At 45.9% G+C, this 71,397-nt stretch overlaps 2 protein-coding genes across 7 annotated transcripts in view; both read left to right on the top strand.

Moving 5' to 3' along the window:
* The first annotated feature begins 26,438 nt into the window (after positions 1-26,438).
* On the top strand, positions 26,439-48,291 carry ZNF16 (zinc finger protein 16). Of its 2 annotated transcripts, none has more exons than XM_040625918.1 (3): positions 26,439-26,530; positions 29,787-29,991; positions 41,923-48,291. In XM_040625918.1, exons 2-3 carry the CDS (start codon positions 29,796-29,798, stop codon positions 43,767-43,769), a joined length of 2,043 nt encoding a protein of 680 aa, XP_040481852.1. In that variant the 5' UTR covers positions 26,439-26,530; positions 29,787-29,795; the 3' UTR covers positions 43,770-48,291. The 2 variants fall into 2 exon arrangements, with proteins under 2 accessions (XP_040481852.1, XP_040481851.1); XM_040625917.1 differs by having other exon boundaries at positions 26,439-26,587.
* A 7,729-nt stretch (positions 48,292-56,020) lies between these two features.
* Positions 56,021-71,397, top strand: part of ZNF250 (zinc finger protein 250) — an 18,488-nt gene continuing 3,111 nt past the window's right edge. The window contains exons 1-5 of one of the 5 annotated variants that reach the window (XM_040625938.1): positions 56,021-56,104; positions 62,242-62,337; positions 62,604-62,730; positions 62,953-63,066; positions 63,299-63,361. In XM_040625938.1, the coding sequence (XP_040481872.1) occupies positions 62,296-62,337; positions 62,604-62,730; positions 62,953-63,066; positions 63,299-63,361 (346 nt within the window). In that variant the 5' untranslated portion in view covers positions 56,021-56,104; positions 62,242-62,295. Of the gene's footprint in view, positions 56,205-56,622; positions 56,780-62,241; positions 62,338-62,588; positions 62,731-62,952; positions 63,067-63,298; positions 63,362-71,397 lie in introns of those variants that run through there. The other 4 variants (XM_040625935.1, XM_040625937.1, XM_040625934.1 and 1 more) reach the window with 4 other exon arrangements.

Below are 71,397 nucleotides of genomic sequence, written 5' to 3'. Positions count from 1 at the left end.
GCTGTCACGCCACTCCCAGTGCAATGGCTACGCTTTCCGGCACCCAAGTGTGTGGAATTTTACTCCCCTTCCGTTTATCTTCTGATATCATGTACGCGGATTCATGGCTCCCGCTTGGTACCTCAATGCTCAGATGCTAGAGATGTTCATTTGTAGAATCCAGATATGCTTCCTGCACTCCAGGCTGATTCCCACCATATAACCATTATTGTATCACAGTAAAATTTCACTCCAGTTTTTATTTTTATTTTTATTATTTTAAGTCAAAGCCTATGTTGTGGTAAGTGTGCTAGGAAGATTATCACAAGGAGCAGATTTCCAATCATGCTTTTTCAACACATTCTAAGATAAGACCAAGACCACTACCACTACTATATAGACAACAGGCCTGGAAATAAGACCTGGAAGTATAAGAGTCAAGTCACCGTAAAGGAGAAGATCAGTATTAATTTCTAAGCTTCCTCTGATAAAGGGAAAACTGGAATAATTTTACATTAGTGAAAAGGACACTATAAAGGAATAAAACGGCCAATTATTAAGTAATTCATTTTCTTATTTCTTCTTTCTTGATCCTGATTCTTACATGCTGATGATCGCTCCATTATAGCTTATCCCAAATATTAACTTGAGTAATCCCTTCTGAATGTTTGTACATATGGCATCAGCTTGATCATCAAAGACTTAAGCTACTTTTCAGTTGCCAGATTTCAGCTTGTAAGAACTGTCTATCACAGACTGTTGTTGCTTTGAATTTCTCATATCTACAACCTACTTCAGCTCATTTTGATCCTAATCTTTCCTCACAAAAAAAAAAAAAAAAAAAAAAAAAAGTGGGAGAAAATTGCTAAAGAAGCTTCTGGAGACAAGGGGTTCTAAGGACACTTGAAGTGAGCCACTCACTTGATTGAATCCAGGGGCAGAAGAAGACCACAGGCAAGGGTGGCAACTCTAGAAACTTGTGTTTAGAGGAACAGAGCTCCCAGGATATATTTCATCTCAAGACATCAGAATCGAGGACACGGGAGACACTGCTGACTAACATCACTCAGGGGACAAAAGGCACCTTTAAGCGACGCTGAACAGAGGCGCCTGGTTGGCAACAACCTGAGCTTACCTACTAAAAGCTGCTCAATGCAGGCCTGCCTCACCTAGAGTCCTGTCCTCTGGCAGCAGCGGGACCTGCCACTCCTCACCAGGATCTGTTCCTAGTGCAGGCTGCCAGTGAAAGGAAGTGTGACGACTTCCCCTTCTCTCTCCTGAAACTGATAGGGAATACACCAACTTTGGTTTTGAGAACAAAATCTGTAAATCATATCCCATGCCACTATGTGTCTACTTCATGCTTTTTTTTCCTCCCAATTCACAGGGTTTGACTTTCCAAATTACCTTGTAGAAAAACTCATGTCACGTGTGTCATTTGACTTCTAGGACCTCTCAATGTCTGAATCTACATCACACCTCACCCTCATTCCTTAACAAATTTTGCTCTTGGTTGGATTACCTGATGCTGAAAAGGGAGAACATTTTCAAGTTAAGGGACCACAACCCTCACAATAAAAACAAAAAACCTTTTGAAGAGGCGGCAACTCAAACCAACAGGAAATCCCAACCTGGATCTTTCCTGATTTAAAAGTGCAAGATTCCAGTTACTTTCCCTGAACTGGAAATAGATGATGATGAGGAAAAGAGAAAGCAATTAGCGCCACACAGACTGCCCACCTCAGTGCACCTTCAGGTCTGGAGCTAGAAAACCAGAACCCTAAATAAGTGTAATTAAACTGTGCTCGTCTCCAAGTACTCAAGCACGGGGTAACCCTCTGAATCAGGAAAGGCATGTGACAACGGAATTTTTACCACATAATGGTGGCGGCCACTGCCTTCAGTTTAACAGTGTACTGGGAGATTAAATCATTCAAGAATGAATCTTGAAATGAAAGCTGTAAAAGTGGCGGCTTCCCCATCGATGCTGTCACTACTCCTGATGTAAAACAGTGAGACTTTGTGAAGAATGCAGGTCCTCCACTGTGAACTTCACGGTGCTGCACAAGCATAGAGAGGTCCGCACATTTAATATACTTATAGGCTTGCTCTCCAGTGTGAATTTTTCTCATGACTGGTAAGAGTTATTCTTTTTGACTAAAAGTTTTCCCACATTCATTACACACGGCAAGGTCGCTCTCCACTGTGAACTCACTCACGATATGAATGAGGTGAGAGCTTTGTCGGAAGGACTTTCCACATTCAGTGCATTTGTAAGGTTTCTCTCCTGTGTGAATTCTCTTGTGTTGGATAAGGGATAGCGTGCTTTCAGAAGGCTTTCTCACATTCATTGCACACGTGGGGCTTCTCTCGAGTGTGAGAATCTCTGATGCTGAATAAACTGCGAATGCTGACTGAAGGCCTTGCCACACTTCGCGTCGTGAGGCTTCTCCCGTATGAAGATTCTGTGATGCTGGGCTGAGAGAGGAGGCGGGACGGTGAAGGCCTTCCACAGTCACTGCACTCATAGGGATTCTCTCCAGTGTGAAGATCCTTTGATGGCGGACGAGATGTGCACTTTATTTTGAAAGGCTTTCCACAGTCACCACACACATAGGGTTTTCTCTCCATTGTGTGTTCTCTCATCTTAATTAGGGTGGATATCTGCCCAAGGTTTTCCCACACTTGGTACACTCGTAGGGTTCTCTCAGTGTGGCTCCTCTGATGCTGAATGAGGTGTGGGCCCTGGCTAAAGGCCTTCCCACATTTGGCCGAGCATTCATGTTCTCACCATTATGAGACTCTCTGATGTTGAACAAGGGAGAGAGAGCACACTGAAGGCTTTGTACACTCATTGCATTCATGGGAGGCTTCTCACCATTGTGTGTCCTTTGATGATAGATAAGATTAAAACTCTGGCTGAAGGCTTTTTCACACTCATTACACTCATAGGGTTTCTCTCAGTGTGAAATTCGCTGATGCTGAATCAGATGTCCCCTTTTGACTGAATGTTTTCCACACTCACTGCATCCATAAGGTTTTTCTCCAGTGGCGGTCTCTGATGCTGGATGAGGGACAGGCTGACACTGAATGATTTTCCACACTCATTGCAGACATAAGGCTTCTCTCCAGTATGAATTCTCTTGTGCTGAATGACCCAGGAGCGCCCAGGCTGAAGGATTTTCCATTCATTACACCTGTGCGGTTTTTCTCCAGTGTGAATTCTCTGATGAACAGTAAGGGGGTTCGGTTCAGGCTAAAGGATTTCCCACATTCATTGCATTCATAGGGTTTTTCTCCTGTGTGAGTTCTCTGATGTTGAATGAGAATGTCGTGCACTGAAGGCTTTGCCGCACTCAGTACAGTTATAAGGTTTTCTCTCTCCAGAATGAAGGTTTCTCTCTACGCGTACTTTGAAGGAGGGTGTGGTGTCCTCAAAGCCTTCCGCATTCCTTACACTTTATGCAGCTTCTCAGTATGAATTCTCTGATGATGAATCAGGTTAGAGGTATGACTAAAAGGCTTTCCCACACCTGATTACACTCATGAGGTTTCTGGCCAGTATGAATTTTAACATGTTTACTGTAAGATGAACGTGCACTGAAAGCTTACACATTCCTTGCACTCATAAGGTCAGTGTGATGTTATGGTGCTGAATGAAATAGGAATGAGCCTGAAAGCTTTGCCACTTTCCAGCACAGGTGTGGGACTTCTCTCCACAGTGAACTCTCTGATGTTGGCTGAGGACAGAGCAGTGGGGAGTTTTTCCACATCCACCACACTCACACTCATTACATTCTGGGGTTTCTCTCAGGGTGAAGCTCCTCTGACGCCGAGAAGAGCCCTACTCGGGCACAGAGAAAGGGTTTCCACACTCCATTCAAAGGATTTCTCTGGATTGTTAACCCCGTCTGATTCTCAGTAAGAACTGAATTCTGCCTGGGCACTTTCAACAACATCTGTCTGACAGGCTCTTTCTTCTAGATGGAAACACTGGAGATTAATGGGGTCCTCACTTTGTTGAAAGTGCACATACATGGCATTCTGAGAACAGGGACGCTCCCACTGGAGTGCTCTATGAAATCCCAGAGAAGTTTGGGTCTGCAGTGAAGTTTACCTCCACAGAAATTGATTTCTGGCCTTCCCTCAGTAGGGTTTTCACACATGTCAATGCTGGCCTGGAATTGTTTCTTCTGGGGAGAAGGATTTCTTAAGTCCTTTCTCTGCAGATTTTCTCCAACAATTTTTTTAACTTTCCCTCAGTTTTACTCATCTCCTTCAAAATCAGGTTCCTTGAAAATATTCCTTACATGTTCTTCTGATTTTTGGTCTCTGGAATTTTCCTGCTTTGGAAATTTCTGTTTTGGAGACAATCCCTTCTTTCCCATCCACTCCAAGCCTAGAAAGAATGAAGAAAAATGAATTACTTGTATTTCACTGTCGGAAAAAAGAATTAGAATAAATAGGAACATTTATATGAAACAATTATCTCCTAGGAGGACACTGGATTTTCAGAATGTAAAACCAAGAAGCACACCCTCATTGGGAGGAGAAGAGGGAAAGGGGAAGGCGGGTTTGGGAAGGAAGTAAGTAAGGAAAGCCCAAGGTCAAAGGCTTATATCTACAGATGGGCTAACTAGGCACAGACAGAGCAGGAACAGTGAGGAGGCATGACCTGAGGAAAAAAGCTCTTAGAAAGGTGGCAGGCTGATGAGAAAAGACTGCTGACCGTCACTGCTCCTACTTTGTAAACAAGGTATCGTCTAGCTTACTTATAATAGGTATTCAAATATTTATTTAAAAACAAATGAATGAGGCGCCTAGGTGGCTCAGTCGGTTAAGTGTCTGACTCTTGATTTCGACTCGGGTGTGATCTCGGGGTCATGAGATCAAGCCCTGCATTGGGCTCTATGCTCAGCTTGAGGAGTCCTGCGTCTCTCCCTCTGCCCCTCTCCCCCTGAAATAAATGAATAAATCTTTAAAAAAATGATAAATGACTTATAATGAATAAAGGGTATACAGATATGAAAGGATAATGGAAAAAATGATTTGATCTGGACAACTTGGCGTCACAGAAGCAAATCAGGGTAAATAGAGAAAAAAGATACAAAGCGAACTACTCATCCCAATAGCAGGTGCAGCACAAGGGAGAAAAGCTAAATGTGCGATAATGCACACCACACGTTCCCAATGAATAAAAAGTACCAGAATATTTGTAAAAACTGGGATACAAAATGAATTCTGAAATCCAATGAATATTTACCAAAAACAAAACAAAGCAAAAAACTAAAAGCAAAGCCCTCTGAATCATGTGGACACAAGCACTGTTAGAAGGACAACCAGGTCAGAACAGTGAGAGGAGCCCATTGTGAAATTCCATGGAAGCACAATGGAACCTCTCTTTGTAAACTGCTTATTATTACAGCTGTAACTGTTACACCTTCTGTCACTTTCAGACTGTTTGCATGAGCGAGGAGACTGGTGAAAATGTTGACTAGTGGTACATCTAAAGTCGGCTAAGTCATTTTAACAGACTTCAGTGACACAGTACTTCAAAGGGATTTACTTTGCTATTTTTACTGTGTACAACAAAGGCAATACAAGTGGAGAAAGGGTGTTTTTCAACAAAATGGTGCTGGAGCAACTGGACATCCCACCTGTGAAAAATTTAACTTGGTTCCATAACTCATACCAGACACAAAATGCGAAGACCCAAATACTAAAATTTCTAAGTTATAAAATTTTTCTTCTATAAGAAAACAATCTTTTGGAGTAAGCAGTTTTCTTAGATGTGAAGCCAAAAGCACAATCATAAAATAACAAACGATAGATTGGATTTCTTCAAAAATTTAATAAAACTTCTACTCTTCAAAAGACAGTGGTAAGAGAATAAAAAGACAAGGCAAGAATGAGAGAAAATCTATGCAAAGCATATATCTGACAAAGGGCCATCTAGAACATTCCTGTACTCAGAAAGCAACTCTTTAAAACTTAAGAATAAGAAGACAAAAACCGAGTTAAGAAATAAACAAAGATATGAACAGACACTCACCATGAAAATACACAGAAGGAAAACAAAGACACTCAAAATCTTTAACTATTAGAGAAATTAAGTAAAATGACAAAGGAGACACCACCACATTTTATCAAAGAGTAGCTAAAATGAAAACGACTGAGCACACCAAGTGCTGATGGGAATAACGACAAAACAGAACTCACACCCATTGTTGGTGGGAGACGTCCAAATGGTGCAACCAATTTGGAAAACATTCTGGCAGTTTCTAAAGTTAAATACACACCTACCATGTAATCAGCCATTCTCTTACTAGGTATTTTCAAGAAAAGGAATGTATGGTCTGTACACAAATGTTCACAGAGCTTTATTTGTATCAACCACAAACTGGAAAGAGTAACCCAATGTCTGTTAACACACTTGATGAACAAACTTCAAGGCATATCCATACAGAATACTAACCAAAGTAAGCGAATGAGTTACTGGTGCGTAACATAGACGGATATCAAAAGACTTATGTGGAGTCGAAAGACGGCAGACCAAAGAGAGAATGCGTGCTCTCTGACTCCAGTTTATATAAACTCTAGAAAATGTAATTCATATTGACAGCAAGGAGGTCAGTAACCTTCGTGACAGAGATGGGAAGGGGTGAGAGGGAGGAATTACAAAGAGACAGCAGAAAACTTTTGAGGGTAATGGATATGTTTTGCTATCTTGACTGTAGTGAATAGCTTCACACATACATACATAATGCAGAAATGTTACCAAACTGCATATCTTAGGTACACAGAGCATATTACACACTTAATATACCTCAATAAAGTTATTTCTAAGAGGGGAAAAAGAACACAAAGGGTGTGGAGCCGGTATGCCAAGAGTCCAATCCAGCTCTGTTCCTGACCAAGTTTGTGTGATCTCAGGCCAGCAACCGAATCTCTGTGTCTCAGAGTTTCTTGCGAGGATGGAGGATTGCGTAAAGTTCACCGTGTCAGCAAAGTGCTAGGCATGCACTGAGCACAAAGGTCAGGCATCGTCAGCTGCCGTGCTAGCACTGGAGACTCTGCTCACTTACTGTTTACTATTTACATGTTCATATCCTTTGCTACACAGGGAAGAAACCTAGTTCATGTTTTTCACCAAGGCCTTGAATCAGCTTGGGGAACTCTGGTGAGCAATAGCAGGAGGTGAGGTCTGGGCAGAGGGCATGTCTCTGGATGGTCTTTCTAAGCAGCCAAGGCAGGCGGCCCGGCAAGGCCCAGAAAGACTGGGAGATACAGAAGCAACCGGGAGGCAGCCAGGGCACAGAGCCAGCTGCCCCAGGAGAGATACCTGAGCTCTTTTCTGGTATTCAAAAGGCATTTTGTAGGGTAAAGGGAAACATGAACTCATTTATGGGTATAGAATAGGGGTATTAACAGAAAGAAAAGAAGTGAAATGGAGAACAAGGACAGCAAAGTTCTGGCGGTGACAAAAGATGTGGTCCAGAGCTCACAAGAGAGAAGGGGCCTGGCTGAAGTGGCAGCACCTGCCAGCCAGGGGGCAGGGAGAGCATGGCGGCATTCCTGGAGACTCACTTTCACTCCCCATGACTCTGGATCAGCCCTCTTCAATTCTCGGTAATTATGGGGCCCATGGTTCTTCCCCCTCCTCCAGCTTGGAGATGACATCAGGTTTGGAATCTTGAAATCCTGCTCCAGAGAAGGAAGCAAGGCTGACAATTCAGCCAAGTCAGGGCAGCATGGCCCTATGGGCAGCACCTGTGTGCCGGTCATGAGCCTCCTGCCACCTATCTGTAAACTAGGAGACAGATGCATGCCTCTTCCCCAGCTGAAGAAAAGTTAAACCCAGCTCTTCTGGGGGCCAAGGATAAGGGACAGAGTTGGGGCCTGAACATCACGCTAGAAGACTCATAATGAGTCTTAGTGTTGACATCCACAAGGACTAAAGAGAGCTTCAGCATATTCTGGTGTAATGCAGGGCTTGAAACCAAATGGATTCAAATCCTAGATCTGCCTGACTGCCTGTGTGAACTTAAGAAAGTGATGATATCTGTCAGCTTCGAATTCCACTATAAACCATTTAACCCAACACCAACCTTAAGTTACATTACGATTAACTCTAGGGATATGACTATACTTAGGGTTCAACGAATGATATTCTTCTTCTATATTTCCTACAAGGAAATTGAAGAGGAGATCCGTGGCACTGCCTGTCCTCTCTTCTGGCAGATCGAGGCTGCCTGGGACCAGGGTCAGAAATGCCTTGTGTTTGGGCCCGGAGGGTGAGGATGCCTCTGAACCTCGAGCCCAACCTAGTCCTGTTCTGAGCAAGGAACCCGAGAGCTGAACTTCAGAAAGAGCCTTACCCAGTGAGATCAGGTTCTGTAAGGTCTCCAGCATCACGTCCTAGCAGGGGCCCCTCTGGCGGGGCCCAGACAGCTAGCCACTCCTCCCGGGAGAGGGAACACAGCCACATCCTCAAAGGAAACTAAGACCTGGAACAACATGAGTGTCTTATTTGCAACCCCAGGGTCGAGCCCAGGGAGTGGCTCATGATGGAGCAAACGCCCCTTTGAGCATGTACCAGACTGTTGTCTTCAGTGGGCTCTTTGAGATCAGTACCATTTTGACTTTGTCTTTGTCTGCCCAACCCCTGCCCTCTACTATGCCTAGCGGGGTTTGGGAAGATGTTGTGCAGCATTTCAGGGGGCTTGAACTCGGGAACTGAGAGGACATTGGTGAGAAGACAAGGGCCATCTACCCTCTGGGACCAGCCCTCATAGAGAACCCCGCAAGGGGAACTGCTCCTGGCCAAGAAGGGCTAAAGAAAGGTCCTCCATGAGGACCACTCACCTGGGAGCCCAGGAAGAGGAGCTGCTTGAAGGCCATCATTGGATCTCTTAGCTTGTCCGGGAGGCGAGCGAAACTGCAGGGAGGGGAAGACTGTAGTAAGGTGTGACCGGCCTGCTTTTCCACAACAACACTGAGACTTCCGTGCCTGGATCTCAAAAGGGCTATGGCAGCAGAGACCAAGTTTGGGGCTGCCGAAAGCTGGAAGACAGAGGGACTAAACATCAGTGGTCTCTGAGACTATATCCCTTGTCCACCGTGAGGCCTCCCAGCAGCCCCCAACACAAACAGCATCCCTAAGGCCACCACATGATGGCCCCAGCGAAGTGCACCTGGCTGGGGTGAACCTAATAGGCACCATCTCAGGTCCACCTCAGAGGTCCTGGAAATTGGGCAAACAGCTGAGGACAAGCAGGCCAGGCTCTCCCTACTCTTAAGACGGGATTAAGAAGATGTGGTCCATATATACAATGGAATATTACTCAGCTATCAGAAAGAACAAGTTCTCAACATTTGCAGCAACATGGACGGGACTGAAGGAGATAATGCTAAGCGAAATAAGTCAAGCAAAGAAAGACAATTATCATATGGTTTCACTCATTTATGGAACATAAGAAGTAAGAAGATCGGTAGAAGAAAGGGAAGAAGAAAGGGAGGGTAAACAGAAAAGGGAAAGAACCATGAGAGACTATGGACTCTGAGAAACAAACTGAGGGCTTCAGAGGGCAGGGGGTGGGGGAATGGGATAGGCTGGGGATGGGTAGGAAGGAGGGCACGTATTGCATGGTGTTTCTGTTTACTGGGTGTTATACGCAAGTAATGAATCATGGAACTTTACATCAAAAACTAGGGATGTACTGTATGGTGACTAACTTAATATAATAAAAAATTATTATAAAAATAAATAAAATACATCATCAAAAAAAATGGTTATATGCTGAACAAAAATTCTGTTTAAGTCAATAAACCTTGACTTTTTTAACTTAGCATATACCAGGCATTGTGATTAAGGCTTTGCATGGGTTTTCTCATTTAACCTTCACGTCATTTCAGTGAAGTGGGTACTTTTATTTACCCTGTTTCACAGTGGGACTGAGACACAGAGAAACTGCTCAGTGGCAGTACTGGCTCTACCACCCAGGCTCTGGATACCTCCTGAGCCCTGCTGCACCCCAGCACCCCAAGAATGAAGACAGTGCTTGCAGGGAGCTTGCAACCCCAAGGTTGGCCCACCTGGCTGATTCCAAATGGGAAATGGTACATTTTACTTAAATGTGGTTTGGTACGTGGGTCTTTTAGGTGTTTTATCAATGAAGGAAAATGAGAAAATAGTCCAAAGGTAGGAGCCTCTGGCTTATGACTTCACTAATCATTGCCCAACAGCATGCTCCTCGTAAAAGAGAGGGAATGTTGGTCTTTTCCTGAGGTGACTGGAAACTTTAGTCTCCTGAAGTTGTGTCAGAAGCTCCTCACCTGGCTCTCCTGGCTTCTCAGGGCCTTGGAGCTTTTTATCCAGTTACAGCTTCTTCTAGAGAAGGGACCTTTAAGAAGGAATAAAAAGAAATTAACTGTTTTTGCTCCAAGGATCTCTGGCGTCCTTTTAGGAGACAGAAGGACTAGGAAGCCATGGCAGTGTCTTCCTCAGGACCACAAGTGATCTTAGAATGCCTGATCAGGAAAAAATATTGGGTTTTTTTTTCTTTTTCATTCCATCTTTACATATAGTGGAGGTATTTACTTAACTAAGAATCCAAACCTGTATCCTGACCATCTGTTTCAGTTTATACGGCTAAAACATCCTTCTGACTAATTCCTATGATGAGTTTCTCATTGTTTTAGTTTTCAGTTAAGTACTTTATCCAAATTGTATTCAATCTTATTTACGTAGTTGTTAATGTTCTCGGTTCCAGTCATAGGTTTTTCTGTTGCCCAGTTTCTTCCATAGCTTGGTGATGACATTAACACTGTTGGCAGCCAGACCCTGATGGTGCAGACCCTCTCTGCCGTCTCTGGGCTGTACTTGTTGATTACAACAGAGCCCACATCCACTGGGCACCCCAGCTTCTAAACCAGGTTAATTAGCTACAGTTGAGAAGAGAAGGACATTTCAGTTTCTTCAGTAGAGGGAAGGAAGCTTCATTCTGTAGTGACTGGCAGTGCTGACCGATGCCCTGTTCACCTGCCCCAGCCTACTTCCCCCACCCCAGGAGGGTCACCCAGGCTTGAGAAATGCATTGGCAAGGGTGCACCAATCTCCGTGGGAAATGCTCCAGTGGCTACTTTCTATGGGCTAGGAATGGCATCGGGAGGGTTGTCATGAAAATGGGTTCCATACCTTAGTGGAGTTGGTTGAATACCAGACAGTAGCTCATAACCCTTTCAAAGACTTGGAACTGTGTCACTTTAACAGGCCCAGGGCCAGAGCAGTAATCAGCACAGTTACCCTGGATAACAGTGGCAGTGTCTCTGAGACTGAAATAGTGAAAAACAGTAAATTTGGTGAAAAGACCCAAGCCTCATGAAAGGAAAAAAGACCAGATTCCCCTGAGGAAAGATCCTGATTCTCTCCCCCAATTTATACTATATCTTATTTCCTTCCCCAAAGGGAATGTGGCCAATTAGGGGTAACCACATTGAAAGACAGGAAATACCCACACTTAACAGAGATGAGAAAGTAAAAATTAGCTTGGGCTGGGAAAGAATAAGATCTATTAAACTATTCACTGGGCTGGAATCACAGGAAAAAAACAGCTTCAAGTTAATAGGAGACAGCACTTTCCCAACAGAGACGCGTGGCTGTAAAACGTCATGACATTTTACCTCTGCTTTCTTGCCGAGAAGCCTGCTCTCCGGTGTGACAGACTAGCAGAAATGCGTCATGAATTACCAAGAATGGAATACCACTCTTTCCTGACAGACAGTCACTTTGATACGGAGAAGCAGCCTTGATTTACAACTAGACCCAGATAAGTACTTTTGGACACCGCATTCCACATCTAAATTTTGTGGTTCCCAAGGAAATAGGAACCTGGGTCCACTTCACAGTCCAGACTTGATGTTGACCACTACCCACAGCCCAGCTTTGCTGCCTACCCAACCAAGCACGGCTCCATACAGAGTTCACCTAAAATCTACCCTTCCCGGAAGTCCTGTAACAGCTCCGTTTTTCTTTGTTTAGTGGGACACCCCACAGATCTCACATTTGTCACTCTCGTGGTCATGGGTCCATGACCCTGACTTGGTTGGCATAAGCCTTGCTCCTCGTAGTCTGAGGCTGATCAGCCTAGGGCGGGGGTTACTGGGCTCTGACTGTGAACTGACATTGGTTCAAGATACTGCTGTTGTTAAGAGAAACAAAAGATAAAATGAATTTATGGGACTTCATCAAGATTAAAAGTTTCTGCACATCCAAGGAAACAGTCAGAAAAACTAAGAGGCAGCCCACGGAATGGGAGAATATATTTGCAAATGACACCACAGATAAAAGACTGGTATCCAAGATCTACAAAGAACTTCTCAAACTCAATACACGAGAAACAAATAAACAAATCAAAAAATGGGCAGAAGATATGAACAGACACTTTTCCAATGAAGACATACAAATGGCTAACAGACACATGAAAAAATGTTCAAAATCATTAGCCATCAAGGAAATTCAAATCAAAACCACACTGAGATACCACCTTACGCCAGTTAGAATGGCAAAAATAGACAAGGCAAGAAACAACAATTGTTGGAGAGGATGTGGAGAAAGGGGATCCCTCCTACATTGTTGGTGGGAATGCAAGTTGGTACAGCCACTCTGGAAAACAGTGTGGAGGTCCCTTAAAAAGTTAAAAATTGAGCTACCCTATGATCCAGCCATTGCACTACTGGGTATTTACCCCAAAGATACAGACGTAGTGAAGAGAAGGGCCATATGCACCCCAATGTTCATAGCAGCAATGTCCACAATAGCTAAATCGTGGAAGGAGCCGAGATGCCCTTCAACAGATGACTGGATTAAGAAGTTGTGGTCCATATATACAATGGAATATTACTCAGCTATCAGAAAGAACGAGTTCTCAACATTTGCTACAACATGGACAGCACTGGAGGAGATAATGCTAAGTGAAATAAGTCAAGCAGAGAAAGACAACTATCATATGATTTCTCTCATCTATGGAACATAAGAACTAGGTTGATCGGTAGGGGAAGAAAGGGATAAAGAAAGGGGGGGTAATCAGAAGGGGGAATGAAACATGAGAGACTATGGACTATGAGAAACAAACTGAGGACTTCAGAGGGGAGGGGGGTGGGGGAATGGGATAGACCGGTGATGGGTAGTAAGGAGGGCACGTATTGCATGGTGCACTGGGTGTTATACACAACTAATGAATCATCGAGCCTTACATCGGAAACCGGGGATGTACTGTATGGTGACTAACATAATATAATAAAAAATCATTAAAAAAAAAAAAAAAAAAAAGATACTGCTGTTGTTTACCAGTCAGAGTAGGAGCCTATGGAGTCAAGTGGCAAATAGATTTTTAACTCAGAATCATCTCACAGTAAGATCACTGGGACCCAGAACCCACCCCACGTATTTATGCAAATCGAGAATGTATACCTCGACTAGACATACTGCACTTGGCAGAATCCCCATGTGAGTTCTCAGGGTGTTATGATAGGAATCTTTGGACTACAGAGGCCTGGAGGTGAGCCCAGATCCCCACCTGTAGGCTAGATTACTCTGGGCAAACTAACCTCTCTGAGTGAGTTTGCTTATATGCAAAATGGGAAAAGAAATACCAACCCATGTGGGGCTATCTGGGGATGAGATAGAGCCAAGTATGCAGAGTGACCCGTGTGCTGCTCAGAGCAGTGGGTGCACAGCAGAGCCACTCTGGTCAGGGTAGCAAGAGCAGAGGGAGCACATTGCCTTTGCAGAGGGGTAGCTTGAGTTATAATCTTCGTTTCATCTCACTGGCCTGTTTTTCAACGTAAAAGAGGGTATAATAGAAGTACTGCAGAGAGATTTATGTGTAATAACCCACATAATGTTGTGACGTAATGTTTTCCCAAATAGCACCATCTTCCTTTCTTAAAAGAGATCTAGTATAGTTGATTCATGGATTCATTAATCAACAAATGTATTTGGTAGGTACCTATTCTAGGTACGGTTCTAGATGCTAGGGATAGAGAAGTGAATAAAACGAAAACCTGCCCTCACGGAGCATACATTCTAGCAGGGAGAGAAAGACGATAAGCAGAGAAATTAGCTGGCGGTGATAAGAAAAACAGAATTGTGGAACAGAAGTAAGGTAACCTTTCCATCCTGTGGCCAAAGAAAAGTATCTAGAAGCTCTTATCTCAGAAGAATTTGGCAAGTAGCTTCAGGGCATAGGCCCCCAAGCCCTGTAGGCTGGGGTGCCTGAAGGGGAACAATTGTTTTCCCCTCAAAGCTATGGGGCCTGCATGAGGGTGGGGACTGGTCTTTATCTGCTTCTATACCCTAAGCATTCCAGGTAGAACAGTGGTCATTGCAGGTTTCAAACACTGGCTAACCATAGAAACACCTCAAGTCACTCATTTCTCACCCTTCACCCACTCCATGCCCTTGGGAAGAGGTTAGGGATCAGGTTTCAGGCCACAGCACTAGGCTCCAAGGACTGAAAACTCACCTAGGTCCCAGCAGCTGAAAGAGGAGAGAGCAGCAGGAGGGAGTGCAAGCTGCTCAGAGCCCACCTGCCCCGAATTCCTCACCAACACGGCGGGCTGCCTGGTCCTCATTATGGGCATCCATTACGAGCCAAACTAGAGAGAACCTGGCTACAGTAGCCCCAAGACCCAGGAAAGAGCAGAGAGCCTCATGGAGTTCCCGTTCTCACACTTCCAGATGCTCGGGCTGTTTTATTTGCTCCTCCTGAGTCCACTTCCTCTTCTCACCTGCCTGGGCTTCAAGGTTCTCATTCTAACTGCAGAATGAGAGGAATGAGATCAGGAGAGCTCTCTGTATTATTCACAATCCCATTTTTCCAGAAACCTAGAACTAAAGGGGCCTTAAGAGACCCCCAGCTGTGCTGAGAATCCCTTTTTCTGGGGAGGGTGATTCCCTGCCACAATGAAACTGTGACGCTGTCCAATTCCCCAGTGGTAAGTTCTGCGCTGCACCCCAAAACCCTCCCTGCATCTTTAGGGAGTTTCTCTGATCTTTTTGTCTTTCATGTTTATCGGGGTAAATTAACAAAAATGGTATATATTTAAGGTATACAATGTGATGATTTAATATACCTATACATTGTTAAATGATTACCACAATCATGCTAATTAATACATCCATCATCTTACACAGTTTCCACACCTTTGTGTGATAAGAACATTTAACATCTATTCTCAGCAAATTTCAAGTACAACATGCAGTATTAATAAGTATAATCACCACTTCAGATCCCCAGAACTTACTCATCTTGTAACTATAAGGTTATGCCCTTTGACCAAGATCTCTCCATTTCCCCAACACAGTTTCTCTGGTCCTGGTCATCTGTTCCAAATTCTTCACCAGAACACAATGCAGGGGCTCCTGGGTGCCTCAGTTGGTCAAGTGTCTGCCTTCACCTCAGGTCATGATCTCGGGGTCCTTGCTCAGCAGGGAACCTGCGTCTCCCTCTGCCTGCCGCTTCCCCTGCTTGTGCTCTCCCTCTCTCTCTCTTTCTCTATAAATAAATAAATAAATAAATAAATAAATAAATAAATAAATATCTTTTTTAAAAATTTTAAAGAACACACACAAAAACTTCCTACAAACCACCAAAATGAAGGAAACACCATTCAAATGGACAAACTCATAGCTAAAAACCTCCCTTCCAGTCCTCAACAAAAAATTCTGAGAACCCAGCACCCCCTCAGCACCTACATGGGAACGTACAGCTCCAATTCCCTTATTTTTCAAAGTGAATACCATCTGTAGCTGTTGGAGCAGTAATGTCACCTCCCTTCTCCTCCATCCCCAAGTAAAGAGTAAGAGAGGGAGGGAGGACCAATCTCAGTGGGCCTGGGGCACTGGCCAGGCAGCGAGGAGGAAGAGAGAGAAAGGGGCCAGGACAGTCAGGACCACAGGCGAGTGTAGGCACAGGGCCAGTTCTCGCGCTGGGCGCAGAGTCCCAGGCAAACAGAGGCTCAGGCTGAGGCTAAAAGCAAAAAGTGGCCCAACCAGGCAGGACCCTGTGGACCAGGATTGAGCACTGGCTCTAAAACGGGGGGTCAGTGGGAGCTTGGAGGGTATTTAAGCTGTGTCGTGTCAGGGTGCTGGACAGATAACTGACGTCATGGTGTTGTTTTAATCAGCCAAGATAAGAGGCAGGGAAGTGGCTGATACAGGCCTAGTGGTAGGCAACAGAATGAGGAGGTTGCGGGGGTGATCTAGGTAAAGGTATATGGGATTTAACTGGTGGAAAGGAAATGGACAAAAAGAATGTGTCAATTTGGGTGAAGGTGATACGGAACTGAACCTATGGGAGAGAAATGGATGAGCAAGGTGAAGGGGTAATGCCAGATAAAGTTGCTTAGGACTGAAAGGGATAGGAATCATCCAGAATAAAGGTGATATGGGACTGAATTCGTGATACACATGCAAGAGAAAGGACAAGTGCCAGAAATGTTTAAAGGGTAAAATTGGAAGGGCTAGGTGACTGGACAGATTTAGACCATGAGGAAGAAATAAGATCAAGGATGACCCCTCATTTCTTATTTAAGTGTCTGAGTACATCAACCAAGGTAAAGTTGGTGTTTTCTTTATGGGGATAGATGTGAAAGAAGGTGAGGAAGTGGTGGTGCCCTGGGCCATGTTGGGGTCTCTAGATTGGCAGAAGTTTGGGGTGAAAAGGTAGGGGCTGGGGCCTGGGCAAAGCATCATTAAGGGCAGAGAGAGGAAATGGAGTCCATCAATAAGAGATGGAAGTCATTAGTGGAATCAGACTGAAATTAGGATCCTGGTAACACTGAAGCAAAAGAGAAATTTAAAGGCTGGGGTAATAACTGCATCAAATACAACAGAAGTCCTTTATAATAAGGACTAAAAGTGTCCCAGGATTTGATACCTAGGCTATCCATTGGAACTGCATGCAAAGCCCTGCGGGGAGGTTAGGTGGCGCAGGAGCCAGGCTGCACTGGGCATGATCGCATGTGGGTGGCAAGCACAGAAACGCTTCTGCGAACACCCCACAAGCTGAAAGGGCTAGGGCCAACTTATGAGCAAGGTTATATAAGGGTCAAGAGGAAGTGTGCAGGGGCGCCTGGGTGGCTCGGTCGGTTAAGCGTCTGCCTTCCACTCAGATCATGAGCCCAGGGTCCTGGGATCGAGTCCTGCATCGGGCTCTCTACTCAGCGGGGAGCTTGCTTCTCTCTCTCCCTCTGCCTGCCGCTCCCCCTGCTTGTGCTCTCTCTATATCTCTCTCTAATAAATAAATAAAATCTTAAAAAAAAAAAAAGAGGGAGGGCGCAGAGGCAAGTGAGCTGAGAAAAGTGCACAGGAAGGCATGAGATCACAAAGCTCAGGCTGACAGGTAAATCGCATGCACCTGCAGTGAGGTCTTAGAGGCAGAGTGGGGACATTGGGGCGACGGAGTCTAATGCTCAAAAGGGGGAACTGCTCGAGGAGAGCATGATGTTGCAACTAAGAACACTGAAGGCCCCACACCAAGAATGGGGTGCCCTTGACAGGGGCTGTGGCTTTATAAGGGAGCCAAACTCCTGGTGCTAAACGGCAAGAGCTCCCCAGAATGGAGCCATGAGGAGTGTGCAGTGACCCACCCAATAGACCTTCCCACCTTCTGACCCTCAAAGTAGCACATGCCCAGGTGCCTATAAGAGGCAAGAGGTGAGAAGAGCATCCTGGAGAGCAAGGGGCAGACAGGCCAGACAGGGCTGGCAAGTATCCCATTTCCCCACATCCCTGATTTCTGATAGTCCTTCTATCCCTCACCTCATGGCTCCTATCACCTCCCTTTCCCTGTGCTTCTCCCTCCCAGGTCAACCACACACTGCGCAGGCCCTTGAAATCTGAGGGGGAAGCTAGAGAGAGGAGCCCTGGAATAACAGAGGGTACAAATGACTCTTCTGAGGTGGAGGCCTGTCCGCTGCCACTTTAGGGTCACTCAGGTGAGGCTTACAGCTGGGAAATAAGAGAACCGGTTGTAGTGTTGAAGGGAGGAGCAAAGGGACCCTGCAGGAGCCTGAGCAGAATGTCTTCTTGGGCATAGGCTACTTCAAAATTCAACCCTGAGTGCCCCCGGAAATTAGTGTTCAAGGTCAAAGGGTCAATGGCCACAGCAGTAAGGCTTAGTCTATGACTGCTGGGTCATGGGACAGGTGCTTCCACACACATATCCCAAGTGGTCACAGGGGGCTAAGTGCTCTCTCAAAGGAGGAGTCTGAAAAAGTAGGGGCCTTAACAACTTGTCCAAAGCCAGGACCCCCAAATTTTGCCTCTGAAACATCCAAGAATTCTTCCACTGTGTGTCACTATCCCTAGAGGGTAAGACCCCTTCCCAGCTCCGTCACTGTGTTATTCCCATGGAGAGCAGGACAGAGCAAGCAGAGTGCCAGGTCTCTCTTCCCCTGATGAGCTCCTCAGGGAGCTCTGCTTTCTGAGAAGGACTGGCTCTAGGAACTGGCATCTTCCAATTGAAGGACCTGGGCCTGGTGGAGAGGGAGACGAAGGTCAACCCAGGGTTGGCCAGCAGAGTCTCACCTTTAAAAGCCCCCACTCGTTTCTTCCTGCCTCTGTGTTCCTGCTGAAAGACCAATAAATAAATTAATAATAAAAATAAAGCTTGGAGCCTGTTTCTTGCTGTCCTCATTTAACCAAGCAGCAAGCAAACAAGCATGAGGTTCTCTACATTAACTTAGTTGAGATCTCTATTGTTTCCATGTTATTCATTTTAAAGGTGATAAAAACTTTCTACTGATCCTTTTCCGTCCAACCCAGAGAAGGGAGCATTTTGTGCATTGGTCCTCACTTGACATTTCTGTGTCCCCTCCTGAAAAGGGGCCCAGATGTCAGATCTGGGGCAACATCTGAGCTGCATTCTATGGATTCTGCTTCCTGGGGACAAATGGAGTCATTTGTGGCCAGTCTTTGAGGCTCAGTGCTGGCCTCCAGGTAGCCCTGACCCAGAGAGAAGCTTGGCGCACAGACACATGAGATGGCAAGGTGAACAAGTGTGAAGCCTGTCCACTAGGGGTCCTGAACTCTCTTAAGGAGTCCATCCACCGTTCAGATTTTACCCTGGACCTCTCCACCACACTAAGAATATGGGCTGTGAGTTTTGGATAGAAGGCCTGGGCTACACCTGACCCTGTACCCTGACCAACCCATTTTCATAGGTTGATAATGTTCCCATTTGATCAGAGAATCCCTGATGGGAATGGTCCTCTGCACCAGCAATTGCTTTAGAAAAGTGGGAATGGAGGGTGCATGGGTGGCTAAGCCAGTCAAGCATCTGACTCTTGATCTCAGCTCAGGTCTTGATCTCAGGGTTGTGAGATCAACCCCTATGATGGGCTCCATGCTGGTCATGGACCCTACATAAAAAAGAAGAGAGAAAGAAAGAAAGAAAGGAAGGAAGGAAGGAAGGAAGGAAGGAAGGAAGGGAGGGAGGGAGGGAGGGAGGAAGAAAGAAAGAAAGAAAGAAAGAGAAAGAAAAGAAAAGAAAAGAAAAGAAAAGAAAAGAAAAGAAAAAAAAGAAAAGAAAAGGGACAAAGACAAGAGTCTATCTCTTTTGTGGATTGGGCCTTAGGTTCCCTTCCCTGAGTGATGTTTGTGGTTTTTTAAGCGCAGTTTTAGGTTGACAGAAAAGTTGAGGTGAAGGTACAGAGAGTTCCCATGTACCCTCAAACTCGCACACATCACAGCCTCCCCCAGTGCCAACATCCCCATCAGACTGCGACATTTGTTAAAATTGCCAGACCTACAGGAACACATCATACTCACTCAAAGGCCATAGTTCACATTTCAGTTCACTCCTGCTGTTGTACATTCCTTGGATGTGGACAACTGTATAGTGACATGTATCCATCATTATGGCGTCATAAAGAGTATTTAACTGCCCTAAAAATCTGTGCTCCACCTATTTACCCCTCCCCCTCTATCCCTGGAAACCACTGATCTTTTTACTGTTTACACAGTTTTGCCTTTTTCAGAATGTCCTATGGTTGGGATCATGCTATATGTAGTCTTTCCAGATTGGCTATGCTGGCCTCATGGAGTGGACATGGTTCTCTCCTCTTCAATGTCTTGGAAGGTTTAAGAAGAATTGGTGTCAATGCTTCTTTGAATGTTTGGCAGAATTCGTCAGTAAAGCCGTCAAGTCCAGGGCTTTTTAAATTTATTTATTTATTTATTTTGGTTAGTGTTTCCATCTCCTATTTTACATCATTCACATTTTCTATTTCTTCATGATTCAGTCTTAGTAGGTTGTGTGTTTCTAGGTATTTTTTCTATTTCATCTAGGTTATCCAGTTTGGTTACATACACTTATTCATGGCACTCTCTTATAATCCTTTTTATTTCTTTTTTTTTTATACATCTTTTTTTTTTAAAGATCTGTGTGTGTGTGTGTGTGTGTGTGTGTGTGTGTGTTTTAAGATTTTATTTATTTGACAGAGAGAGAGACAGCCAGTGAGAGAAGCAACACAAGCAGGGGAGTGGGAGAGGAAGAAGCAGGTTCCCAGCAGAGGAGCCTGATGTGGAACTCAATCCCAGAATGCTGGGATCACGCCCTGAGCCAAAGGCAGACGCTTAACTACTGAGACACCCAGGCGCCCCAATCCTTCTTATTTCTGTCAAATCGGAAGTAATATCCCCATATCTGTTTCTAATTTTAACAGTTTGAGTCTTTTCTTTTTTTTTCTTAGTCAACATAGCTAAAGGTTTATCAATTTTGATGTTCATTTCCATACATATTCATCATTTTATGGGCTCTCCCAACTCAGGAAGGCTGACTTACCATTTATATGGAAAATTCAGGGCTGGTGAACTTAGATGTGGTGACTCCCATGACATATGAAATTCTCTAGTCTGTGAAAGATAGTTAAATGTGGCAAACCTATAAGACCCACATTTGAAGCAAAACCGACTAGTGTCTTAGTCAGTTTGGCTGCTGTAACAAAATACCATAGATTGGGTGACTTACAATTGACACTTACTTCTCACAGTTCTAGAGACTGGGAAGTCCAAGATCAGGGTGCCATCGTGATCAGGCTCTTCATGAGGGCCCTTTTCCTGACTTGAAGATGGCTGCCTTCTCACCATGCCCTCACATGACAGAGAGAGAGAGACAGAGTGAGAGAGAGAGCAGAGCATACTCTTCTTAATATTTTAAGAATACTAGTCCTAACATGGGAGTCCCATTCTCATGACCTCATGTAACCAAATCATCTTCCGAAGTTCCCACTTCCAAATACTATCACATATGGGGTCAGAGCTTCAACATATGAACTTGGGGGACACAAACATTCCATCCATAGCATTCCCTCCATGGCCTGCCAAAATTCTTATCCTTCCTCCATGCAAAACACATTCATCCCATCCCTACAGTCCCAAAAATCTTAACTCATTCAAGTATCAACTCTGAAGACTAATTCCAAAGTCTCATCTAAATATCTGTATCAGATATGAAACCTGAGGTATGACTACAATTCTGAGGCAAAATTCCTCTCTAGGTGAGAACATATGTAACCAGATAAGCTCTGTGCTTCCTACAGACAATGGTGGGGCAGGCATAGAATAGGCATTTCCATTCCAAAAGGGAGAATTGGAAAGAAGAAAGGGGTGATGAGTTCCAAGCAAATTGAAAACCTAGCAGGAAAAATATCATTAGAGCCAAGGCTCAAGAATAATCCTTAGGTGTTCAGGGCTCTGCCTTCCAGATCCACCAGGGCAGCAGTCTACCCTCTGTGGCTCTGCCAAGCGGAATGGCATCCTGAAGTCTCCAGAAAGCTCTGCAGAGGGCTCCCCAAGGCTCCAGGCAGCCACTGTTAGGCCTGCTGAAACCGAGGCAATGGGTACCCCCTTTGAAAATTGCGAAGGCAGCTGTGATGATCTCTGTATCACCTTTGGGTCATTCTTCCCTTGTCTTGCAGAATGGTGCACATTTGTAGCCTGGTAGCTCTATGGTTCAGTCCTATAGGATCTTAGACGTCTGACAGCCTTCCTTCATTTTGTCCAATCTCTGTCCCACTCAATGCAAATTGGCAATGTTTTTGCTCATGTCCCATAATCTCTTTATCAAGTAATAATCTGGCCACATTCCTGGTGTTCTTTTCTGAACACACTTTCTCATTTTTTGCAGTATGGACAGGCTGGGAATTTTCCAATTTTTTAATGTTCTGGTTCCTTTTTTCTTAACAATGCCTTTCTCTCTCTGTCAAATAAATGAATAAATTCTTTTTTTAAAAATAAAAAAGGGAAAACAGTTCAGAATGTTGGCAAGTGTCGGTTACTTCTTTCCACTTTCAGCAAAGCCCACCGAGGGAGAATTACGCTAGAGGAAGGCAAAAGAAGGAGACGACAGATGGACAACGGGCTTCCCTCTGCCTGTGGCCTGTGATCTGTGAGTCTGGTAAGAAGGCCCCACAAGGCTGAAAACACCAACTTCTTCTGAATCCGACATGAAGCTTTAAGAAAGTAAGGCTCTGACGAGGCAGCCAAGTCTGTGCCCCACGTTCCTCTCAAATACTGAGAGTTCTTAGCAATATAACAGGGGTCAGTCCAGCACTAAACCAAGTGCTAGACTTTCTAAGCACAGAGCCCTTGTGACTGCACAGATCCAACAGACGTGAAGACAGCCCAGCCCATAGAGAGTGGGCCTGTGTCTCACGTGTGGAAGGTCATTCTAGAAATACTTGAGGGATATATGGCAGTGCAAGTGGCCGCAAGGTAGTCACCTTGAGCTGGAGAGAGAGACAGAGAGAAGGATGGAGAGTACATAGAGGCCAACAAATAAAAAAGAGTCCTCAGACTTAAACCCATGACTAGGTGGGGCCTTTGCATGTGGAGCTGAATGGAAGTATGTGTGTAAGAAGCGGACCCAGGGACCCAGCTATCAATCAAGAAGTCCCTGCAAAGCCAGGCAGCTGCAGCTAGGGCAGCCTCTCACATTTCTTTGCAGGTCACATGCAGATTATGGACAAGGACAACCTCCAGAGAGCCAAGTCAGACCTGATGAGGCCCAGGGAGCTCCTCCCAGAGCTGAGTCTGGGTACCAGAGTGCTGTCCCAGAGCTCCCTTCCCTGCCAGGGAGAGGGTCTCCAGCATTTATGCAGAGGTGCCCATGGGAGGACGCTGCAGACCCTGCACAGAGATGACTGCAAAGCTTGCTTACAAGTGTGTGAAAACTTTGCATTCAAATACCACACAGTTTTATTTAAATAATCGCATGTCAGGCTAACCCTTGGGCGCTGCCAAGCAGAGTGCTGTGTGTTTCCCATTCTCCTCATTCTCCACCCTCTGGGTTGGGTATGTGTGGGCACACGACCTGCCCTCCAGTCATAGGACCTGATGGAGAGGCTGCATCTTGCCCAGAGGGCTGGACTGAGCTGCATTCAGGACTGGACAGGACTTTGGATTGTTCCTCTTGACCAGGGGCTGCATCCTGGTGCAGCAGGTGACCATATGGAGACTGTGGCAGAGGCAGCTCCTTATCCCTATTATCCATTCTCCTCTTCTCCTTCAAGTCAGCAGGCAGAAAATCCTCAGTGGGGGGGACTTGGGTCCCCGATCACTGCCTAGGGAACCTGCCATACAAATTTGTGATTTTATATGAGAGAAAAATATTTGAACCTCAAGTGCTAACACTAGCGACATCCAGGCTTCTAGCTTCTCCAGCCCAGCCAGGTGAAGCATTATCTCACTGACATTTAATTTGCCTTTCTCTGATGATTAATCAGCAGAGCAACTCTTTCACCCCAGGGTCTCAACAATATTTCCCGTGTATTCTTCCTGCTAACCTCATTTCTGTTCCTATCAGGTCTTTGGTTAATTTAGACAGTACCATCCTGTGCATTGTTAAGCAGAGATCTGGTTCTGTTTTTCTCTTTGAGTGAGCTTGCTTTCTCAATACTTCTACTAAAGAGTCTACTCTTTCCCCCATTGACTGTTGTGCCACATTTATCATCTGTTGAATTTCTGCCTCCACAAAAGTCTGACACCGATCTCTCTGCTGTCCCACTTCTGCTGTCAGTTAATTCTTCTGTCAATAGAAATAGCACATCCTCCCCTTCCCTTTTTAAGTTGATTTGGCTATTCAATGACTTTTCTTTTTCCACACATATTTTGAATTTCCTCCTAACCAAGTAGAACTTTGACTAGATTGCAGCAAATTTATAGGTTACATTGGGGGGAAATTTACATCTTTGAAATACTAAGTTGCCCAATACAAAAGCAAGAAATATCTCTCCATTTACTAAGATAACCTTCAGTGTCCTTTACTAGAGTTTCAAGTGTTCTCCAGAGAGGTCTTGAGTGCTCTTTATTAATTACCCAATATTTTATGGTTTTTGTTGCTATCATGGAGTACATGTCATTTTTTTGTTACATTATCTTGTTGGTTATTGCTGGTGCAGAGAAATGTATTTTTCCTCTTTCTAACTTCTGAAGATACACCCTTTCGTCTTCTTTAGTAATGGAAAGTATTTAAGGCAATATATTTATACTGTTGATGGAATATTAACAAAACTTTTATTAGAGTCTCTTAAAGAGAGTTTTCTTTGAGCCCAAGTTAGGACAGCTGCCCCAATACAGAATATTCATGAAGAAGAGGATATTCACATCAAAAACTAATGATGTACTATACAGGGGCTAACTGAACATAATAAAAAAAAAAAAAGGAGGAGGAGGGGAAGGAGAAGGAGAAGGAGAATGCTCTGTCCCACTTTGGGCGTGGAGCCTACTTAAACAACCACAAAAACAACAAAGAAGAGAGTGCTGGGTGGGAGAGGACAGTTGGCGCAGGGTTATATACTTTTTGTTACATAAGAAGTTACAAATCATTAGAAGACATTTCAGAGAGTTAAAGCGGTTCTCTTAAATTTTTAGTATATGCACAACTGTAGGACCTTAATCTCATGGGAACCAGGGAGATTTTTGTTTTTGTTTTACTCTTCTCTTTATGTTTGGAATGCTCCCTTTTTGGTTCTTTACAAATGAAGCAGGTGTTACGGGTTACAGGGTTCTAAGCTCAAGGAGTCGGAGAATGAATCTTGCACAAAAGGGTGAAGTCATAGTTTATTAAGTGAAGGTGAGAACAGAAAGAAAGCTCTCTAGAGTGAGAGGGGTACTGATTGGGTTGCCACTGAGGGCTTTTATGGTCTTTTATAGAACACTGACCAGGGAACTGAAATCTTGATGTCACCACTGATAGCGCCATGATTACTTGTCCTTTGAATATCTCCTCTCTGGCGTGGTTATGTTCCCTTACCTCTGGTTTCTTTTTGCCTCAGCATTTCTGGGATTTTTGGTGAGCTGAATCACGTAGCCCCCTACCTAGCTCTCCCTACCTAGCCCTGCCTGTCCCTCACTCACAGATATATAATGTGCTCCAAGTAGAAATTGAGCCCATGCTTTGACATTTTGATGACTCTGATAAATGTTAAAGTATAGCTTCCCTGTGAGCCCACACTGGGCCCACAAACATTAAAAGGTGAAAATTTCCTTCATTTTATGAATACATTTAATTTTTTTCTCTGAAAAATATTCAGTGAATTTTATATATTTTACACTTTATACTGGGTTCCATAGATGTGAGAATCAAGTTTTGCTTTCCATAGCTTTATAAGTAGTCTGTAATTTTCCAGCTACTATCATTTTTGATTGAAAGGTTATGTAGAGGGGCGCCTGGTTGGCTCCATCAGTTAAGCGGCTGCCTTCGGCTCAGGGCGTGATCCCGGTGTCCTGGGATCGAGCCCCTCATCGGGCTCCCTGCTCAGCGGGAAGCCTGTTTCTCTCTCTCCCACTCCCCCTGCTTGCGTTCCCTCTCTCGCTGCCTCTCTCTCTGTCAAATAAATAAAATCTTTAAAATAACATCTTAAAAAAAAAAGATTAGACAGTGTTTCGTAAATGCCAATACTTAAGGGTTTTTCGTCAACTTTTTCTTATATATTTCTTTCTAATTTTGATAATCTTCCTGTCAAATGCATCTTAAAACATCCGTATTCTTTACATCTAAGTGTGTAATCAGTTTCGGTAAACGTTCCACGAGCAATCCCACGAAATGTGTATTACCTACTGAAGGAATCGGAGTGTTTGCATCTGTCCGCCGAGTCATCTACTGATGAGGGACTCCGTTCTCCGACGTGAGCCCTCATGTGCTCATCAAGCTGCGGTCTGTTCCGATCCCAGGGCCTGTGGACCCAAGTCCCACTGCAGCGGCATATCCCGTCTTCCTGCATTTCTAACCTCGCCTTTCCACATGCAGTCGCCAGAGCACGGGGGCCTCGGCGAGCTCCGACCTCGGGTAGAGCCAAGGAGCCCCCGCTTTGGCGCCCCGCGGGAGGAGGGAGCACCAAGTCGCGTGGCCTCCGCCGCCTAGAGCGGCGACGCCGGCCCGGAAATCGGGGGAGGGATTTCCGGGGCCCGTTTCTGGGCCCAGCCGCGGTGGTCCTGCGACGTTGCGCGGTGCCGGCAGCGACCCCCGCGAGGGGAGGAGCTCGCGTAGGTGAAGCCTCCACGTTGCGAACCGCGCTCCCGCGTGACTCCGATGCCACCGGGGTGGGTGCCGGCCGCCGGTGGTCTAGACCGGGCTTCGTGGGCAGAGGGGCGGGAGCTGCTCGGCCTGGGCGGGGTTGGGGGCCTCGGAGGGCGCCTCCGGGAGCGGGCGTGAGGGGCGCCCTCCGGAGAGTGCCCGGGACAGCGGAGCCTGACGCCCTGGAGCCGGGCCGCAGGACCGCGTGGCGACGGGGCAGGTGTGCGGTGAGTGGTGTTGGGGTGGAGGAGGGGCCTCAAGACTTGGGTGCGAACGTCAGATCTGTACTGAGCTGTGTGAGAAATGAGGTGGTCGTGAGGCGCCAGGTGTCCTGCCTGGAGGCCCCGGGTGGTGCACTCACCCTGCAGGGGGCGAAGAGGCTCTGGTGACGGGGAGGAATTTATTCTCCCCCAAGCGAGTGGAGTTGAGAGATGAGCCATGCCCATCCCGTGGATTCCTGCAGTGTGGGCTGGTGGCTGCCGGTCTTTCCAGTTGTCTCTGCTTAGCAAGAGAATCTGCTTCTGGGCTCGTTGGCAGAATCGTATTCCTTGAGGTTACTGTACTGAAGTGTATGTTTCCTTGCTGACTGTCCTTAGTTCCTGAGGCCCCAGTCCTTGCACAGGGACCTTGCATCCCAGAGTCAGCAAGGGTTCGTGTAATTGGATTGGGTCCACCAAGATAATCCCTTCTGCAAGGTCTCTTTTGCTGTGTAGTGTACTATATCCACAGGTTCCAGGGGTTGGAATGTGCACATGGGTGTGGAGGGGCATTGTGTTTACCAGAGATTCGGTCTGTGTCCTCCTGGGCAAGATCCTGAAGTGAGAAAAACAAGATGTAAAATGAGCATAGAATATTCTGGAAGGGTACATTAGCAACTGGGAAGGGGAGCAGAGTAGCTGGAGTGGTTCACCATAAGTCCTTTTTTGCCTTTGAATTTTGAAAATTTGTGATTGTGCCCCCATTCAGTGACGGTGATAATAATTTCAAGAATTTTAAAATAAAGTGAACGAGGGGCGCATGGGTGGCTCAGTTGTTAAGCGTCTGCCTTCCGCTCAGGACATGATCCCTGGGTCCTGGGATCAAGCCCCACATCGGGCTCCCTCCTCTGCTGGGAAGCCTGCTTCTTCCTCTCCCGCTCCCCCTGCTTGTGTTCCATCTCTTGCTGCCTCTCTCTCTGTCAAATAAATAAATAAAATCTCTAAATAAATAAATAAATAAATAAAATAAAGTGAACAAATATTGCAAATGACTGAATCTCCCTTTGGGAGAGGGAGAGGAACGCCCCCCCCCCCCAATGGAAGCAACATCTTCTCCATTCTTCTGCTCCACGGACAGGCACCTTAAGTCAGTGCTCTCCCTGCTTTGAATCTTGTCTGCACCGTTCCTCTGAGCACCCATGTCAGGTTAGTTCTGTCTGTCCTAGTATAGAAACATGGTCAGTGCCTCACCGTCAGGCAGCCATGGCCTCTGATAGTCTGTACCCCAATGACCCTGCCTCTGAGCTCTGTCCACACCTTTGCCCCATGTTCTACCTTTCTAACCATTGCCTAAGTCCCCTTCCCTAGGCCTGGTTTAAATGCCTGCCTGCCCCAGGGCGCCACTCCTTCCTTGCTGCCTCTTGTTTTGTGCTCCTCTCAGCCTGTCAAAAACCGATTTGGTTGGATCGACCCGTGTGGTTCTTAACTATGATTGCACAGTCCCTTTTAGCAACAACCATTAGGAAATTTTCAAAAAATAAAGGATTATTACTTACAGGGCCTGCAAATTAGCACACCTGGGGCCACATAGTGAGGTTTCTGGTAATGAGAGAGAGGTGCACTGGCCTGGATTTCTGCTTTTATTGAGGTTGAGGGTGGAGACCTAGGGTTTCGTGGGCTCACTCTTTATTGGTGAGTTTAAAACGTAAGAGTGGAGGGGTGCCTGGCAGTTGGTTAAGTATCCGACTTCAGCTCCAGGTCATGATCTCAGGGTCTTGGGATAGAGCCCTAAGTCAGGCTCCCCACTCATCAGGGAATCTGCTTCTCCCTCCCCCTCTGCCTCTCCCCATCACAGGTGCGCTCTCTCTCTCTCTTGTAAATAAAATCTTTTAAAAAAATAAAATAAAACATAAGAGTGGGAATTTAAAGCACAGGAAGAGAAAAATAGCAAGTGGCCACATGGCCAGTAATCAGAATCAACCAAGATTTCTAAAACAAAGGCTCCGTGAGGGGAGGCGGCCTGGCTCTTTATCTAGTCCAGTGGCTGGTATTTGTTCCATCTTTGAAATGGATGCCTGTTTGCAGTGGGTGCTTCAGCATCAAGGCTTAATTCAGGCACTTGCATTACAAAACAAAACAAAGCAACTGTCAGGGCTTATACTACATACTCCCCAGTAGGCAGGCAGTGTCTACCGTATGCTTCTGCCAGCATTTCTTGACTTGTCTTCTCTACCCTTGAAAGACAGAGGGGTGATTATAACCTATCAGTGGTGTAGTGTGAATAAGGGGCCAAGGGGTATTGCCACAATACAGGTGGGCCTCTGAGCACGGCCTGGTGCATTTGCAGAGACAGGGCAATGGGAGAGGTGGGGGAAATCACTAATTTGGTCCATATGGGGGACCCATCATGTATCAGTGGGAGTATTGTATCTCAGAAGGAGCATTTAGAACTGGAAATGAGCCCAAGCTTGGGAATCTTCACAGGATAAGGGTGTTGATGCCTTCCTTAACCGAGGAAGTTGATGTAGATTCAGAAGTGAACCCTGATGTACCAACATGAAGCGGGAAATAAGAAGGAGCCTGGGAGGGAGCCACTGGTGCAGTGGGAAGACAGCTCAGGATGGTGGAGACCTCGATGCTGCCAGGGGGGGCGCAACTCAGACACCATGGTGACCATATGCACATCTGAAGTATAGGCTACCCCTAGCTGCCCAAATGCTTGAGTTCCTTCTCTACTATGAATGGATCTGATGGTCCACCTTCAGGACATTGTGTCAGGAATGAGGGGTGGGCCCACCGTGGGTGCAGTCTCTGTGGGGCTGTTCTCCTATCACGTCAGCCCTGGGCCCTCCCCTGGGTGCCCATGGGACATTGTGTGCTCACCTTGCCCTGAGGTCAGCATCTTACCCCTTGCCTGAGACCTAGCACCAGGTCTATGTCAGGTCTCAGGCTGTAGGGGTAGAAGAGACCCCTGCCTGGTGGGAGCTAGCTCCTCTGTACACTCACCTGCATCCTTGCTGGTCTCCAGGTCCCAGCCATGCCCAGCCTCAGGGCTCGCTCTGAAGAGACAGAAATGGAGCCCTCAGGTCCTGGACCATCCCCTTGGATCCCTGCAGCCCAGGCCTGTGTGAGTGATGCTCCTGCTGTGACCCACGCTGGATCTGCACTCCGTGATCCCCACTGCTGTGGCTACACTGAGCCAGGAACCACCCCCTCTCACCATCAGCAGCCAGGTACTGGGAACAAGTTCCCCGCTGGTTGCCCTCATTCTGGAGGGACTTTGTCCATGTCACCCTGTCCTTACCCCCAGGAGGCATCCATGTCATCATTAGGGATGGGGTGCCCCATGGACTTGAGGGCCAAGTCTAGAGATCAGAGGGGAATTTGGCCAGGCCCCATGCTGTCTTGGTGCCTGAGCAGGACACTGTGTTTCCCCACCTGACATAGAAGCATGTGATATTATGCTCACCAGCTGACCCCTGCCCAGCCCAACTACTAGGCTGGTGGTAGTCCCCTGCATTTAGGATACAGTCCTGATTCAGGCTGTAATCCTACTCCTTCTGACTGCATTCACACTGCCTAGCCACTTCCATCCACCTTCGAACTCTACCAGAGAGTCCTTTCCTGAGGAGCCCTCAACTAGCTTGCCTTTTCTATGGACCCCTCAGCAGTGATGAGGATGGTTACTCAGTGTTAGCTCTCCTTACTGGAACTCGATGGTGGCTGGTATATAAGAGGACACTCTTCAGGACATCTAGGCTGAGTACCCTAGTCAGACTCTGTGGCCAGGGAAGGTTGGGCTAATGGCAGTGTTGGTTCGCAAACCTCGCAGGCCTCCCAGGTATAACTTAACCTGGCCTCTGTACGTGGAGGGGAAGGAGAGTCTGAAGAACGAGGCAGGACACCCAGGTTGGTCATAAGCAAGGGAACTTATTTAAGAGGCTTGTCTTGGGTGGCTGCAATGCGAATAGACCCCAGCACCCACCTGCCAAATCTAAAGTTGATATAGTGGCTTTAACTGGGTTTAGTTACATATACTGTCTAGATGGTCACAGCACCACATCACTATCTCAAGGCTGTGTCCTTGCACCAGCTTCTGGGAGCAGGGAAGGCAAGCAGAATGTACGTTCAAGGACAGGGAAAAGCACGAGGAGCCTCCAGTCACCTGGATTCAGCTCACAAGTCAACCAGTAGTCACATCCTCTTGACCTCCCCCAACAGGCAGAGGTGGTACAAGACAGTCCTGGGTGTGTTGGAGCAGGAGAGTTAGGGGATGAGAGACATGATGAGGTCCCAAGAAGTGGCCCCGAGAGACAGGCCTCCTGACTGCCCCCAGGCAGAGGCAGAATGTGAACCAAATGGTTAATGGTATGCTGGGCAGAGAATGATGAGGGAGGCCAGGCCCTATTTCCATTAAAAAGAAAGAAAAACAACAGCAGGTTGATAGTGACTCATGTTTAAAAAAGCCACTGTGGAACAAAATGGTGGAGTACATAGCTCCAAATACCCAGTCTTCCACATTAACATTTAAAAAAAAACCAACAACAGGCAGAAACTGCCAGGACCAACTTTGTCAAAAATCTAAATCTAGAAAATAGGTTTACAACAACCAGGTAATGCTAAATCAAGAAAAAGGGCACTTGAAAATGGTAGGAAAGCTTTGTGGTGTTTTTCCTTGCTCTTGCTCCCAAACACTCCCTGGCTCAGTAGCAGCTTTTGTTCCCAGCGTGGGATGGTGGTCCCTGATCCAAAGGGAGCAGAGAAGATCTTATTCAAAAATTATTGTTTGTCCTAACCTGTGTGGGATTGGACAAAGGATTAATGCAAAGTGCTTGTCTCTGGTTTGCCTAACTCAGAACTTAGGGCACAAAAGCCCTGGGTTCAGAAACATGTAAGGGAACTAAAACCCCACAGCCACCTGGGACGTCAGTTAACAGTACAGTCAACCACCTAGAGCCTAGGAGGGAAAGCTGGGGAAACGAGGACATTCGAAAGCACCCTTGTATATCAGGGAATTTAGAAAACGGTATCCATGCCCAGGACAGGCTACATGCTCAGGAGAGACCTCAGAAAATCATAGCTTCACCTCTGACTCATCTCTCAGCTCAGTAAAAGCAGGAAGCTAAGATAGTTATATATAGTGTTAAAGTAGTACCCAGCGCACAGACTGGGAGAGGTGTATTACTTTTCGTTTACTGTTAGTGTTCAAGGGAGTATCTGTCAAAACACTAGCTGAACACAAGCTGAAGAAAGAGACCTCAGCGGCCATACATGACAGACTAGTTTTAGTTTGCAAAACTTAGAAAATCACTAAATGAACAAATGACTATACCCTTCAACAATGAATAACAGCAAAGCCTGGAGGAGGGAGAGACTGATTTACAGAGTAACCACATAAATATTCAGATGTCCAGTTTTTAACAAAAAAGTAACCAAGAATACAAAGAAAAAGGAAAATAAGGCTGGCCCATTCAGAGGAAAAAATCAATTGGCAGAAAGTGAACCACTGTCTTAAATGTGCTCAAAGAGCTAAAAGAAACCAAGAAAACAATGTACAAACAAAATGAGAATGTCAAGAGATTTTAAATTTATACAATTATAAATATACAATTTATATATACAACTTTTATGATATAATTATAGAAAGGAACTAGAACAGGGGCGCCTGGGTGGCTCAGTTGCTTAAGTGTCTGCCTTCAGCTCAGGTCATGATCTTGGGGTCCTGGTCCCCCCATTGGGCTCCAGCCTCGCATTGGGCTCCCTGCTCAGTGGGGAGTCTGCCTCTCCCTCTCCCCCTCCTCACCTCCCACTTGGGAGCGCTCTCTTTCTCTCTCAAATAAACAAATAAATTTTTTTTTTTTAAGGAACTAGAGCAAAAATTCTAGAGTTGAAAGGTACAATAACTGAAATGCACTCACTGGAGGGATTCAACAGCAGATTTGAGAAGGCATCACTCGAAGATAGGATAATTGAAATTATTCAGTCTGAGAAGCAGGAAGAATAAAGGTCAAAGAAAAATGAACAGGATTTAATGGACCTGTAGGATAACATCACTCAAACCAACATACACATTATAAAAGAGAGAGAGTAAGGTGTATAAAGAATATTTGAAGAAATAATGTCCCAAACATCTCAAATTTGATGAATGACATGAATCTATACATTCGAAAAGCTCAACAAATTCCAACTAGGATAAATTCAGAGAGATTCACATCAAGACTCATTATAATCAAATTGTCAAAGGCAGAATCTTGAAAACAAAAGAAGCAACCCGTCTCATATAAGGGACCCTGAATTTGATTAGCAGCCAGTTTTTCAGCAGAACCCATGGAGGTTGGAAGACAGTGGGATGACATATTTAAAGTGCTGAGAGAGAAAAAACTGTCAACCAAGAATTCTGTTATCTGGCAGAATTACCCTTCAAAATGATATTCCCAGATATTTCCAGATAAATAAAAGCTGAGGATTTTTTTAAAGATTTTATTTATTTATTGGAGAAAGAGAGCATGCAGGAGCAGAGGATGGGGGCAGAGGGAAAGGGAGAAGCAGATTCCCCATTGATCAGGGAGCCCGATGTGGGGCTCAATCCCAGGATGCTGAGATCATGACCTGAGGTGAAAGCAGACACTTAACTGACTGGGCCACCCAGGCGCCCCTGAGGATGTTTTTTACCAACAGACCTGCCCTATTAGAAATGCTAAAGGGAGTCCTGCAGATAAAGATGAAAAGACACTAGGTAGGGACTGAAAGCCATATAAGTGATTAAAAATCTCAGGTAAAGGTAACTACAGTGGTAACTGTAAAAGCTAGTGTTATTGTGTTTTTGGTTTAAAACTTCGCTTTTTAGTTCCTAAATGATTTAAAAGACAAATTCTTAAAAATAATTATAAATCTATGTTATTAAACATACAACATGTAAAGATACATTTGTGACAACACAAAGGTGGGGAACAGAAGTGTCTAAGAGCAGAGTTTTTGTATGCTGCTGTGGCTACGTTGCGACCAGTTCAAACTTGATGGTTTTCTTATGTACCATAATATACAGCATGGTGACTACAATTAACAATACTGTATTATATATTTGAAAATTTCTAAGAAAGTAGACCTCAAAAGTTCTTACCACTAAAAAAGAGGTACCTGGCTGATTGAGTCGGTAGAGCATACCACTCTTGATCTTGGGGTCATGAGTTTGAGCTCCATGTTGGGTGTAGAGATTACTTTAAAAAAAAAAAAAAGAAAAGAAAACTATATAAGGTGATGGATGTGTTAACTAACCTTATGATGGTAGTCATTTCACAGTGTACATGTATCAGTGTACAAATCACTACATTGTGCACCTCAAACTTACACAGTGACGTATGTCAATTATATTTCAGTAAAGCTGAGGGAACAAAAACTAAAATGGCTGGGATGGGGGGGATCAAACTACATTGTTTGATATTAGGATATTAATTGTAATCCCCATTATGCCATTAGGAAAATATCTTTAAAATGTCCATAAAAGGAAGAGAGAAGAAAATTAAGATGGTACACTACAAAACATAACATAGAAGAAGACCGTAATAGAGGAAAGAAATGAGGGACAAGAAAGGTAGAAGATACCAAAAACTAATAGCAAAATCAAGTAAATCATTAATTAGTAATAATTAATAATTCCTTATCAATAATTAATTATAAATGGTTTAAACTCTCCAAAGGCAGATATTAACACAGTGGGTGAAAAAGCATGATCCAGCCATATATACTGTTACAAGAGGCTTGCTTTAGATCCAAAGACACAAATAAGTTTACAGTGAAAGGTGAAAAAAAAGATATTACATGCAAATAAATAGTAACCAAAAGAGGTGGGTGACTATACTATAACACCAGAAAAAAATAAAGTAGGTAAAAAACTGTAGCAAGAGAAAAGAAGGACATTATGTGTGGATAAAAGAATCAATTCAGCAAGAAGCTATAAGTACAAACGTCTACATGCCAAAGAGAACCCCAGAATATATGGAACACATATACATCTGAGGGGAGGGATAGCTAGTTGTACAATAATAGTTGGAGACTTCAGTACCTCACTTTCAAAAATGGCTAGAACATCTAGACAGAAGATCAGTAATAGGGAACTTGAACAACACTATAAATCAATTAGACCTGATGGACATGCCCACCCAAAGGAGCACAAATTCTTCTCAAGTGTACCTGGACATTCTCCAAACATAGACCTTATGTTAGGCCACAAAACAAATCTCAATAATAAAAACAGTTGAAATCATGTAACATTATTATCTCTAGTCAATAACAGCAGGAAAAGGAAAACTGAAAAATTTACAAACAACATACTCTTAACCCATGGGTCAAGAAAAAATCACAAGGGAAATTAGAAAACACCTGCAGACAAATGAAAACAAACAAAAACTTACAGTATGCAAGGAGGGCAGTGCCAGAAAGGACATTTATAGCAGTAAATGGATACATTAAAAAGGAAGAAAGATTTTAAGTCAGTAACTTAACTTTATATCTTAAGGAACTATGAAAAGAAGAGTAAACTAAACCCAGAGCTAGCAGAAAGAAGGAAATAATAAACATTAGGGGAGAGAGAAATGTAATAGAAAGTAGAAAACATTAGAGAATCAACAAAATCAAAAGTTGGTTTTTTGAAGATTAAAATTGACATAGCTTTGAAGACACAAATAACAAAAATCAGAAATGGACATTACTACTGATCTTACAAAAGTAAGCAGGAGTATAAGAGAAGACTGTTAACAGTTGTGCACTGACAAATTAGATGACCTAGATGAAAGAGAGAAATTCCTAAAGACGAACAAACAAAAAAATGACCAAAGTGACCCAGGAATAAAGTATTACACCCATGGGTGTAACCCAGGAATGCAAGGGTAGTTCAGCATAACAAAACCAACCCATGTCACTTACCACATTAATAGAATGAAGGAGAAAAACCATAATCATCTCCATTGATGCAGAAAAGGTATTTGACAAAATTAAGCACACTTTGTGATTAAAAAAAAAAGAGGAAGAAAGAAAGAAAAAGAAAAACACTGGGAAAACTCAAGATAAGGGAACCTCCTTAGTATGTTAAAGGGCATTCATGAAGAACCCACAACTAGCATTATACACAATAGTGACAGATTACAATCTTTTCCCCTAGTGATCAGGAAAGTATTGCCTGTTTTACCACTGCTATTCAAAATCATACTAGAAGTTCTAACCAGCGCAATCAGGAAAGAAAAATAAGACTTTCAAATTGAGACGGAAGATGGTAAACTATCTCTGTTTGCATAAGACATGATCCCATATATAGAATATCCCACAGAATCCATTAAAAAGCTACAGGAGCTGATAAATGGATTCAGCCAAGTTTCAGGGAATAAGTCAACACACAAAATCAGTTGTTTCTATATACCAGCAATGACCGATCTGAAAAGGAAATTAAGAAAACTTCATTTAAATAGCATCAAAAGAAAAAATAGGGACACCTGGGTGGCTCAGTTGGTTAAGCATCTGCCTTCGGCTCAGGTCATGATCTCAAGGTCCTGGGATCAAGCCCCAAGTCAGGGTCCCTCGTCAGCAGGGAGTCTGCTTCTCCCTCTCCCTCTGCTCCTCCCCCCTCTACCCTCTCATTCTCTCTCTCTCTCACCCAAGTAAATCTTTTAAAAAAGAGAAAAGAACCTACAAATAAATTTAACCAAGGAAGTGAAAGACTTGTTTACTGAGAATTACAAAGCTTTGACAAAAGAAATTAACAATACATAAATAATTGGAAAGACATAAAATCCATGGATTGAACTTTTTTTTTAAAGGTTTTATTTATTTATTTGACAGAGAGACAGCCAGCGAGAGAGGGAACACAAGCAGGGGGAGTGGGAGAGGAAGAAGCAGGCTCCCAGCGGAGGAGCCTGATGTGGGGCTCGATCCCAAGACTCCGGGATCACGCCCTGAGCTGAAGGCAGACGCTTAACGACTGAGCCACCCAGGTGCCCCATGGATTGAACTTAATTCTGTTTCAGTGTGTGTGCTATCCAGCAATCTATAGATTCAATACCAACCACATCAAAATTCCGACAGCCTTTTTTGCAGGAATTGAAAAGTCAGCCCTTAGAGTCACAGAATTACAAAAGGCCCCACAACAGTCAAAGCAAGCTTGAAAAGGAAAAACAAAGTCAGAGGACTCATACTCACCAGTTTCAAAAATTACTACAAAGCTTTAGTAATCAAAGCAATTTGGTACTGACATCAAGCTGTACATACAGATCAGTGGGATAGGACTGAGAGTGTGGAGATAAACCCAGACATCTGTGACACATTGATTTGCAACGTGGGTATCAAGACCGTTCAGTGAGAAAAGATAATTCTTCAACAGATGATCCTGGGACAAGTGGATATCCACATGCAAAAGAATAAACCGGGACCCCTACTTCACACCATATACAAAAATTAATTCAAAATGTCCCAAGGACCTAAATAAAGAACTAAAATCATTAAACTCTTACAAGAAAACAGGTATAAATTTTCATAACCTTGGGTTTGACAGTGGATTCTTAGACACCAAAAGCATAAGCAATTAGAGCAAAAGATAGGCAAGTTGGACTTTATCACAATTGAAAACTTTTGGCATCAAAGGACATTATCAAGAGAGTCAAAAGACATCCTATTGAATGGGAGAAAATCTTTGCAAATTGTATTTCTGGTAAGAGTGTAGTATCCAGAATATATAAAAACTCTTACAACTCAACAATGAAAATACAACCCAATTTTAAGATGGGCAAAGGACTTGAATAAATGCTTTTCAAAAGAAAATTTGCAAATGGCCAGCAAGCACATGAAGAGATGCTTAAATTCATTAGTCATTTGAGAAATACAAATCAAAACCACAGTGAGATAACCACTTCACAACCACTAGAGTGGTTGTAATTCTTCAATATGTAACAAGTGTTTTCAAGGGTGTAGAGAAATTGAAAGGCTCATACAATGCTGGTGGGAATGTGAAGCGGTGCAGCCACTATGGGATAAAATTTGGCTGTTCCTCAAAAGTTTAAACATAGCATTGCCATAGGACCCAACAATGCTAGATAAATACACAGAGTTGAAGACAGGTACTCAAACACGTACATGTACATGATGTTCATAGAAGCACTATTCACAGTTTCCAAAACAGCCTAGATGTCCATCAATGGACAAATGGATAAACAAATACGGTATATCCATACAATAGAATATTATTCAGCCAAAAAAAAAGGAATGAAGCAGTGATAAATGCTACAATGTGGATGAACTTGCAAAAACTAATTAGACTAAGTGAAAGAGTCCACACATAAAAAGTCACATGTGATATCCCATTTATAAGAAATATCAGGAATAGATAAATGTATAAAGACAGAATGCAGATTGAGGGTTGCTAGGCGTTGGGCAGGAGAGAGAAGATAAACCAATGGGTAAGAGGCTCTACTTTGGAGTGATTGAACTGTTTTGGAACTAAATAGAGGTGATGATTGTACAACATTGTAAATGTACTAAATACCACTTAATGTTCATTTTAAACAATTTTTTTTGGTAAATTTCACCTCATAAATTAAGTAAATGAAAAGAAAAGCTGCTCAGGAGATAGGAGACTAGGGGAGCCCCCACCTGAGTATGTGGTGCCCTTGGGAGTCTGTATGACAGGTGGCTGGGTTAGGTCCTGGGTGAGCGGACTGCTGTGCCACCAGCAGCAGCCAGTGCGCCACAGGCACACGTGGCATTCACGTGAGCATGGCTTTGACTTGGGTACGTACCTAAGCTGTTTTCCACAAACCTGGAACCCACTAATTGTAAAGGTCTTTAATGAGTGCTTTCTCTCAGGAAAAACGAATAGGTCTGTTGTGCTCTAGAAGGGTTGAGAACCCTCACCATTTTCTCCAGTGGGGGTCAGTCATGGGGCAGCAAGGGTAGCACAAGCAACTCCATTTGTTTTCACATATTTTTCTTTGCCCTAAAACCCAACTTTTTCTTTATTAAAATATTTTATTTTTAAGTGATCTCTACACCCAACATGAGGCTCAAACCTACAACTCCAAGATGAAGAGTCACGTGCTCCACTGACCAAGCCAGCCAGATGCCTCCCCTTAAACCCAACTTTGTGTGTGTGTGTGTGTGTGTGTGTGTGTGTGTGTGAGAGAGAGAGAGAGAGAGATAAGGGAAACTACGTTTCCAATTTTACATTTCCTTTCAAAAGAGAAACTTTGATCATTGTTTCCAATAGTCCTTAAATTGCAGAGAAGAATTATATCAGATTTAATAAATCCAAAGTGACCTCTTACCATCCTCACCCACAGGACTGTTTAGTCTCCTGTCTCAATAAAAGGCTTCCAGGTCAACAGTGGCTTGGGGCTAAAAACCAATCATTGTCACCATCTCCTGAGCCACATTAGTGACCTTATCTTAAGGTCAACAAACTATGACCCACAGGCCAGATCCAGCTAGCCAGGGATTTGTTGGGGTTTTTTGTTGATTGTTTGTTTTAATGGCCTGCAAGCAAAGAATGGTTTTGAGGTTTTTTTCAGGGTTGTAACAAAGCAGACCATACGACCAAGACCATATAGCCACAAAGCCTAAAATGGGTACCCTCTGACCATTTATGGGAAAGCTCCATTGACTCCTGTGCGTCATCCCCTTCTGGTCCCTACTCCATATGTAGCCAGAGGAGGGTGGGAGTCTCCCTGGGTCAGTCGCTGGGGAGATTGGGGGACATTGTGAGCTTTGGGCCAGCCTGTGTAGACCCTTGTTTCCCATAGGAGCTCCCCTGTCCCTGCAGTCCTCAGTGAGCCCTCCCATTACTCCAAGGAGCCCAGCCTCATGTGGACATTTCCTAGACACCCCCAGAGCCAGGGCTCCTGACTTAGGGAGCTCTGAAGCTCACAGAAGAACATGGTCAGGGGCGCCTGGGTGGCTCAGTCATTAAGCATCTGCCTTCAGCTTAGGTCATGATCCCAGCATTCTGGGATCAAGCCCCGCATCGGGCTCCCTGCTTGGCGGGAAGCCTGCTTCTCCCTCTCCCACTCCCCCTGCTTGTGTTCCCTCTCTCGCTACCTCTCTCTTGTGTCAGATAAATAAATAAAATCTTTTAAAAAAAAAAAAGAAGAACATGGTCAGTCCTTATGCTGCATGTGATGATGGGCCTGCCTGAGGGTCAGCAGAAGGGTAAAGCATGGCACCCGTGTGTTGTGCCGGCCACATGGCTGAGTTCCATAGGAGAGAGTCTGGCACAAGGAGTCTGGCAAGGAGTGTGGAGGGGTTTCCAGATGTGTGGGCATGGCAGGCAGACAGGCTGAGTGTGTGGCCAGGCCAGGTCTGCATTGAGATCACTGTGGTGGCTCCAGAGGGAATAGAAGTGTCCAGATGAGACAGGGACACAGAATGCTGTTTTGTTAGATCCCAGAACTTGCAGATGGGGAGAGGCAGTGTCAGCCTGAACTGAGGGGCAGGTCAGAGGACAATGAACCCAAGGAAGCATGGGGAGGGGTGTCCACCCACCTACTCAGCACCACTGAGTGTGGCCAAATGAGGGGTTGCTCCAGTCCCAGGACATGGAGCACTGCTATGTGGCCATAGCAAGAAGGGGCAATGGTCAGAGAAGGTCTCTCCAATGAAATGTGTTTGGGCAGACACCAGGCAGAAGTGAAGGAAGAAGGGGCACCTGGGTGGTGCGGTCCATTAAGTGTCTGACTCTTGATTTCAGCTCAGGTCATGATCTTGGGGCCATGAGATCAAGTCCTATGTCTGGCTCTGTGCAGAGTCTGCTTAAGTTTCTCCCTCTCCCTCACGCTCATTCTCACTCTCTCTTTCTCTCTAAAATAAATACATTTAAAAAAAAAGAAATAGTGAAGGAGCATGAGGACCATCTGGGAAGAGTGTTCCAAGCAGGGCAGATCCTAAGGTGAGTGTATCCATCCTGCTCAGGGAACAAGAGCAGAGGTGAGGTGAGCTTAGGAAAGGCCTGGGAGAATGTCAAAGTGCTCTGATGACACTAGGGTGTCTGTGAGTAGGAGGGGAAGGGGAGGTAAGCTACTCAACATCCAGGCAGGAAAAGACAGCAACAGAGTGGTCTGGGTGTTTGAGACAGAGACTTAAGATCTGCATTTAACTGAGAGATCCAGGGGAGTGAGGGTTTCCTTGTTCCTTCAGATGTGAAGATAGAAGAGGAGGAGGTGACAGAGTCCTGATGTTATGAGGAACCTTGTGCACATTTCTGCCTTCAGACAGTTGGACACAGCTGTAACATTGTACCAGGGCACAAAATTGTCCAGCTAACACCAGTCAGAATTGTGGGTTTTAGGGAGTAGGAGTTGCTTTGGTAGGACAGGGCACAGTCTCTGAAGCTTCTTTTGAACAGGACAGAATCTGATGTTTTAGACAAGTCCCCACTCCAGTTCTCAGCCTGCCATGCAACCAGAAGCACCCTTGCTTCTCTGAAGGTAACAGTCCCCTCTGCACCTGCCAGCAGAGAGCCCACCTCTCCATACTGGTGACTCCTGAGGCAAGGCCTGAATGCCATGAGTTGGTGCTAAGAAAAATATTGGCCCAAGAAACATTGTGGGAAAGACAAAAGGGTACAATGAATAACAATATAGCATGAGGTGGGGCTCCTGGGTGGCTCAGTTGGTTAAGCCTCTGCCTTCTGCTGGGGTTGTGATCCCAGTGTCCTGGGATCGAGCCCCATATCAGGCTCTCTGCTCAGCGAGGAGTCTGTTTCTCCCTCTGCCTACCTGTGCTTTCTCTGTCAAAGAAATAAATAAAAAAATCTTAAAAAAAAAAAAACACAATATAGCATGAGGTGTATAATGTTTTACTTGTACAGGTGAGAGCAGTGAGTACCTGGATTTGAGGCCCTCCAGGGTAGAGCCAACAAGACTTGCTGATGACCTGCAGTGGGAGAGGGGCACCTGGGATTTTGACTTGAACCAGTAGGGAAACTACAGGTGATTTCTGAGATGTGGGTCGGGGGGTGGTGAGGGTCAGTCTTATAGATTGAGGGCCCTGCTGCCTCGTCCCCTTGGAGCTCTCCCCTCTCTTGTCCCCTTGAGAGATTTGGGACTACCACCCCCAGTGGGTCACACATTCCCAGATGTGTCATCTGTATTTTCCTGTTTCCTTCCAAATGACTATGTTTGTTATTTCAGATTGGGACACCAGGACTAAGGGCAAGGAATTTCTTCAGAAGAAAGAAGTTTCTGAGGATTTGGAATCACAGGCAGAAATATCAGAAAACTATACCAGTGATTTTTCGCAAGCACCTGAGCTTGGAGAACTGTGTGATGATGTACTGGAGAGAGATTGGGGAACCCCTGACAGTGAGAGACGGGTGCAGTCACTCTACCAGGAGGGGGGCTTCACACCAGTGGCAGTGCGCCTTAGGAGCCCCTTAGAGAAAGAGCTGGGCTGTGATGACTTTGTAAGAAGCTTCAGTCTGAGCCCAAACCCAACAGCGTCTCAGGGAATTCCTACAGAAGAAAGGCCACATCTGTATGACATGTGTGGCCACAACTTCCAACACAGTATGGACTTAAGTAGCCATGAGGGGTTTCACATAGCTGAAAGCCCACTCATATGTAATGATTGTGGGAAAACCTTCAGAGGAAACCCTGATCTTATTCAGCATCAGATAATCCATACTGGACAGAAGTCCTTCATATGCAATGAATGTGGAAAATCCTTCAGCCAGAGCTCATTTCTTAAAAATCATCAGAGATCTCATGTGAGTGAAAAACCCTACCAGTGCAGTGAGTGCAGGAAAACCTTCAGTGTGCACTCAAACCTCATTAGGCATCAGAGTAACCACAGCGGAGAGAAGCCTTATGTATGCAATGAATGTGGAAAAGCCTTCAGCCAGAACTCAAGCCTTAAAAAGCACCAGAAGTCTCACATGAGTGAGAAGCCCTATGAATGCAGTGAATGTGGGAAGGCCTTTAGACGGAGCTCAAACCTCATCCAGCATCAAAGAATTCATTCTGGAGAGAAGCCGTATGTGTGCAACGAATGTGGGAAGGCCTTTAGGCGGAGCTCAAATCTCATTAAACACCACAGGATTCACACAGGTGAGAAACCTTTTCAATGTAATGACTGTGGGAAAGCATTCAGCCAGAGCTCACACCTGAGGAAGCATCAGAGGGTTCACACTGGAGAGAGACCTTATGAGTGTAATGAGTGTGGCAAACCATTCAGCCGGGTCTCCAACCTCATTAAGCATCACAGGGTTCACACTGGAGAGAAACCTTATAAGTGCGGTGACTGCGGGAAGGCCTTCAGTCAGAGTTCAAGCCTCATTCAGCATCGGAGAATTCACACTGGAGAAAAGCCTCATGTATGTAATGTGTGTGGAAAAGCCTTTAGTTACAGCTCAGTGCTCAGAAAGCACCAGATAATCCACACAGGAGAGAAGCCGTATGAATGTAGCATCTGTGGGAAGGCCTTCAGCCACAGCTCAGCCCTCATTCAGCATCAGGGTGTGCACACAGGTGACAAGCCCTATGAGTGTCACGAATGTGGAAAAACATTTGGTCGGAGTTCCAACCTTATCCTTCACCAACGAGTTCACACCGGAGAGAAACCCTACGAATGTACCGAATGTGGAAAAACCTTCAGCCAGAGTTCAACTCTCATTCAGCATCAGAGAATCCATAATGGATTGAAACCCCATGAATGTAACCAGTGTGGTAAAGCCTTCAACCGAAGCTCAAACCTCATTCACCACCAGAAAGTTCACACTGGAGAGAAGCCGTATACGTGTGTTGAGTGTGGTAAAGGCTTCAGCCAGAGTTCACACCTTATTCAACATCAGATAATTCACACTGGTGAAAGGCCCTATAAGTGCAGTGAATGTGGGAAGGCCTTCAGTCAGCGTTCAGTCCTCATCCAGCACCAGAGGATCCACACCGGCGTGAAGCCCTATGACTGCTCTGCTTGTGGGAAAGCCTTCAGCCAGAGGTCCAAGTTGGTCAAACACCAACTGATCCACACCAGGGAGTGAAACGGAGTACAGCTCCATTCCTGACGGCTCTGGCCGTGTCCCAGCCTCACCCACCTGCCAGACTTGAAGCCAGGTTCACTTGCTGCCCTTAACTCCATCCCACTGTCCACAAAGTCCAGACCCTCCTTCCCCTGCCATCACTCCTGCTTCCTGTGACCTCTTGTTTCTTGTTTGTTTTGCTTGTATAGTTTGTTATAGTTGTTAGGAGGGAAAAGATGATAGAAGCTGCATATTCACGAGTAGAGTTTATTACTATAATCAAACAGAACCAAAAAAGTAAACTGACATTTGGTTCAAAATAACCACAGGAATTCTTTTCTTTGGTTATTAGTCATAGAGTGAACTCTTTTTTTTTTTTAAGATTTTATTTATTTATTTGACAGAGAGAGTGAAGAGGGGACAAGCAGGGTGAGTGGCAGGCAGAGGGAGAAGCAGACTCCTGGCTGAGCAGAGAGCCCCATGTGGGACTCGATCCCAGAACACTGGTATCATGACCTGAGCCAAAGGCAGACACTTAACTCACTGAGCCACCCAGGTGCCCCTAGAGTGAACTCTTTGTCTATGGTTATAATTGATATTCTGCTTACATAAAATCAGGTCAAGAGTTTTTCAGGTCTGATTGCAGTCATCCTGCCCCAGAAGTGGTGTGTACTCATTACCACCAGTTCCTCACCCTTTCTTGTCCCTCCCATGTATTCACTAGACTGAGGATTCCTGCCACCTTTCCTTTGTGCCTGAGTCTGAGGTCATGCTTTCTTACGGTCCCACTTGGGGCTGCTGCACAATTACACAAGCAGCTGTTTCCTACCCTCTGGCTCTGTGCCATATGGTCCTGGTTGTTGGCTGCACAGAGGCCTGTCCTCTCCATGCCCCTCCTGTTCTCTTCACAAGCTCCCAGGCTCAGTTTTCTCCCATGCCCATTCATCTCAACATTTATGGAGCACCTGTGACTGTCCCTAGTAAGTGAGGACTGGTCCCTCCTCAGTTTCCCAGAGCTGTGGAGCAGTGGGAGTTGTCCCAGAAGCAACACATCTGCCACCAGAGAGACCCCTGGATGCCAGCCAGCCAGTCCATCTCAACTTGGGGATATCCTAGGGTAGGTGGACAGAGAACCACCTCCTCTGTTTTTCCAGGAAGAAAGGCATTAATGGGCAGATGTGGTTTGCAGGTTTGCAGTTAGCGTAGGAAGGTAGGGGCTTGACTTCTGTGCTTTCGAGGAAGTAAAGGCAAAGCCATCAATTGCAAATGAGGAGGGAGAGGTTTGAAGAGGGAAGTGTGGAAGAGTTGGCTCAAGGGTACACAGGTCAGGCTTGGGCTACAGTGGGCTGCCTACCCTTCTTTCAGAGGCCATCAGAGTAACCCATCACTGCTCACCCCCTCCCCTCCACTTCACCCCAACCTTCCCAAGGAAACACCCTAGAGAAGAAGCTGCCACATTTGCAGTTTTGCTGACAGCATTGCTGTGCTAACCGTCCATTCCACCCTGTGCAGACCTCCATCTGTTCACCCTCATGCTTTCTCACCATCAGGCAACCCTCTGTGGCTTCACTTTCCCTGTTGTTCAGCCTGGATTCCATCCTTTTTTCCAGTAAATACTTGTGGGAGGCTTACTGCATGCTATTTGCTGGGGACACAGGAAACAAGACAGAAAAACACCTGCCCTTGAGGACTTCACATTCCAGTGGGTAGAGAAAATGCACTAGTGGCTATGATTGTCATGAGGCAAAAGGAAAGCAGGAAATAGGGTCTGGGTGTTTTGAGGAGTTGGGGAAGGCCTCACCAAGATATCCTTTGAGTAACAACTTGAAGCAAATAGAATGACCGCTGAAGATGGGGGATAGGGTATGACAGCAAGAATAGCCAGTTTTCTTGGGAAGCCAGAGCTGGGTAGTAAATTAGGAATGTGCAGATTATGACCTGCTGAAGGGCGAGGCACAAGCCACCCACATAGGTCACCAGTTAGCTCCCTCAGCATCCAAGCTCCTGTTTTGGGAAAGTGAAAACCCTGGGGTCTTTTTCATTGAAGGCACAGTTTCAATACACTCAAACAAAGGAATTAAATTCACAAGATTTACTACAGAAAGATCCCAGAAGCAAGGGGGACACAATGACCCAGGAGAAGGGCAGTCCACCATCCCAGGTCATGAGTGAGCAGGAAATTGAAAGCAGGGTAGCAAGCATCTGTTACTCCGGAGGTGCTTAGAGTGGAGATGACCAGCTCAACTCAAGTTGTGATCTCAATGTCCACACTCTGGGTGTGTGTAGGGTTATCATATGGTAAAATGCCTGGGCTGTAACTGGGAAAAACAAAAGTTTTTGTTTTCAAACAAAAGGCCTGAGGCCTTCTCAGAGGCCCTGAGAAGAAGCAGGCCTAGAGTGTTCAAGAATCATCACAGGTCAGTATGGCTAGGAGTTGAGTGAGCAGAGGGAGAAGCAGATGGGGTGGGTGGTAATGGGCCATATCACAAAAGGCCTTATGGCCATGACAAGGACTGGCTTTTATGCTGGGTGAAATGGGAGATGCTGGAGGCTTTTGATAACTTACATTTTAACAAGGTCATTGCTGTGTGAAGAGGCTCTAGTGGCAAGCATGTCCTCTGTGTTACTGCCTCCTCAACTCCTTTTGCCCCTCTGACCTCCGCACCCTTGGCAGACCCCCTGGGGCTGAGGCATAGCTGTGGGAGGCCAGAGTCTAGACCCAGGAAGGAAGAGTGAGTGTCAAGCTTCACCGGGCCCTTGTCCCTACCCAGTGTCTGGGCAGAATTGGCCAAATTTAGGGGCCTGCTGTCTGCAGCCTGAGGAATTTCAATTTTGGAATATCATGTTTCCAAAGAGAAACTCTGGAAAGCAAATTGTCAGCTACAATTTCTTTTGACTTTCATGACGTCCTTGGAGATGTTTCTTGGGGAACGAGGGCTCAGAAGCCTGGGTGCCCCCTCCTTTTTGCCAGCAGATTTCAAACCATTCAAACCCTGCTGGACAGGAGGTGTGAGGTGTGTGCTGCAGCCTCACCCCCAGCCACAGCAAACACCCAGGCCAGTGCCCTTCACCATTGCCCCTCAAGCCACTTTGGACCTGCCCTGTGATCCCTGCCCTGCTGACCTCAGTTATCCAAGTAATAAACCTCATGCCCTTGTGGTGTGTGTGGCATTGTCAGTCCTGACCTCTGAACCAAATTTGGGGGCGGTGGGCATCCAGCCTGCAGGTAACAGTAAGAATTGGAGTTGGCACTGTGAGCGGAATATCTGCACGATGGCACCCCAGGGTTCTACCTGCTCATGCTTTGGCTCACTATCCTGGCCACTGTCTGCAAGCCAGCATGCACTCACCCATGCCACACACGTTGCATTGTCAAGTCCAACAGAGCCTTTGTTAGAGATTTAGCTGTCCTAAATCACTTGATAATTACTTGGTGTTTAGGGACAGCAGTATGGGATTGGAGCCCTCCTTAAAGTGGCCCTGAGTTGTGTGTCTGATCCCAGACCTATCTGTGTACTTGAGACCAAGGCTGCAGCTGACTCTAGCTCAGGGGAGAGACCATACCCTATGTGAGATCTGTGTTCATTAGGTGGCCACTCAGAAGGAACACATTTGCAAGGAGGCATTAGGTGGCATGCCAAGTGAAGTCCACACTCCAGAGAGCAGATGCTTACTAGAACCCTTGAATACTGCCACCATCCCAACAAAAATCGCTATTCTCCAGGTTCTAGGGAAGAACACCCCCAGCACAGCCAAGAGATTAATTCAAACCCAAATTAAGCCTGTAAAGCAACTGTTGCTATTGGAAGGCCTTCCAACTGCTGAGGCCACAGTATATTGGTACAGTATAAAGCCAAACCTGGGCCCTCTGGCATATTCCACATGCAGAAGAGGCAGCCTCCTCTGTCCTCAGTTCCTGCCGGATGCCAGGGTGTTGGAGGGCAGCCCTCCTCAGACCCTTTAACTACCTGGGGAACCTCTTGGGATGAACTAAGTGAAAAGCAGTGAGAATTCACAGACTATACGAGCCAACCATCATAGGTGATGGAGCTCAGTGGGGAGCTGCTGTTCCTCATTGCTTAACCAGGATATCCCCAAACATCAGCACGACTGGCTAAATTCCAGGCAATTATCTTAGCACTGGATGGCCTGGCTAATGAATGGCGCCATCTGCACATTTTTACAAACTCTTGTGTCACTGCCTAAGATTTGCCCCCTTTAGGGTAAAGAACTCTCAGAATCTCCTGCCTCACGGATAGATGTCCCAAAATATCAGCCAAGGTCGTAGATGTCTCTACCCATACACAGGCCACAGTACAAGGTCTCACCAGGACACCCTCATCCCCTCTAGCAGCTGAGGCACTCTTGTCGTTTCTCAGAATACACAATGCTGAGCTGTTGAAGAAGGATTCAGTGGGATTTTCATCTCCCTCACTAGCCTCAGGCTCCAGGTTGCAAGAGTGCTGTATAACTTATTTAAACAAGCACTAATTCGATTAAATATGGTGTGTTTCAGTCCTCAAATACCAGACGTGAATTATGAGTGGTCTAGTTCCATTTTTTGATGTTTGCTGATAGCTTTGGAACCTCATCCCCCTTATTCTCCATGCCCACATCGGACAAGGTGATAAGAAAGCTGGGTGCTCTCTCCTTTGACACCAGCAGAAGATTCAAACCACACAAGCCTTCACCTATGCTTGGCAATCCTCCCACCCATCATACCCACTGACCACAATAAAGACCCTAAGTCAGTATCCCTTTCTTGACTCTCCTCTCAAGCCATTTCAGATCAGTTTGAGAGGCCTTCCCTACTCCCCAGATACCTCCTTTCCACACCTTCAAAAAAAAAAAAAAAAAAGAAGAAGCAGCACTAAGCACTCTTTGGCCCCCATACCCTCCACTCTGCTCTTTGGTTTATGGACATCAACAAATTCCTCTGCGTTGTGACTTCTCTGAAAGTTCCCTTCAACTTCCTGGGCTGTTTTGGGTTTTTTTTAAGATTATATTTATTTATTTATTTATTTATTTAAGAGAGAGAGACCATGAGCAAAGGGAGAGGCAGAGGGAGAGTGAGAAACAGAATCCCCGCTGAACAGGGAGCCTGATGTGGGGCTTGATCCCAGGACCTTGGGATCATGACCTGAGCCGAAGGCAGACGCCTAACTGACTGAGCCACCCAGGTGCACCTCAGCTTCCTGTTCTAACTAAAACCTGGTTGCTGCCTGATCACACAGGTCTCCTGAAGCCTTCTCCCTCCCCTATGTACCACTGGAACTGGAGATTGGGAGGATGTTCTCCTTGCTCTTTATTTCCACTCCCAGACATTATTCCTACCTTCAACCAACAACCCCAATTCCTTTAAGAACAGCAAACAAGCAGCCCCTAACAGCTGGTAGCTGGTCTGGTACAAACTATGCCAAAAGATTCATGTGCTTGGTAGAATCCTGGGAGATCTCCCTCATATAACCCCACATTCATGCCCCACAAGTGGGTCCTGAAACTTCTGGAGTCAAAGACTGATGAGGGGGGAAGAAAGAGTTTCCTCCAATGTCCACAGGCACCCCCCCCCCACATGAGGTGAAGCTGGGAAACTCTGGAGAATGTTATGTGCAGAGCAGGGTCAGGATACGTGCCAATCCTAAAGCCTCCATGGCTCTGGAGGGAACTCCTGAGTCGGAGGGGAGAACAGGGCCCTGATGGCTGAGAACAATGCAGGCCATGCCAGGACACCTGTGATAGCAGCAGAGTCTTAGCTGGACATTCTCCTGGGGCTTGGCAGGCAAGAGCCAGACAGTCGTCACTGGCTACTGGGCTTCCCTGGAAGTAACATGAAGGCGTGAAGGCAACCTGGCTCCCAGGTACCCCATGTGGCTTATTCTGCATGTCTTCTTCTGTGCCCATGGGCTGGGCTCTGGCCTTTCCACATGTTAGAACATCAGCTGCGAAGACCATTCCCATATGGAAATTAGATATAAGAAAAAGGTGGCATCTCCAATCCTCTTATCAAGACTATGGGGTAAAGGATAAACTTCGAAATATGTAGTGTCGGGATAACCAGATAGCCATTGGGGGGAAAAATAGATCCATTCTTCACATCATACAGCAAAATAAATTCTAAGTGGAAGAGATTTAAATGTAAAGACACAAAACCAAACAAGTAGTAGATGAAAACATGAATTCCTGTAGAACCTGGAAGTTAGGGAAATTGTACTAGGACTCAAAATCAAGAAACAGTAAGAGAAAACAGTGGTAAATTTGACTACACAGAAATAAATAATTGTGTGATTAAAAATGACATAAAGTAAAAAGACAAATGACAAACGGGGAAATATTTGCAACTCATATTACAGATATCATTTATAAAATTAATGTATAAAAAGTTATTTTAAAATTAGGACTTTATTTTCAACAAACAGTGCTTAGACTATTATTGAATAACCTTATATCAACAAAATGAACCCTAACCCTTACACCACACCATATATAAAAATTAAAAGATATCATCCACCAACTAAAAAAAGGGGGTGGGGAGGAATAAAATATATTTATCATCAACCAAAATGCAAAGTAGAAACTTCTAGAAAAACATAGTAAAAACCTTAGTGACCTTGACTTTGGCAAAGACTTATTAAATAGGATACAAAAGAGCATGACATTTCAAGGAAGGAAATCAGTGAATAGGACTTCATCAAAAGTTTAAACTTTTGCTCCCCAAAATGAAATAAAATGAAAAGGGAAAGAACAACCTGGGAGAAAATATTTGCAAAACATAAACCCAACAAATGACCTGTAGCCCATCCTACAAAGAAGTCCTACAACTCAATTAGAAGACAAATGACCCAATAAAAAATGGGCTTAAGATTTGAATGGACACTTCACTAAAGAATATATTGGCAAATAAGAGCAAGAAATGACACTCAATATCATTAAACATTAGAAAAATGCGGGGCACCTGGGTGGCTCAGTCAGTTGAGTGACTGACTCTTGGTTTCAGTTCAGGTCCTGATCTCATGGGTCATGGAATCAAGCCCCATGCCCAGCTCCACACTTAGTGGAAGTCAGAGGGAGAGGGAGAAGTAGACTCCCCGCTGAGCAGGGAGCCCAATGCAGGGCTCGATCCCAGAACCCTGGGATCGTGACCAGAACCAAAGGCAGACACTTAACCGACTGAGCCACCCAGATACCCCAAGTCTATTCCTTGTAACCATTTCTCTGTTACCAAATTGCTTTTTATAACTTGTACAGTTGCATCAAAAAAGACTCTATAGGGCTTATTTTGTAATGTATTAATCTTAAACAATTGATAAATTGGTGCGTTAAAAATATCTGCAGCTTGGAGCACCTGGGTGATGCAGTCAGTTGAGTGTCCGACTCTTGGTTTCAGCTCAGGTCATCATCTTAGGGTGGTGGAATTGAGCCCCACGCCAGGCTCTGCACTCAGTATGGAATCTGCTTGAGCCTCTCCCTCTTCCTCTGCCCCTCCCACTCGTGCTCTCTCTTTCTCTAAAATAAATAAATAAATCTTTAAAAAAATATATATATATATCTGCAACTCATGTCACAAAGGGTTAACATAGTAGCACTTCTAAAACCAGAGGTAAGAGAACACCAACTAGGAAAAGAAGCAAGTCCCAGACAAATAAGTGAAAACAATGCTTAAATATATGAAAAGATGCTTGACTTTGCCCACAAAGATGCAAAAAGAAGTCACACTGAGATGTCCTTTCTTCTCAGATGGGCAAAATTCCAAATATTTAACAAAATATTTGTTTACAAAGTTGTGAGGAAACATCACCAGTGGGAATGCAAGATGGTGCTACCCTATGGAAGGGAACTAGGCAACACACAGCAAAAACGAATTACCTGGGTGGCTCAGTCAGTTAAGCATCTGCCTTTGCCTCAGGTCATGATTCCTGGGTCATGGGATCGAGTCCCACGTCGGGCTCCCTGCTTAGTGGGGAATCTACTCCCTCTCCCTCTGCCCCTCCCCCCTGCTTGTGCACAAGGGCTCTCTCTCTCTCAAATAAATAAAATCTTTAAAATCAAACAAAACAAATGCCCACTGACCAGACAATTTGTAGGAATCTATCTCAGAATTAAACAGGGAAAACTATGCAGAGACCTGCACAAAACTATTCATTGTAGCACTATTTTTTAATGATTTTATTTATTTGTTTGAGAGGGAGAGAGAGCACTTGAGGGGAGAGGGTCAGATCCAGGACTCCAGGATCGTGACCTGAGCCAAAGACAGACACTTAACTGACTGAGCCACCCAGGAGCCCTGTAGCACTATTTTTAATAGCAAAAGACGGGAAACAACCCTCACGTCCAGTAATTGCAGACTAGTTGAATACACTATTGTAGATTCACACAAGAGGGGGAGTATACCACTGCAAAAAGGAATAAGGAACATTCCTAGACGCTGCTAATGAGAGGTCTCCAGCATACAGTTAAGTGAAAAAAAGCCAAAATGCAGAACAGTAGGTACAGGATGCTATTGTTCATTGAAATTTATTCAGATTTTTAAATAAATTGTTACCAATAGGGAGAGGAAGGTAACAGGTTGGTGGGGACAGGGAGAGAAGCCAGACTTCTCTGAATGAACTTTGTTTTGTAGACTTGACTTTGGAGCCATATAAATGTTTTACGTAATCATAAAACAAAATTACATGAAAACCTGAAAAATTTGGGGAACCTGGCTAATTCAGTCAGTGGATCATGTGATCTCAGAGTTGTGGGTTCAAACCCCACGGTGGGTGTAGAGATTGCTTAAAAATAAAATCTTTTAAAAAAAAAAACCCTGAAAAACTTAACCCTAAAGAGCAAAAGCAAAATGAAAGGAACCAGTATACAGAGTTAACCCCACAGAAACAAATTATTTTAATTTACTTTAAAGCAGAGTAATATACTAAATGGGTTCTATCCCAACAACAGAAAGAACTACAAAAGAATGTTAGACTATTTTCAATAATCATACTGCTAGTAATGATGGCATTGTTATTCTGACACAATTATATATAAATAATAAAGTAGTAATTGTGTTAAGATAATCAGGATCCAAGATTTTTATTTTTATTAAACATTTTTATTTAAATTTGATTAATTAACATATAATGTATTATTGGTTTCAGAGGTAGGGGCCTGTGATTCATCAGTCTTATACAATACCCAGCGCTATTACATCACATGCCCTCCTTAATGCCCTTCCCCCAGTTACCCCATCCCTCCACCCCCACCCCTCCAGCAACCCTCAGTTTGTTTCCTGTGATTAAGAGTCTTTTATGGTTTGTCTCCCTCTCTGGTTTCATCAGGATCCAAGATTTTTAATACAATAGAAAAAGAGATACAAATATAAAGAACTTAATAACCACCTAGCCCTAAATTTGAATTTGAAATATCAGTGTGAACTCATGATGTATTTTTACATTAAAATTTTTTCGTAGCTTTGTCCTCTGAAAAGACATAGACATAATGACCAACCTGGTGGCAATGAGCACTCCTAGAGCCCCAGCTGTGTACTCCAAATGCCATTTCCCACTGGAAAGGACTAGGGTTTCTTGAAAAAATATGCTCACCCTAGGGATCCAGGTATTATGGGAGACGAGCTTGGAATATCTTGTCTTATCAGAAATCAAGTAAGTGATCAATGATCACAGGGCTTGCATCAGAAAGACTCAGGGTGAACATAAAGAGGCTTCTACTAGCCAAAGATGCAATGCTTATTAATTTGAAAAACTGTAATGGACTAAAATACATCAAATATGTTAAAGTCTTTGAGTTCAAATGATAATAGAAAGAAACATACCTAATTGGTCACCTCTGAAGAATGACAGAAAACCAGTTCATTATTCTGAAAGCTCGTAAACAAAGGCAATAATTAAGCATTTAAACTCGCCTGTCCTGTATGAATGCCAAACAACTGATAGGGGGAAGTCTGTCTTTCTGGAACTGTTCCCACAAATGCAGAGGGTTATCAATACCAGAATGTCACCATTTTGCAAACTCTTAATGAAACACAGCTAGGCAGTGAATGTTCCTGGAAATACACAATGCCCACTTATGAAGTAGTCTTGTGTGCCAACGCAAAATCTAATTAGTCTCCACCTCTAAATTTATAGGAACTTCTAGTGACAGAAAGACACCACAAGGACGCAAATGGCAAAATCCCAAATATGAGAAATTCCACAGGATGCATGACCAGACTTTGATAAATTTCAAAGAGGTTTAAAAAAAAACTGGGAGGAAGTTATAGATTAGGATATTTAACCCTTAGGCTCATTGCAGCACTATTTACAATAGCCAAAATATGGAAGCCGCCCAAGTGTCCACCTACTGATAAATAAAGAAGATGCAGTATATATAATATACACAATGGAATACTACTCAACCATAAAAAAGAATGAAATCTTGTCATTTGCAACAACATGGATGGATCTGGACACTAACGCTGAGTGGGATAGGTCGATCAGAGAAGGACAAATAAAAGTGATTTCACTCGTGAAATTTAAGAAACAAAACAAAGAAAGAAAGAGAGCCAAATTAAAAAGCTGACTTGACTACAGAGAACAAACGGGGTGGGGGGTGAAATATGTGAAGGGGATTAAGAGTACAATTATCTTGATGAGGAGGACTGAGTAAGGTAAGGAATTGTTGACTCACTCTACTGTATACCTGAAACTAATATAACGTTGCATGCTAACTCTACTGGATTTAAAACGCTAAAAACAACATTCTAGTTAAAAAAAAAAAAAGATAAAATGTAAGTCTGTCGACCAAATGCATTGTGCAATCCTAGTTTTGATGGGGTTTTGGAATATAGGTGATGTTTGGTGGGGTGAAGTCTGGAGCCGACGGCCAAGAAAGAATGCTTGAGATGTCTCTGGTGCAAAAAGGTGATTTATTAAGGCAAGGGGAGAGGACCGCGAGCAGAAAAAGCTGCCCTGGGTTTGCGAGGTGTGGCTCATTATATACTTGGGAATTGGAGGAGGTAAGGAAAAGGGAGGTTTCAAAAGGAATTTTGTATGCTGAAGAAGACCAGAGGCCTTCCCATTGTCAAGCTAAGATTGTTTTTCCCTCTAGCGAGGCATTAACAGTAAGATAGTTGGGAGCTTCTTGGAGGCACATTACACTTTGCCTGCTTCAAGTATCTGTCAATGGGGTGCAGGTTATAAGGACGTTTAATTGTATCTACATTCCCTTCTGGAAGCTAGGTTATTGAAAGAAATGCTTCGTTCTTGTAAATTGCCAAGACTTTTGTAAACTGAGGGAGACTCCTGTCTTGCAGGATCGTGATCTCTAAATCAACTGTTTTCCCTTTAGGGCAGCCAGGAGTGCCTGAGGAATGTCACATACATCCCATATCCCACGGGGGGGTCGGGTTGGGGGGGGTCAGCTTCTGCTTTGTCCTCAGCCTTCTGCTCATCAGTGTGAATCATGATTCACACAAACCGATTAAAAATAAACAGTATGAGACAGAAGACTGAACACTGGCTACTTCATGATTGATTATAATAAAGGATAATGGTTTCCTAATTACCTTTTTAAGGGCCTTTATGGGATTAGGGAAGGAAGTAACTAGATAAGGAAACAGGTCAAGAGACTGGTTATGGGTAACTGATCCAGGTGTTTGATGGACACGTGTTAGAACTACTTTCTATAAGAAGCTAAAAAGAAAAAGTAAAGACCGAGCGGGACGGTCCCCCCAGCGCACTTCATTTCTCTTCCCATCCCAGCACGCCCGCTGCCTGAGGTCATCGGAACTCCCGTCCTCGGGCCGCCAGGCTGCCCTTCCCCGGCGCAGGCTTCGACACCCCCCACAAAGCCCAACAGCAGCGCAGGTGGTCGAAGAGGCGCTCACTGTCACACGTGACGACCACCGCCAAGCCCTCGCCGGTCCCGGGGCACAGCACGAGAAAGCACGTTCAAGCTGGGGTGATACCCGGCTTGAGGCGGTAGAGAGCCCGATGGGGACAGAAGCCTGAAACCCAGGGAAACACCGACGCAGGACAGGCGCTGGGGTCCAAACACAAGCTTCCGCAGGACCGCCGGAAGTGCGGTTCGTGCAAGGCCTGGGCGCGGTGTGGCCTCTCTAGGCGCGCCGGAGGTCTCGGCTCTCGGTGGCTCCGGCGAGCGCAGCCGAGCTGTCAGTCAGGAAAATGGCGCCGGCGGGGAAGGCGGGGCCGACGGCCGCACTGGGGGATGTCGCACGCTAGGACTGGTGGCCCGGGGGTGTGGGCGGGGACTGTGGAGGCGGGGCTCCCCGGGATTGGCGGATGCGCAGACGAGGCGGGGCGCCCCCTTTGTCTGAGTGCGTTGCGGGCGTCCGTCCCTTGGCGCGTGAGGCTGCGGCGTGGAAGGTGAGTCGGGGGTGCGTGTGGGCACTGACAGGCTGAGACCCCTGCCCGCACGGAAGCCGGAGCCGGGCGTCCTCGTCACGGACAGGGCACTTCCTCGCAGGTACGCTCCGCTCCCGCCCCTGGCGCCGGTTCCCTCCTCCCGCGGACGCGCAGTGGCCTCCTCTCCCTCCGCAGACCCGCTCTCAGCCCCCCAGCCCCCCAGCCTTCCGCCACACCCCGGTCCCCTGGCTGCTCCTCTCACCTGGGCCTCTCCCGACCCCCACCCCTCGGCCCCTGCCACGCCCCGGGCCCCCCCTTCCCCTTGACACACCCGGCCCCCCGCGACCGGGGCCCCGGGCCCCAACCCCCCCCGCCCCTGCCACGCCCCGATCCCCTCCCCCCAGGCCGCGGGACACTTCAGAGCCCCGCGACTCCCCTCGTCGTCCCTCCCGCGGACTGTGAGCCCTGGCCGAAGTTGCAGGGATGCGGCGGGGCCTCGGCGGAGAGGACCGGGCGCGATTGCGCCGGGGAGGGCCGTCAGCGACCCGCGTGCCCCGGGCTCGCTCTCGAGGGCTCCCAGAATACAGAACCGGAGGCTGAGAAGCCACCGGACCCCGCGGCCGCCGGAGCGCCGCCGCAGTTCGCAGTCAGCCGTGTGTCCACGTCCGAGCGGCGTTGGTGTCTCTTTGGCCAAAAGTACTTCCTAATTTTACGTTCTTCCTCGGTGTTTCTATTCGTGCTGCCTTTTCCCTCTTACTTTGTAAGACCTCTTTTTTAATGAATGAGACCAATCTTTTCCAACATGGTTTGCGAATATTTCCCTAGTTTGTTGTTCGTTTTTTCACATTTTAATAGAAAATAATATGCATTTCTTAAAATGTAAACATGTGAGAAAAATATGAAAAGTGAGAGTCGTCGTCGGGAACAGCCTGCCAGTGTGCGCAGAGGAGGCACTGGCTGGTTTGCTTTACACCCTTTTCCGGATTTTGCGTGCGCTTTTTTCCGCTTCTCGAGTAAAAGGGAAGCTCCAGGGCAGAGGGGTGGCGGTGCTCTACCGGCCAATACTTGTTAGATTTTTCACGTAAAAACTGTCTTCGTGGCCTTGGTTCCATCAGCTTTGCACACCCGCTGTCTCCGTAGGGTAGGCTCGGAGGTGGAGTGAGGGGGAGGTTGGGGCCTTAAGATTGGCCTCTTCGCATTATTGTCACATGAATGTTTTAATTTCCGTTCCCCAATGATTGGTGAGGTTGAAACTCTTCGTGTGCCTTTGTGCTCCCCCCCCCCCGCTTTTTTTCTTTTTTTCTTTTTTTTTTTTTTTTGCCTTTGTATTTCGTTTGTGATCTGCCAGTTCATACTCTTTTCCATATATCTGAAAATATTCTTCACAAACTGACATTTGACTCCAGTTATGGTGTTTTGTTCTGGTTTGGGGTTTTTTGAAGAGATTTCAAGTTTTTAATGGTAAAATATTTACTCGTAAGGCTTTTGAGCTTTGTTATGTTTTAAAGGGGTTTTCCCTTGCCAAGATTATTTTTAAAATAAACCCTTGTTTTTCTCTGGTACTTGTGCAATGTTGGATCCATCTGGAATTTATTTTGGTGTGGGGTGTGGGGAATCCAGCTTCATTTTTTTCTCTATGCTGTTTCTAACACCACCTATTGAATAATTCATCTTTCCATTGATTTAGAAAACCACCTTTGTCATACTTTGGGTCCGTTCTGGAATTCCGTGGCTTTGATGTGCATAAGGTCTTAATTTTCATGCAGAAGATCTGGAAGTCTCTGCCCTATATTTCTCCACCTGAAGTAATAAAAACTTATCTGTATTTGCATTCAAGTTCTTTTTATAAAATGTAATTTAAAATTTCAACTCTTATTCATTCATTAGCTTAGTGGATTCATTAGACTTGTAGTATTTGATATGAGATGATCTAATTTTTTATTGCTATTTTTTTTTTAATCTCTGCCTTCATCTGCTTTCTGGGAGATGTGTTCAACTTTATGTACAGGCCTAATTTTACTTTTCCTAAAGCATTTGACTGGTCCTAGCACCATTTACTGAATCATCTTTCCTCAGCAATTTGATTGCCTCATCTGTTTTCCATTTGTTTATACAGACTTGGCCCTCCCTGCTCTGCCCCATTACTGTCACCCGTTTTCGTCCAGGCCCACTTGGCTCTAGGCACCTTGGTTTTGTGGATACAGTGAGAATTTACATCTTATTTCTACAGTTTATTTTAAGCTTGTTTCTTGTGTCATTTGTGACCAGAATCTTTCCCCTATGTATTCTCTGACTAGCTGTTGCTGGTGTGTAGGAAAGCTATTGGTTTGGATGCGCGGTCATTCACTGTGAAAGATTGCAGGGTTGTGCTTTGTGTTCACAAGCCGCTCGAGGTGCCTCTTCTGAAGATGCTTCCACCGTGGAGGGCAGGGTATTCCAGCAAGGAACCCCGTAGGTGAGGATGGTGAGGATAGAGGGAGGGAGACGCTGGGAGCCGCCCACGCCCGACCAGGGACTTGGAGTGTGCCGGTCCTAGCCTGTCACTGGGTGAGGTCTTCGGAGGGTAGGCGTGCGTGTTCTTTTACATCAGGCCCTTGAGGAATTCAACAAGGCGATAAGTTCCTAAAACTTAGCTTACGGAACAAAATAATAATAAACATTGAGATTCTGAGCTCTTTGTGTCTCTGCAGTCGCTTCTTTAGTTCCTGTCTGTGTTGCTGGCTGCTCAGTCATCACAAGAGCCAGAGCCTGCTGGGCACAGAATGTCTCACTGCAGCGTGGCTTCTTTCCCGTTAAGCATCCAGTGCTGCTGAGAACATTGATCTGTTCTGCTTTTGTTTGGGTTTTTCCCTGAAGAGATTTCCAAAAATGAAATTCCTGCATCTGAAGGATGCCTGTGGCTGATGGATGGGTGGGCACTGTGCAGGCACCCAGAGTGCTGCGGTTTGTACGTGGCCCTGCGTTGGGGGTGGCATGGCCTTCTTCACAGTCTGTTCCGATACTCAGTGATGGTGATTCCGGCTCTGGGGCCATTTGAACAGGACTGGGCATGCCCACCTATTCTCCCTTCCTTTCTAAACTCCTGTGTTGGGGCGCCTGGGTGGCTCAGTCAGTTAAGTGTCTGACTCTTGATTTCAGCTCGGATCATGATCTCAGGGTCGTGCGATCAAGCCTCTCATTGGGCTTCGTGCTGAGTGTGGAGCCTGCTTAAGATTCTCTCCCCTCCCCTATCTCTCCCTCCCGTTATTTAGAAAGCAAACAACAAACAACTCCTGTGTTTTTCTCACAGAGCAAAGCCTGGAAGTGGGCATCAGAATCATGGCGGTCAGGGTGGAGGAGAGGGTGGCTTATTAAAAGCCGGTTTGGGTAGAGAGCCTTTGTTTCAGTGCTTTTCTAGGACTCTCCGCTTCTCCCCACACACCCCCAGGAATCTTCCCCTTTGCCCTCTCCACCCACCTCCATGCCTCACCCACAGTGACAGCCTGGTTTTTTGAGCTGATCTAATTGAATGAGCCCAGCAGCATCTGACTCTGCACCTTGCTGTCCTCTTGTTGCCCACAGAGGAGGGCCGTGATCTCCCTGTTTTATAGGTGAGGACAGCACACACACACACGTCTTGGCCCTGGAGGCATTGTTTCTGAAGGAGGACGTTGCTTTCTGGTCCCATGGTTTCAGTTACCCTTTGACTATCTCATACAGCTTAAATCTTTCTCCCGGGTTGCATGGCCTGTGTGTGGAAGGACTATGGGTTGGCAGTGGCACCATCCTTGAGCCTGTGTCCATTCCAGGGGAGCACCCACTGTCTAAAGGTATATCTGATTCATCTACATACTGCCAGGGGCCTTTCCTGAGAAAGAGTGTGAAGTATGGCCTCATAGCTCTTTAAGTTCATTCGCTTACTCGGCAAGCATTGGGCTGCTGGGACGCAAAGGGAGAATGAGGACTCCGTGACGCAGAGGCCCTCAAGGTTGGGGGGTCAGGAAGGGCTCCAGTGAGAGGGTGATGTGACCAAGCACCAGCAGAAGCGCAGGAGCCTCCCTAGCAGAAGGGAAGGCCAGGAAGGGGTTGAAGCCAAGGACAGTGTTCCCACAGTGGGGGCATGGGGGGGGCAGGTCCACAACCCTGCTGCAACAGGGCCAGGTTCTGGGTGTGCTTGGAGGGTGGATTAGGAGTGGGGTGTGAAAGAGTGAGGAGGAGGGGTGACCGGGTGGCTCCAGTCTGTTGAGCTTCCAACTCTTGGTTTTGACTCAGGTCATGATCACAGGGTTGTGAGATCAAGCCGTGTGTTGGGCTCCAGACTCAGTGGGGAGTCTGCTTAAAGGTTCTTTCACTCTGCCCTTCCCCCTGCTTGTGTGCACTCGTGCTCTCTCTCTCCCTCAAATAAATAAATCTTTAAAAAAAAAAAAAAAAGCCAGATGCCTCTTGGGGTCAACCGTACCCATCTCCAGCACCCACTGGGGTGGTCCTGAACGGGGTTCCTATGGGTGTTGAATCCTAGCCCGGTTGCAGTGGGGCCATAGTGCAAATGACTGTGCTGCCTTGCACCAGGTTCCCAGGAACCAGGGCTGGATTATCCACGAAGGTCAAATCCTCATGCAAGTGAGGATTGATGGAGGCCCTGGGTGAGGGAGCAATGTCCAGGAGACCTAGTGGGGACTGAGTTGCAGGAAGACAGGGTGACCAACTATCACCACTGCCAACAGCGGGCAAGGATCTGGCCACATGGAGTCATAGAAGACCCTGACCCAGGGCCGCTTTGGGGTTGGGGGGTTGGAGACCACTCATGGTGAGGCAGCTGGACAAGGCCATGGGGAAGATGACTGATCATGAGAGATGGCAGGTCTGTGGGCTGTTCGAGAGGGTGTGGGTGTCAGATACACCACCAAGAGGGCAGGAGGCAGCAGGTGGTGGCAGGACTTTCTCATCATTGTTCTGAGACCTGGTGAGGCAGCCCCCCCACCCCGATTCTTCTAAATTTTATTCTTACCTGTTCTCCAGCTTCTGTTGTTCATATGAATTTTAAGGTAGTTTTACTCCTTTAAGACTCCTGTTGGAATCTTAATTAGAGTCCGTTGCATTGACACAGAAACACACACAGATTTGGTCGGAATGGGCATTCTTGCCGAACAGAGTGAGAGGCCAGCCTCTCCATCCAAGGCTGCTATCGTGTTCCTCAGAGGCAGCTGCAGTTAGGGGTTCCATGTGTATATTCCCAAAAGTTGTTTATGCAAACATACATCTAATGTTCTACAAAGAAAATGGGGTTGTAGTGCTTCCTGACTTCCTGCCCCAAGCCTTCCCTTTAGGCAGCCCACAGTGCGAGGTATCCTGCTTGTCAAGGTAATCTTGTACCACTTTTCCTAGAGTGACCTGCCTGCTAAGTGTCTGTGTCCCTGTTGCAGACCCCATTTGACACCCCAAAAGATGCGAGCCCCATTCCCCTGTTAGGAGAGCTCTTGGTCCCCCCCCCCATTTTTTCCAGTAATTTGAATATGACAGACACCTCCGCTTAACTTGTCCTGATATGTCCCCAGCACCTGCCCACCACCAGGCCTCCCCAAGGTGCTCAGACCAAATCCCTGGGTGACTCTGGACTTAATCTACCAGAATCAACCATGTGTCATACCTCCGTTGCCAGTCCCTGGTGGAGCCACCATGAGACTGAGGCATCAACAGGCCCACAGGAGTTATGGTCAAGTGAAACATGAAAGGCCTGGGGTGGGGTCCCCACAAGAGTGTGGGCCTCAAGCAAAACCATCCATTCTCAGCCTGTCTTCCCTGGAGATTATCTCTGGAGGCAGCCCGGCCTGGCACCTACACCAGACCTGATGACCGCTTGGCACCTGTGAATAATCTGGCACCAGCCCTTGTGCATGGACTGTGGGCCTGAGCAGGTGGCTCCAAATCCTTGTTAGCTTCCCAGCTGACCATGAGGACCACAGGGTCTGCAGAACAAAACCTTGTGGCTGGAGCCTTGGGGTACACAGGTGTCTCCACTCATCTCAGATGGGATGTTCCTGGGCTCATAGAGTCCAGGGACCATGATTCCTGAACTGTGGGTAAGAGTCGGCGGGGGGCGGGGGTAGGGCTGGACTCCCAGAACTCAGGGTCTGTGAGGGCAAGGCTGGACCGTTCATGTGCTCCCTCCTCTTCCTCAGCTCTACAGGCTCCTCTGACTTCCATCTTCCTCAGAAACCTCAGGGGATCAGGCAATGGCAGCAGCCAGGCTCCTGCCACCACCAGCAGGACCCCAGGTGAGCTGCCCCCGAGGCCTGTGCAACACCCCTGCATTTCCTCACAGCCCTCCCATGCCTGGGACTACGGTGGTAGCCTGAGTGTCCCTGCATCTCCTGAACTCTGTGGCCCCTTCCTGTTACCCAACCCCCCCAAGCTGTCCATATGTGTTTTCCCTACCCCCCAACCAAGGGCATCTCCACTCCCCCCACCCCACAGTGCTTGCACCCATTGCATCTCAGATGTGGAGATTTAGCCCAACCTGCAGCAGCCCGTGTCATTCCAGGCCAAGCTGACCTTTGAAGATGTGGCTGTGCTCCTCTCGCAGGAGGAATGGGACCGCCTGGGCCCTGCTCAGCGGGGCCTCTACCGACACGTGATGATGGAGACCTATGGGAACGTGGTATCACTGGGTATGGCTCCTCAGCAGGCCTCTGCTGTGTCTGTGTGTTTGGCCAGGGTTGGGGGCCCTGCAGTGGGGGCTTTGGGGCTGCCTCCAGGTATTCAGCTCTGACAGGGTAACCAACTGTCCACCACTGCCAGCAGTGTCTGTCTCAGTGCCTGCAGGTCACTCAGGTGGGGTGGAGGTGTTCACAGATACTGTGTTGACAAAAGGCCTTCCCTCCCATGAGCAGGACTTCCAGGATCAAAGCCCAATGTGATCTCTCAGCTGGAGCGAGGAGAAGAGCCATGGGTCCTGGATGGGCAAGGGGCTGAGAAGACTAGGGGCCTGGGGAGTGGCCATTCAGGTGAGTGAAAGGAGCTGGCCCTCCTTTACTTGGGGCTAATCAGTTCTCAGTGGCTGTGGGCACTGCTAGGTGATAAACAGCAGGAGTAGCTTCCACCTGGGGCCTCTTCTGGCTGAGGAGCCTTCGGGCTTGACTCTGAATTGCACTTACATGTGTTGTAACAGCAAATGAAAGAAGTTCCTACTCTTGAGAAGTGTTTTGTTGTCCCTTCAACTCTCTTTTCCTCTTGCAGACAGCTACAAACGTGACCACACGACAGCTTGTATGCGACAAGACAGTTCACCCTGTCCGTGGGGTAGGTGTATGTCTCATCTTTTTAATCCGTACAATCCCTGCAGCTGTTAATGCTCATGACTGACCAGACTGTAAAGAGATCTCTGGGGTGCTCCGATGCAGAGTGTGTTCTTGTTACACAACACATACAGTCTCTACAAAACTGTGGGGAGGGGTTTTCTAAATTAAAAATGTGTTTCGGTGGAATTGTTTTTTTCCCTTTTTCTTGTCCCATGTAAAACATTCTTCCCTAGTCTGTACTTGAAACAACTGAAGCCATCATTCTGAAAGTGAGGGCTCTGCTTAGGTCAGCTCCTGCACCACGTAGGCCCAGGGTGGCCTGGCCTGGCACTGACAGCAACCTGAGCCTGTCTGTGAACATGAAAGTTTGGTCATGCGTTGTTGATGCCATGGATGGTTGAGTGAGTAAGCTCCTGTACGGTTGTTTTTTAACTTACTAAAGTTGTCTTGCTCATCTTGTTACTTCAGCATTAGGGAAGAAACTACCTATTCAGGAAACTTCAAACAGTAGAAATGATACTTTTCAGTGCAAATGGGTAATTATTTCTTCGGCTTACTAGCTTTATTGTATGACAGTGAGGCTTTATAAGTCAAAAAGCAACTAACCTGTGTTTCCTAGTTTAAAAAACACATAGTATAGCCTTTTAAAAATAAGATGTATAAGAATTTTATTACATAGATGACAGTAAATCCAGATTTTTTAAATGAAGAACCTATTAGTGTTACCATTTTTGAAACAGTACACGCTTAATAACTGCTCTGAAGAGAATAAAAAATACAGAGAGATCCAATAAGAAAAGTGGGCAAAAAACTTGAACAAGTTTTGGTAGAGGAGGAAAACCAAAGGGCCAATGAATGTGAGAGAGCGTGCTCAGCCTCATCACTCATCAGTGAGGTGAAGTCAAACCATAAGACTGACCGTGTTAAACCCTCAGAGTGGAGGAAGCGGGAAGATCTGACTGTCGAGTTTGGGTGAGGTACAGGGCGGCTGAGGGGTGTGAACGTGCACGCGCACTACGGAAACCAGTTTGGCATCTCTAGCGAAGTCGGACAGACAAGTCCCTGTGCCACATGTTCCACTCGTAGGGTTACAGGAAGGGTGTTTGTGTGCAAGCGCCGAGAAACACACAAGAATCTGCATGGAAGCTTCGTGATAGAGAAATGGGGAATGACACACATCTCCAGCAGCAGCAGAACAGGCAGTTGAACAAACGACAGTGTTTCAGTGGAAAGGGACATATTGTAGTGACGATGGGTTAGTAACTGCTGTGGATCAGTATGACGAATCAGGAACACAGTATGAGACAGGAAAGCAAATCGAAGAAGACCAGGTACCATGAAATTATAAAATCTCAGAAATATGCCTAATTAAGTTATTGGTTAAAGATACAAATTTCTGAGATAAAGCTATTTAAAAATAAAACAAAAACAAAGGCTTCTACTTTCAGCCAAGATGGAGTAAACAGATGGAGTTACCCTCTTACTTGAAACAACCTAAAAACAAGATACATGAAACCCTAACTCTCAAGGTGTTGGGCTTCATCCTCTCAGTGGAAGCCGGTCAACGAAGGAAATTCATCTCCGACAGACAGGGAATAAAGGGGTGATCCCTACAGTTGCCCCGCTCGCAGTGTGAAGAAGATCACGGTGCAGGGAGGGGAACCCTGGCAGAGCCCAGTGGTCTCCCAGACTTGAGGACACATAGGCAGGAGTCCAGAGATACCAGGGAGGCTTGAAGTCCCACAGAAGAGTCCACTCGACAAAGAGAACTCTGCAGATCTTCAGGGAAACCCCTTGAGAATTAGCACTAGCAAGGAAACCGTCCAGTGCCGGGAAAGAGCCCCCCCTTTAGAAGGAGTAGCAGCTACGGTAGCCAGGATTTAAGAAGGTCTTCATAATAGAATGAATGTTTGTGCCCCTCCCCCACTCATCTGTGGAAGCTCTAAACCCCAGTGTGAATGTACTGGTAGATGGAGCTTTCGTGGAAGTAATTACGGTTAAGTGAGGTCAGAAGGGTAGGGGCTTGATTTGCTAGAATTAATGTCCTTATAAGAAGAGGAGGAGAGACCAGGGCTCTCTTTCATGGTACACACAGCCTCCCAGACCCCTGCCCCGTGATGTACACGCCCTACCTGCATAACCCCCAGGGTTGTGAATATGGGTTTTACTCTTAAGACTGTTAGGTTCAGCTTTTGCCTTTAAGGGATGGAGAACACTTTAAATATGGATCTGGAGGTCAGAGACAGAAGTCAGATTCAAAGAATGGGAAGGATTTGGTGCATCACTGCTACCTTGAAGGTGGGGGGACCACATGGCAAGGAAGCAGTTAGGAGGTAGCAGTTAGGAGCTGAGAGTGGCACAGAAACAGTCACCTTAGTCCCACAGCTACAAGGGGCTGAATTTTGACAACAGTAAGAATGAGCTTTGAAGTACATTTATTGCCCGAGCCTCCGCACAAGAATCCAGACGGCCACTTTATCTCGGCCTTGTGGTACACTCAGCAGAGAACTCACCTGTGCCGTATGGCCTACCGAACTCTAGGTGGTAAACACAGCGTCCGGTGCTCACACACGGCTGGGAATGCTGTCTGCTCCCAACAGCAAGAGTGGGAAGCCTGTAACTCATAGGGTCATCAATTAGAGAGCTAACTAGTCGGGGGAAAGAGCCCTAAGCACTGCTCTGGTTGGATCTGACAAAGTGGAAAGGCAGGAACCGTACATGCTACTTCAAAGTAACTTCACCAAGGATACTTAAGCTCTAGAATATTTCTTTTATTTATTTTTTTTAAAGATTATTTTAGAGAGAGAAAGAGCAGGGGGAGGAACAGAGGGAGAGAGAAACTGAAGCGGACTCCACGCTGAGCATGGAACCTGACAGGGCTCAGTCTCCCAACCCTGAGATCATGACCTGAGCCAAAACCAAGAGTTGGGCACTTAACCAGCAGTGCTGCCCAGGCGCCCCAAGCTCGAGGTCTGGAAATAAAAAATTTCCAGCATCAAACAAGGTAAAATTCATAACATCTGACATCAGATAAAAAGTTACCAGACATCCAAAGAAGTAAGAAAATACAACCATAATTAGAAGAAAAAACAGTCCTGTTAAGCTGACCAGAAATGACATCAGTGATAGAATTGGAAGACAAGGATATTAAAACAAAATAAACTTATTCCATATGTTCAAGGACTAGAGGGAATACTGAGAATGCTAAGTAGAAGCAAGGAAGATATGTGAAAGACCCAGATCTGATTTCTGGAGACGAAGACAACTGTGTCTGAGATGAAGAGTTCAATGGGTAAAATTAGTGACAGATTAGACATTGCATAAGAAAAGATTAGTGAAAACAAAGTCATTTAGAAACTACTGAAAAGGAAACAAAGACTACAGGAGATCAGTGAGCTGCGGGACAATCTCGAATAGTCTAATACATGTAACAAGCCAATAAAGCAGGGATGGGAGGGTCAGAAAAAATAGTCTAAGCAGTGATGGTTGAAAACTTTCCAAATCTGATGAAAAGTATAAACTCACAGATCTAAGAAACTCAACGAACCCTCTCCATAATAAACGAATAAAATTACACTAAACTATATCACAACCAAAGTAAGTGTTATAGCTGAGATGCCGACAAAGGAGATAAAATGGAGTCATGAAAAGTAACTTAATTGTTTTTAAAGGAGAAAGAGAAGAGGGAACAAACCACGGATGTTTAGTGACTGCTCTAGGGTTTCCACTACACATCTCACCAGCGTGTACCTTCCAACAGTGTCAGCACCGTCTCACAGGCAGTGTAAGACCATGAGAACAGTATACTCCGGCATTAGTCCGCGTAAGCTGTCATGACAAAAGGCCACTGATGGAGTGACGTAAACATCAAAAATTTGGTTCTCACCGCTCCGGAGGCTGGAAGTGCAAGACAAAAGAGCAGTTGAGGTTTTGGCGAGGGCTTTCTTCCTGGCTTGCTGGTGCTCACAGGGCCTCTTTGTGAGCCAGTGAGTGCCTGGGGTGGGGGAGATAGGACATGAGTAAGCTCCCTGGTGTCTCTTCTTACCGGGCACTAATCCCATCATGGGGGCCCCATCCTCGTACCTCCTCTAACCCTAATCATCTCCCAAAGGCCCCACCACCAAATACCACATGGGGGTTAGGGCTTCAACATGTAAATTGGGGGGTGGGGGGCGACACGAACATTTGATCCTGTTCCTCTGTCCCAGATTCTGCGATTGTGTTGTCATAAATTCTGCTCTTGCATATGTTATAAACCCACAGTGTGTAATATTTTTTTAAGTTTATTTATTTATTTAAGTGATCTCTACACCCAGCACGGGGCTTGAACTCACCACCCAAGATCAAGAGTCGCACGCTCCTCCAACAGCCAGCCAGGTTCCCCAGCACATAACTGTTTTCGCTCTGGACAGTTCTCTTTTAGAGTGATTTAGAAAAACCTTTTTTTTACATAGTCTTGTATATTTAACCATTTCCAAAAGCCTTTATTTCCTTGTGTAAATCCAACGTTCTGTCGGGTATGTTTCGGCAGCCTGAAGAATTCCCTTTAACATTAGTTTGGATTTGATTGTTGGGTGTTTTCTCCATTGGTGTTTGTAAATTGACCAGTTTTTCTGCACTTTAAGGATGTCCGTCCCTTGTCTTTTGACTCGTTTCTGATGGTGAGTCTGCTGTAACTCTTAGATTTGCTCCTCTGTGCCATGTGTGTTTTTCTTCTAACTGCCTCTCGGGTTTTCTTTTTTATGTTTAGCAATTTGAATATGATGTATCTAGGTGGTATTTTAAAAGTTTGTGATTCTAATATCTTGAATCTGTGTTTTGATGGTTTCCATTGTTTTTAGAAAAATCTCAGCCATTCATTTCAGGTATTTTTACTTCTGTTCTCTTTCTCTTCCCCTTCTCTTTCTCTCCAACTATATGCAGGTTAGGCCATTTGGTACGGACCCATACCGGTTTTATTTTTATGTTTCATACATTTCTGTCTCTCTCTCTCTCTCTTTTTAAGATATATTTATTTCAGAGAGAGAGAGTACGAGCTGGGGGCAGAGTATGGCAGGCAAAGAGAGAATCAGACTCCCCACTGAGCAGGGAGTCCATTGTGGGACTCGATCCCAGGACCCTGGGATCATGACTTGAGCCAAAGGCAGACACTTAACCATCTGAGCCACCCAGGCGCTCCTGTCTTTGTGGGGGTTTTTTGGGGTAATTTCTGTTGACCTATTTTCAAGCTCACTTGTCTTTCTCAGCTGGGTTGGGTCCACTGATGTACATATTAGAGGCATTCTTGTATTGCTGTGTTTTTCACATTCAGCATTTCCAGTTGGACTGTTAAAATATCTGTCTCTCTGCTGAAGCTCCCCTTCTCATCATTCGCATTGTGCCGACATATGGGTCGTCTCTCATTCTAGTTCTGTGATCACTTAGTCTCTTAACTATACATGTGATGCAGCTTCTTTCTCTTGGGTATCTCATAATTTTTTATTGAATGTTAGCTATCATTAATTAGGACAGTGGAGATAGAGGTAAAAAGTGTATCTGTCTGGAAATGTAGCCTGTCGGGGCGCCTGGTTGGCTCCATCAGTTAAGCATCTGCCTTGGGCTCAGGGCGTGATCCCGGGGTCCTGGGATCGAGCCCTGCATTGGGCTCCCTGCTCAGCGGGAAGCCTGTTTCTCCCTCTCCCACTCCCCCTGCTTGTGTTCCCTCTCTCGCTGTCTCTCTCTCTCTGTCAAATAAATAAATAAAATCTTTTTTAAAAAAGGAAATGTAGCCTGACCTACGAGGCTGATAGTGTGAAAGCCTGAGTTGGTCTAGTCAGGAGTCGGGCTGGGCTCTGTTGTCCCCACAATTGCCTTCAGTGCATCACTGGATTTGCATCCCTGTGGCACCTCCTTGTGCGTAGGGTGAGGACTTTCAGTCTTCAGATGTGCCTACAGAAGAGGGTTTTCTTCTATGCTCTTGCCCCCACCCTGGCCGTAGTATGCAGTTGCTGGTTACTCGGGGCTTGCCGGCCTTTTGGGCGGGGCTGGGGGAGAGGAGAGATTGCTCCACTGTCCCGGTCTATCCTCAGTTTTCAGCAGGTGTTGTGTCCCTGGGTCGCAGCCCTTCCCCTAATTGAAGCAGATTTCTCACTACTGGGCTTGTGATCGTTTCCTGCCTCTTCCTCAGGAATGGAAGGTAGTTTTCTTTACTCTTCCCAGCCATGGGCATTTTTATCTGTGCCCTAAAATGAGAAGTTCGCTTTCCCTTACACAGTGACGTGCAGCTTTTGTCCTGTAGAGACGGGTTCCGGTGGGTGCTTTTGCTCTCCTTTTGTAGGCCTAAGTCACCAAAGGAGGCTTCCTCTGGACCTGCCGCTCGGCGAAGGCCACAGACATGAGCTCCTGTGTCTGTGGCTCCCCGGAGTTCTTTGGAAATTCATTAACGTTGTAGCCAGGTGCTTCTTACTTGTTTGAGTGGTGGCCTGTCTTCCGTCTTCCTCTCATCTCCCTCTCTTCCATCATGGGCACATCAGTGCACCTGTCTCCCCATGCAGGCACCTGTCTTTCCTTAGGCTTCAGGTCATTTGGTTGCCATCATGACCTCAGCTCTGTGATAGATTCAAGAAAGTTACAATTTTTAGATTACCTGACTTTTACTTGCTGTTAGGGTGGAAGTGATACTCTTTCCAGCTTTCTCCCTCCTGAGGGAATTCAGTTAATATGTAATTAATAATAAGTGTAATAATTACATTATTTTACATAATGTATAATAATGGTGATATTAACAGTAAAGGGACATGGGAAATGTAACTGGATTGGTCAGTGTATCCACCTGACTTTGTCAGACTGGGGTGTGTGTGCTTCTGTTGGTCATGGTGAGGAGCCCTCCGGTGCCCCTGATGAGCAGGTGGCGCTGGGGGAGAGGGACATGGGGCAGTAAGCTGTCCCGGGGCACCTGGGTGGCACAGTCGGTCAAGCACCTGACTCTTGGTTTCAGCTCAGGTCACGATCTCATGGGTCTTGGGGTCGAGCCCTGTATCAGGCTCCGTGCTCAGCATGGAGTCTGCTTGTGGCTCCCCCTCTACCTCAGCCCTTCATCCTTTCTCTCTCTCTCTCAAAAATAAATAAATCTTTAAAAAATTAAATAAAAAACAGTGGTAAGCCTGTCACATGGTAGTGTGACAATAGGAACAAGGGCTTGGACACTGGTGGGGAAAGAGGAAGATAAGGAATCAAGAGATGTGGATCCTGAAGGCCCACCAGCCACAAGAGGTAGGAGCTTGTTCTAGGAGAAAGAGCCAGATTCTCTTTTGGACTCTTGATGTGGATGTGCTGGTGGGCCGTCCAGATGGCCAGGTCTGGCAGCACGCAGAGCACCCGCCTGAGCCTGGAGAGCGCTGGGAGATAGTGCCGCTGATCTCGGGGTGGGCGTGGAGAGCTGGTTCATCAAGTCTGGGGTGCGACTCCAGCCTCCACAAGGAGGCCCCTCACTCGGGAGTCTCCCAGCTCCCCACTCCTGCTCTTCTCGGATGACCCTCTGCTTAGGGTTTGCTTCCATCCGGCTGCCACCAACTGCTGCCAGAAGTATTAGCTTCTGGTGTGTCTTCGCCCCTCCAAGGTGACCGTTACCGAGCTGTCAAAAGGCAACACAGATCAAAAGGAGCATATCTTATTTATTGACCACCTCGGCCCAGATCTTCCTCCAAACACCAGTCAGAAGTCCATCTTAGAAGGTCCCTTGGCTTTGTGAAGGGACCGCTTGGCTTCTGAATCTTTTATTTTTCAGGGGTCCATGTTAGGGTTCCAGTGGCCCATTATGTACCAGCTGTCTTCCCAGAGCAAGCTGTGAACTGATTAAAGACCAAAGCTTGTACCTCTATAATGCTGTTTCCAGCAGGGTGTGGGGACTTGGCAATATCCTTACACTAGATACAACACAGTGGGACAATGACTGGGTGCTGTCCAGCATGCTTTCTAATAAGACACCCCAGAATGAGACCTGCTTGCCATCTGATTGAGGCAGGGAAGGGCCACCACAGGCCCCCGTCCTGGGTCCTG

This window comes from Ursus maritimus, unplaced genomic scaffold (genome assembly GCF_017311325.1).
Source record: "Ursus maritimus isolate PB19 unplaced genomic scaffold, ASM1731132v1 scaffold_9, whole genome shotgun sequence".
NCBI classification, from domain to species: Eukaryota; Metazoa; Chordata; class Mammalia; order Carnivora; family Ursidae; genus Ursus; species Ursus maritimus.
The sequence above is the reverse complement of the archived record's forward strand: the minus strand, read 5'-3'. Positions and strand labels throughout refer to the sequence as shown.

Excerpts from the sequence above, each read along its gene's own strand:
- ZNF16 (XM_040625918.1), top strand. The coding sequence starts at position 29,796 with ATGCCCAGCCTCAGGGCTCGCTCTGAAGAGACAGAAATGGAGCCCTCA. Across the intron at positions 29,992-41,922 it reads CTCTCACCATCAGCAGCCAG|ATTGGGACACCAGGACTAAG; the intron begins GTACTGGGAACA and ends TTGTTATTTCAG.